Genomic DNA, 72,089 nt, shown 5'->3' on the forward strand with positions numbered 1-72,089 from the left:
AGCGAAGTAGGGCTGAAAGGGACCTCTAGATGTCATTTAGTCCAGTGGTTCTCAAACTTTTTTGTAACAGGACCCATTTGTAAACATTGATGGCCAGTCTGGATCCAGTAAATAGCTTAAGTAGAAAACATCCCCATGGCCCTGCTGGTGCCCCTCACTCTCAACCCACTGCCCCTTGCCCCCAACCGACCAGTGTGTGGAGCAAAGGATGTGTGTGTGTGTGTGTATGTGGGACATGGGGGGCCTCAAGTAGCCCCTTACAGGCTGGAACTCTGTCAGCCTGCAAGGGAAAACCTATGGTTTTCCATGTTTTTCTCCTTTGAAGGAGAATCCATTTTTAAAGTCTGTTCGTGACCCTTTCATATATTCTTATGCCCTACTTTTGGGTTGTGACCCACAGTTGAGAAACACTGGTCTAGTCTAACCGCCTGCCTGAGGCAGGATCGTCCCTAGCCAAATGATCCCACATAATCCATAATATTAACTCTACATAAAACTACTGTCAACCCTGACACAACACAGACCTAACACCCTAACTTGCCACAGTAAAGCAGGGGAACCACATCAGCCAAGGCTTGCATCTATGAAATGTTGTCAATATATTCCCAAGAGATCCTGAGTAGCAGACCATGCCCCCTGTTACAAAGGAAGACAAAAACCTCCACAGTCTGTACCAATCTGATCATGAGATAAAATGTCTTCCTGACCCCACATATGGTGATTAGTCTGACCCTGAGTAGAGGGGCAAGACCCTCTAGCTAGGAACCTCCAGCTTTGGGCCCAGCAAGAGCATTAAGCCAGTCAAAGTCCCCAGCCCTGGCTGTAGCCAACACTCAATGCCTCTGATGAAAGCTTAAAAACACCCTGACACATGTAGCAGAAAGGGGAAGCAGGGAAACCGGGTACTATTATAATTCATAACCCCTTCAATGTTTGTGCAGCTCATTCAGATGTAATTAAGTTCCTGCCCATCCTTCTGTCCCAGTCATCTAACTGGCACTCCCAGCTCTGGTAGCTGATTGGCACTCTGTGCCACAGGCACACCAAACATCCAGCTTGGTACTTGTAGGGGGAGCCTGAGATCATGCTCCCAGGCTCTTCTTGCACTAGCACTAGGGTGTGATTTTGTATCTGATTTCTGATCCTTCAATCATGCCTCCTGTACGCACATGTGGCATGACAAGAGGTGTAATTGTTGGGGTCATAGATCAGAGCTCATTGTGCCTTTAGTTTAATGTCTATCGGTGGCTTGCAGCAACCCTGGTTTAAGGAATATTGGCCAGATATACAGGGAAACTAAGCAGACTGTGAAATTATTATTTTTAGTATTTATTTCAAATTCAGCTTGGCATTTAGTTAGGAAATGTTCAGACTGGAATCATATTGTTAAACAAATGAAGATGCTTTTTTTTTTTTGATTTTCATTGGTGATGAATGTTAATATGTGATGTAGAGTTGAATATGTACTTTTAACTATTTCCTTTTAACTATGAAGACAGATTCCTGCCTATATTACAGCACTCTTGTTATAGTGAGTATTTTTAAAAATAGGGCTCTAAAAGTATGGCAATGTTGTCCAGTATTCATTTCATATATGTGCATAAACTAAATTGACCTTTGCTTGCTGTTTCCAGGTTAATATATTCAATGACATATAGTCAAAATGAAAGTCTATCTTCTTACGTGTCTGTACAGGATTTCCAGGATTTCTGTATGAAGGCAATTTCCACGCCTCAAGTCATGTTACCAGAAATAAACTCACAGGTCAATGACTGTAAATGTTTGTATTTAACTAAGACTCATTAACAAACTATTTGAAGCAAGCTTCTTTTACAGCAGAAATTTGTGATACAAAAGGCATTATCAACATTTCTCAGCTTTTTCAAGCATGCATGTCCTCATTTGAAGTAAAAAAATTGTGTGAACTCTGTAACATTTGTGTTTTAAACAGATTTATGCCAATGATAAACTTATATGCTTTCATTTGTGTATGTCCTTTGAGAAGTTACAGACACCGCTATTATATTTATTACTAGAGACCTATTGAATTCACAATCGCACAATATTCACAGAAAACATGAAATTAGGTGGGCATTGCAAAAAATGGTAGGTTCTGTGAAAGCCAGAAGGCTCCATGAATTTGATGGGCTACTGCAAATAAAAAAAAAAAAACCCAGTCCCCCCTCTCTCCTCCCCCCCCCCAAAAGCAAAAAAAAATTTACTTGCAAGCGGAGAAAAATGTGGGAAGCCCTGCAGTCTTGGAGCATAAGGGGGACAGGGGTGGGCAGAAAAGGGTAGGGTAGAGGGGTTGTGCAGCAGGGCTGTTTGCAGAAGGAGGCAGAGAGGCTGTAGGCAGCTGCACTGGGGTCCTGGGTCAGGTGTGGAGGGTGACTGGAAGGCTGCAAGTGCCTGCACTGGGGTCTGTGGAGCCCTGGCTCAGCTCATTGTATGTGTGGACCTGCCACTGGCAACAAGCCATGCTGGGGCTCTGCAAACCCCGGTGCAGCTGCATGCAGCCTTCTGGCTGCCTGCAACAGCCAGTTCAGGACTCTGGGCCAGCTGCTTGTGTAGCCTCTCTGCTTAGGGATGCCTCAAAACTGTGGCTTAATTACCCTGATTACTAGGGGTATGTGAAGCAGGCCATATTCAATTTGGATTCAGCTTGAATTGGGGACAGTGATTTGACTTGTTGATTCAGATCACTGTCCCAATTTTGATTCAGCCAAATCCAAATCTGAAGATTTGATGCTGATTCAGAGAATCGGTGATTCAGCCATAGACACAGCTTTAAATGTTTTTTCTCGAGGTACCAGGCATAGCTCGTGACGCTGCAATGGTGGGGCAGATGGAGTGTCCCACAGTTGTGCGGGGGGAGGGGCATGTGCTCAGTGGTGGACCCCCCTACATCCCCTTGGCTTGGTGATCAGCAATGGGAGGACCCTGGGTGCACCCCCAGACCCAGGAGGCACCAGCCGCCAAGCCAGGGGTGGGGGGGATCCCCCATGTGCTCCACAGTGGACCCGGCAGTGGACTTGAAGTGCATCTGGTCACTTCTGGGTCCACTGCCAAGCATGCTGGGGACCCCCACATGCTCCCGTGGGACATTCATCCACCCCAGCATGTCAGCATTCACGAGCTGCCTGGTACCTTGAGGTATGTAGAAAAAACATTTAAAGCTGTGTCTATGTCCAAATCATTGAATCTCTCCAAATCGATTCAGAGAGTTCAAATTCAATTTAGAAAGATTAAAGGGTGTCCTGATTCAATTCAAATTTGGAAGCTTGGCCACCAAATCTCTGCCAAATCAAATCAGCAACTGAAGCTTTGCACAGCCTTACTGATTACCCTGATTACCCCCCCCCCACACACACACAAATTACCCTGATTAAGCTTGTGGAAGCCATTAATCCACGCTTAATAACATGTGGATTAATGGCTTCCCTGTGCTTAAACAGGGTAATTAAACCATGGTTTGGGGCCATGTGGCAATCTGCAGGGAAGGGCAGAACAGGACTGTTGGGGCCCTTAGCCAAGCAGAGGCACAGGGGAGGCCCACTGCAACCAGCCCACAAAAATGGCAGCCAGCCCCAGGATCTGCTGCAAAATCAGCCAGCTGCTTCCTCAAGTTCAGTAGACCCCTTAAGTTATTACATGTAGCCACACAAGCTTTGAAGGCTTTGGATGCCCTTACATTATTCAGTGTGTTTCCAGTTTTTTTCAGAATTGTAATAAGTTTTCAGTGTGTGTGGATATCCTGATTATTGTTTGTGAAATGCCTTAGGACTGTGAGACATGGATAGAGAAGTACTAGTCTAGAATAACTTTCATCATTACTAAAAAGACTGTGCGCCAGAACCTTGGCTGCTCTTAACCGCCTTTATACTGCTTCAGTATAGCAAACAGGACTTAGAGTAGACCTCAGGAAGAATGGGAGGTAGATAGTACCATGTTAACTAAGGAATCTCTTACAAGAAGGGAATTTTCATATGTTGTAGGCCTGACTGGACCAGGAAGTCATCCTTGCATAGAACAGTCATTTCTGACCCAGACTGCTGTTGGGGGCCCATGATCAGCTAGTAAGTCTTTCATTGTCTGAAAGGAAAGATTGCAGCATGTAATTTATATTAGACATGTGGATCATGTTTGAAACTCTTCGGGTTCCCTCACACTTTTTTCTTTCTCACATTCACATGTTCTTTTCTGCCATCAGCTGCAACTCCCAGTTGTGGCCAGCCACTCAAAGTCTCATCCAAGCTTTTGCTTAGGTCTCATGAAGTTGTGATGAAGAAAAGCTGTAAAGCTATCTATCCACCAGTTCTGCAGAATAACTTGACAGCCTGCTGCCTCCCTTGGGGTTTCATATACATTATCAGAACCTGCTGACAGTTTTCTAAGGGTCGGTGTAGCCTGCCCTCATAAAGTAGGTCAGGCACTACAACCGGTGGCCTCTCATGTTATATTTGGGACAGAGGGGATCAAGGACCTTTAAGGATCTCAGCTGAAAGCCAAGTTACCAATATGCAGAATTCTTCCCCCCTAAGAAAAGAAATGTTAGAAAACAAAAGGAAGGATAGAGACAGGGAAATAAGTGGGATGACAGATAACATCAAATACTGGCTTTTCAAATAGCAAGGCACCTTTCTGGGAAGCTGTAACCTGTTCCTTCCTGAAGGAAGAAACTGATTTTAAGCATTTTTACTGAAATCAACACCTCCTATATGTATGAATGGACCCAGTACTTCCTTCCACATTTTCTTCTTCAAGTTCCAAGAAACAGGAATACAACCTACAGCCACTGATTTATATAATTTATTATTTGTAGTGTGATAGCACCTGGAAGCTCCAGTTATGGACCAGGACCCAAACATGTTACATGCTATATAAACACAGGATTGAAAGATGATCCTCATAATCACCAGGGATCCTGTTTTTTCTGATAAAAATAAATCTCCAATTTTTGGTTTAAAAAAAGTAACCTAAAATCCACATTTTTCAACACCTCTAATATGTGTATGTATATATGTGTGTGTATGTATATGTGTGTATATATATATATGTATATGTATATATTATACATACATTTTAATCATGGAAAAATGTGGATTTGTGGGGGTTTTAAACTGAAAATTGGAGATTTTTTTGTCAGAGAAAACCAGGATCCCTGATAATCACATTTTTAGCACAGTTATAGACTACAGCTCTTCTAGCACCTCAGAAACTTCAAAAAATGCAGTTAGCTGAAATTTCCATCATCTGACAAGAGTTAATTTCTCACTTCCATAAATAGATCTGCCTTTATGAAGGTCATCAATTCACTCTTAATCTGACTGATCCTAGTCATAGAACAGGTGAAAATTATCTTCTAAGTGTCAAAGAAGAATAAATAAATTCAGTACTAGTAGGTCAGTAACCACTAGGAATAATTCTGCTGGACATAGTTTGTGGGTGCCTTGAAAGAATACAAGATCTTTTCCTTTCCTCCTTCGCTGCTTTTCGTAGGATTTATGTGCTGGACCACAATTGATGAGGATCCCAATGTGACGCCTGCATTGAGTGCTCTGGCCTCTATTCCTAAATAAATAAATACATTGTTTCCATCATTAGTCATTTATAAACAAAAGCAGACAGGAAAAGAATGCTGAGGTGCCTTTGAATAGGGGATTTTATGAAAGACTAAATAAAAAATGCTAGACCTATTAGGTATTACAAAGCAGGATTCCTGGTAACTGATTCCCTGAGTTTCTGAAGTGCTATTTGTGGGCATTTTTAGATGTGCATGTGACAATGCCCTGTAAGACCAGCTTGGCAGATAATTTTCTAACTGCAAGCCTCTGTTTGAAGATTCATCCTCTTTTCCATGCCAAACGCAAAGATCAAAGAGTCCAAGCTTTTATGTGAATGCCTCTAATTTTGTGCCGTTTCATTTGAGCCCTCTCATTATCAAATCATGGGGTACCCAAGAGGCACAGCTGCTCGACTCAGTATCCAAATCATAATTTCTTTAGCACTGTATTCAAAATATTTCCTCAAACCCCTTCCTACTGCTTCTGGAGTTAAGTGATCATATCCTCATTCTAGCCCCCTTCATGCAGTCAATCTGTGCCCATCATATTAATATAATGTCTGTGTTGATGGTATCCCAGGAACTGCAGATTACAAGTAATGTGGTGGAACCCACAAGAAGTGTGCATTCCCAGCAGATCCCACAGAGGGAGACTAAAGGCCAAATCCTATTCTACCTATCAAGTATCTAAGCATGATCCTATTCCACCCTACTCTATTCCCCCAAAACCATTAATGCACCTATTTTTGTAATACACTAGTATCATGATCTTAAAACTAAATAAAAACCAGAAGGAGGGACCATCTATATTTGCATTAACTACATTTTAATGTAGAATAGGTGTGTACTTAGGCACATAAGTGGGGGAAATAGGATCTGGTCCTCAGTGACTTCCTCAGACTCAGGCAAGATGTCACTAGTGGGGCAGGGAAGTGAACCAAGCCTCATAGGTTCCAGAATTCACCCACACCACTGGGACAACTAGCCCAGTAACATTTAGCTTCAATAAATTGGGCTTATGATGATAATGGCAAACTCTCCTGGGAAGGGTAAAAATGTTCTAATTTGGATTCTATTTGAATTCTTTAAGCTGCTAAATAAAATACTTGGGTATTTGACTTAAGTTTATCTTGAAGTCATGAGATAACTGCAACAAATGATGACGCTGTTTAAAATCACGGCATTCAAAAAAAACTCGTAGTCAAATGTCTGCCAGGAAATGAAATATGGCTTAAGAGACTTGTTTATACACATCTGTGAAATACAAGTACGGAACTGATCTAAGCTATGTTATTTTGATGACACTCAAGGAAAGGAAACTGGCTTTATCAGACACTATTGGAATCATGCTCATTAACTGGAAACAGCTACTGATAGTCACATATCATTTTTCCATATATAAATTGTCTCTTAAAGCACAATGACACCTGGACTAAATGCAGAAAGAGAAATAAAACCATTAGATTCAGTCAACCAGTCTCATGACATAATTTAGTATTTCAAATGAAGAATTTGCAAAGAAGCTGAGAACTGAAATATGTTCATCTAAATTATTCAGGTAATATTTATGCATTTGCAGAAGTAAGCACTGACTCATACAAAATGATCAAACAGGATAAAAGGGATACATTTATTAGGTGATTTAATTAATGAAATGCTTAGATGTAGTTGGGTAAAAAGAATAGTAGTAACAGAGCAGTATGTCTATACTTAAATGTATGGATCCTTCACCAAATAAAACAATTTTTTCTGAAGCATGAAATTCTTTGAAGTCATGTAAGCTTGTAAGCTGCAACCATTTCAATTCATTTACATTTGAGAAGCTGCAGTGAGTTATCTCTCTGAGGCAGCCAGCAAATATGGTTCATGCTTTCCTCTGTGCTACAGTATTGCTAGAGAGGACACATTATCCTCACCCACAGGTATTTGGGGCAAGGAACAGAGGTTGTTCCTGAGAGTCAACGGAGACCTAAGTTGGAAGAGTCCATCCTGCAAACATTTTCAAGATTTCAAAAACATTCTCAAGATAAAACACAGCTATTTTGAACATTTCAGTGAAAAATCAGAGAGCAAGCAACCCATCATCTCATCTTCTGGGAAGTGGGAGACTCATGGCAAAGCACCAACCACAAATCAGGCAGAGCAGGAACTTAGAGGAGAAGCACCTGCTGAAATCAGTAGGTGATAGGTTCAAAACTAGCAAGAAATTACTTTTTTTACATAACACATAGTTAACTTGTGGGATTCATTACCACAGGAGGTGGTGGAGGCACAAATTCATGGATAATAGATCTATTGAACAGAATGGTTGGAGGTGTTTTCTCTGACATCTCTAGACTAATAACTGGTGGATGCTAGGAAGCGTATTGATGATATCCAGCTCAGTGCTGTCCTTGTATAACATCCACTTCTGTCACTGTTGGGGACAGGATACTAGGCTAGATGGACCTCTGATGTGATCTAGTTGGTACCTCTTATATTCCTATTTTCCATTACTCCTAAACTGCTAGGTCTTCAAAGTTCTTATTCTCACTGGTTTTGATTAGTCATTTATTTCTTAACTTAGGAAATATTTCCCATAAAAGATTTCTTGAAATCAGAATATGCAAATGTACCCAGGAAATACATCAGTAGCAACAAATTGGCATCTGCCTATGAAAAATCAATTTAGCAAAAAATTCCTACTTGCTATAATTTCTACTTCAAGGACACTAGAGAGGAAAGTAGTAGCCTATCTCCCCCTACACAAAAGCATAACTTCAGTGATGAACTATATAGAGAGAGAACTGTGAGGTCCAGATAAATATGCAGTGTGCCTCATGCCAACCTGGCTACAGACGTTACTAATGATTCTGGCTCAAAGACAGGGTGGGTCTGTGTTTCTTCCTGCAACCAGTTTCTAGTCATTCTGGCCATGCCTACAGAGACCAGTAAGTGGAAATACGACGCCTGTTCCAATGCGTTCTAATCAGAACAAGCATGCTACTGGAATGCGTTGGAGCAGACTCAATTAATCAATTAATTGAGTCTGATGGAGCATTTTAATGGGAGCTCCCGCAGCCTTGGTGTCACTTTGGTTAAAGCAATGAGCTTTAGTTAAATCACCCTCATTGCCATTTTGCCGAATGGCACCATTTTTCCATTAAGCAGGAATGCTGAATACACAAGACACTGCGGGTATTTTAATCAGAGCGGCTCCCAAGAGCTGCTCTAATTAAAATACACCCCCCCCCACTCACACACACGCACCAGAGCACATGTACTGAGACCAACTCTCACCTATATCACTACTCTCATATACGCCACTATTTCTACACCATGAAGAGAATGCGCCATGTCTGTCGTCCTTGAACTGGCCTTTTAGTTCTTTGCTCAAGACAGACTCTAGGATGGTGCTTTAGGGATGTGAAGGGGAAGAGATGATGTCGTATCTCTGAATCATGCCTGGAGGTGGAACCAGAGTAAACATGCTCTTAGCTACTTTTAAACACTCTTAACCTAATGCGCATCTCTATATGCAGTCCATTATAAATGTTTAGTTGACTGCCTGTGACTGTATACGTGTATCCTTCCCTTCCTTCATGCCACAAGTCAAAATGTCCAAGCACATTTGCCGTGATACTTCTGGATGAAATTTCAAATATTTGAAATGAAGAAGCGCACAATGTTCAGCTAGGATGGGATTTCAGTGATCTCCAGAAAAAATGCTCTCTTTGACATTTAACTAAACATGATGTTTTTACATCTCAAAAATGAGAATTAGATTGGAGAAATATGGCATACCAGCAGCAAGCAAGGATATTGAATGGAAAGACAGCTGAATGGTTAGGGCACATGCCTGGATCATATGGAAGCCCATGTTTAAATCAGGACTACTATAGATATGCTGTGTGTTCTTATAACCTCAGCCCTGGCTAAATCCATAAAAAGTCAGGCAGTGTTAAGCATGGTGGCACCTAACCACCTAACAGAACCCAAAGCCCAAAGTAAGTTGCCTAGGTACACTATTTAAGGTTTGACTGGGGCTTAGGAGGTCTGTCCAAGGGCATCGTACTAGATCAGGGGTTTATTGGAGTGTGAACCAAGGTCAAGATGGGTGTCAGTCCAAGATAGCAAGTCAAAGAATGAGAAGAAATTGTGGTCAGTGCAAGGAGCTGACTTGGGTTGGGAAGTCCAAGACAGAAAAGGAGCAATCACAACCAAGAGCAAGCAGAGGCAGACAGGAGGATTTAAGCCAATGGCTCAGGACACGGAGTCACAAGCCAGAAGTTAAAGAATTCCAAGCAGGGCAGAGGCATAAGACGGTCTGTTGCCCCGACAGATTGCTCCTGTCTGGTTTGATCTTATGTAAGACAGTGAGTGTTGATCCCTGACTCAGCCAGATTTCCTAATTATGCCCCAATGGGGCCTGGGACTGGATTTGCCTCAGCTGAGCCTCAACTCATTACACCTTATATAAGATATAAGATTAGTTATGCACCTAAGAATTGGATCCTCAAAAGAAATATTATTTGTATAATATGTGCAATAATACTGAAATATTCTTAATATCATGCTTGCTCTTGTGCATTTTCTCTGACATAAGCAATCTCAATTTTTTTCTGCCAAACCTGAACATCTTCAAAAGAAAATTTAGACTATGTCCTGCACCCTGTACAACAGTCATGCAGCAAGGGCATGTTGAAAGGTTTGAATACCCTCAGGTTGAGAGAGAATTTGAACCTGTCTCTCCCATTTTCTCAATATATGCATCAACCACTTAACTATTATATTAATGACCCTTAATAGCTCCCTAAACCTTGTTTCTAAAGAAAGGAAAAGCAGTCAGTACAGTTTGAGAGGAGCCTAATCTCCCTTCCCCTGTTTGATTTTAAGAGAAAGTAAAGGCTGCCACTGCATTTTATGTCGATCTTGACCCTGTAAGTGAGCAGTGAGTCTTTTTAGACCACAGTTATGGGAGAGAAATATTGCTTTTCTGGGTGTCCAAAAGGCTAAGGCAGGGCAATGAACTGCTGTGCCCTGTCAAGCCCAAGGTGTCCTTGGACAGGGACTGAAGCAGAACTTTAAGCCCCTGAAGATCTTCAAAGTAAAAAACAGAGATGCCTATGGAGCTGATGTGCCTCATATGTGCAGAAGCAAAGTGGGGCCTTCAGAATAGCAATTTTGGACTTAGGTGCCTACATTCCACTTAAGTCCCACATTACACACCTAACGTCTTTTTTGTATATGGTTCATTGAGCTTCAGCCAAGACTGCAAAATATGCTTATTCTGCCTACTCTTTAGTTGCTTACTTCAAACTTTCACTTTTTGAAGCAGAAAATTCCCATGGTTGGTTTATGCCCAGCCATGATTTTAGAAGTAGAGAGTGGGAGAGGACACTTGAGCTGCACATAATTTCACACATGAAAAAGGAAAAGAAACCACTGTTTCAGGGTTTGCAAATTCCAGCGACCTTTTAAAAACAACCAAATCACCACAGTAGCTGAGATCTGCAGTCTGAAACCTGCCCTGAGGATGAGGGCATGGCGTTGATCCAAAGGAAACTGGCCTTGATTTGACCTTATTAGACATGTTTGAAAATAACATCCTGGGCATGCTGAGGGGATTTCTTCACTAAACTTATTGTGGGTGAATCCTGCCCTTTCTGCTACAGGTAGGAACTCCCTTTGAACCCATGTGGATAAGCATATATTTAGATGGTGCTTTGCTGAATACCCTTTCACAGAGTGTCCAATAAGCAACAATGAGGGGTACAGAGTGAGTATGTCTACATGTGCACTTTAATGTGCAGTAGCCTATTTTACTGCGCATTAAAACATCACATCAAAAACCATGTTAGTATGTTGCAGGGGTTTGGGTTGTTAGTATGTTAGTATGTTAATGCACAGTAGAAATAGGCTACTGTGCATTAGGTAACGTTTAAAAAGTGTGTGCTTTTGCTACTGCACATTAGGACAGCCTAATGTGCATTTATTTAGCATCTCAGATTAGAGGTAGTAAATTAATGTGTAGCAAAAATGTATTAATGAATGTGTAGACACACCCACTGAGTCGGGGTGAGCATGGGAATAGCACCCTAAATCCATTATTACAAAGGCCACAAAATGAGTCAGGTCAGCCTAAGCTAGACTTTGGTTTAGAGAGGCCACCAGAGTTTGTTCTTGCAGTTATTCTTGGGCCTTGAAGGCAGACTCTTCTCAAACCCCACACAACTTTGTCCCAAACTGTCTATAAGTGCTGTTCATACACACAGAGCTACATTGGCTCAGTGTTCATTATGGATGCAGACAGAAGAGACAATTTTTGCCTGATCTGGCCACAGAAAGCACTCTATAACCGTCACCAAACACAAGTGTATAGCTGCAAACAGCTTTAAAAATGACAGATTAGGTGAAAATATGATCCCTCATTGTATGAGGTATCAGATAAAGATGTTACAAAATGTAGCATCTTTTGTAACTTGTGTTTGTGGAGCTCCCAGCCTGTCTCAGTTTTCAGAATGGGAGTGGGAAAAGGGAGCGGAGGGAGTTCAGTCTGGGGGGTTTTCAGCCTCCCCTCCCCCCCACCCAGTGCTCCAATTCACCACCCCCTCCTTCAGCACTACCTGGGAAGCCCCAAGAATGAGCTCCCTCCACTGCCTTTCCCCCCATTCTGAAAACAGCGAGCACTGGCAGAGTTGCAATGGGAACCTGGCTGTGGGCTCTCAGCCCCAGCTAGATTCCTCATGTCCCTCCCCCCCCCCCCAACCAACAGTGAACTTCTGTTTGGTGTGGGGTAAGGTTGTAACTCAGAACACTTTGCAAAAACTGTTCTGAGTTACAGCTGGGAGCTGCACTTCTGTCTGCACCCTGTTTCTGAAATCAGTCAGAAAAAGAAAGAGCAAGGGAAAGGATTCTTAGAAAATGTAATGGGTGGGTGATCTGCCCCTTATATGCCATAGACAGAGAAAGGGGGAAGGGTGTTAAAATAAGGCTCCTACAAAACTCATAGCATGGATAAGAGGAAATGGATGTACCTTAGTGGGACTTGCAGGCTTACAGCATGTCCAAAAGTCAGAACTGTTTCTTACTGGTGCCTAGATATGGATATGGATATGTGTAAATGGATATGGATATGGATATGTGTAAATTCAAATATGAATATTTGCATCAAATTCATAAGGGTATGAAAGTAGTCAGGTCACTGTTTAGAAATATTGCACAATCAGGGTTTTTCAGAACAAGTTATCTGTCGTGTGTCACCCTTGCTAAAATAAATGTTTTCTAATTTCTGTGGCAAATCAGAGGATGTCAGAATCTGTGAGTCATACTACTGAGGACTCAACAGAGTACACAAGTGAATATATATACACAGGACAGGGGAGAGACATGAATAGAGGAGGGAGAAATCAAGACTTTTAGTTAAACTACGCATAGAATAAAGAACTGAAGCTGAAAATGAAGAGCTTTCCATTCCTCATGTTACTATATGTAGCATTTGCTTATGCCTTTCCAATTGCTCCAGAAACAGAAAAGGAAAATGAAGATCTGCTGCTTGCTAAGGTAATGATTCTAGTGAATTACCTGTGATAGTACATGTGAATTAATTTCATGGGCAAAATGAGTATGTTAGTGTATTAAGGTCACAGGAAAAACTATATAGCTATTGATAACATTGTGTATATTCTAAAAGAAATATTAATGCCTTAAATATGGACTTTTCCCCATTAGAAATATCTGCAAAAATTCTTCAACCTTGGAAAAGAGGAAAGACCTGCCTTTAAAAGGAAGAGTCTCAATCCTGTGACTGATAAAATCCGAGAAATGCAGGCATTCTATGGACTGGAAGTAACTGGGGATTTGAATTTCAAGACTGTGGAAGTGATGAAGCAGCCCAGGTGTGGAATACCTGATGTTCGACAGTACAGCACCTTTCCCATGTCTCCGAAATGGAAAACACAAAATTTGAAATATAGGTAATATTTTAGTATGTTTGCTTGATTAACAGTGGGGATCACTGTGATCTGCATAAAAATGACTACTGAAATGTTTATTATTTACTCTTATCATACTTTGCCCTTATGATCTCTTACATAATATCCCCAGTCAAAACTGCAGTTCTATGGTACTAAACAAACAGAGGAAGGTGCAGACCATTTTCCAAACAGATAATTTTTAAAAGATAGGCTATACAAACACTAATACATGGGCAGCAAACTAGCAAAACGTTGGAGGCTGACACAGGTACATATCTTGCTTGTTGCATTTCAGCTCATTGCAGTTACCTTACTTACTTATTCTGTGTTTTCAAGGATTGAAAACTATACACCAGACCTGGCACCAGCTGATACAGAGGCAGCCATCGAGAAAGCTTTCAAAGTCTGGAGCAACGTGACCCCATTGACATTCACCAGGGTTAATGGCACTGATGCAGATATAAGGATATCCTTTGCATCTGGATGTAAGAGAACTGTTGCATATTCATGATAAGAATTGATCTTTTTTATTGACCTAATTGAAAAGGATACTATTTTACTTGTGCTTTTCCAGATCATGGAGACTTCTATTCCTTTGATGGTCCTGGTAGGACTCTGGCTCATGCCTACCCACCTGGCTATGGCATTGGTGGAGATGCACACTTTGACGAGGATGAAACCTGGACAAAAGATTCTAGCTGTAAGTGATACTTAGCATTTCATGAGCAGTTATGGGTACATAACATTTGATTTAAAGAACCAGTACATAATTTTTATCTACTTGTTAGAGCTGGGATGTTTGCTTGATTCCACTGTAAAAACATAAGTGCTCCAAAAATAGTGTAGTTTAGTAATAACTACCTATAACGGGTCTAAACCTGCAGTCTGAAACTAGATACTTTATTTCCACCAGTGATAAGCCATTGTGATTCCACAGAACTCAATTCAAAGACTGAGGCTGTTGTGCCAGTGAAATGTATAACGTTTCCTTGGAAGCAGAGAACCTGGGACTTACAAATTAAATAAATCTTGATTATTCATAAATATTCATCTTTCTGCATTATGAAAAGTTGCTTTAATATCTGGTATCACAAAATATTTATTTAGGGAAAATAAGTAACAATTTGACTGTAACTGGTCATGCTAGCAATGTTTTTGCATAGTACACTTATGTATGTTATGCACAGCCTTTTACCTTTTGGAAGTACTTAAATTGTAGTGCTTTACAGTGAATATAATACATGAATTCTGTGGAATGAGCTAACATGTATTTCCCATCATTATACTGGATTATTTACTTAATCTGCTGTCATTATACTGTTTTTCAGCATACAACCTGTTTCTTGTTGCTGCACATGAGTTTGGCCACTCATTGGGGCTCGATCATTCCAAGATACCTGGTTCCTTAATGTATCCAGTTTATGTATACAGGGATCCCAGAGACTACAGACTTTCTCAAGATGATATCAGTGGCATTCAGAACTTATATGGTAAGCTGAATCGTGACCTTTCACTAAATCTTCTTGCAAGAAGCCTACAAAGATTTCATTAGCATTAAAACCAGTTTTAAAATAAGACCTAGGTGGTGGCAGTGTATGCAAATAGTATAGGAGAAGGGCAGTTCCAGAGGGACTGAGACAGCACAACTGTACCCATCTTTTGCTGAGCTCTCTCTGCACAGAACCAGCCTGGAGCTCCTGCTTTCATGCAGACTTGGAGCCCAGAGTGTGGGTGCTGCTGCCACCATTTGGCTCTTCCTTTCCCCTGCTGCTAAATTCATTAGGGAGGCAGAGGACAGAGAAGGGCAAACAGCAGCAACATTCACTCCCTAGACTCTGGAGCCCTGTGAAAGCATATGTTCTGGCCAGACCCCACCACGGTCAGTTAGCTCACTACTTGGAGCTCACGCTGACCAGTCAGTGAACTAATTGCTCATTGTGTCTGCATGGCAAAGCCAAAGCAAGGGTCTGCATCCCCCTTGCCATGTTCCAGGATTTGCTACTATGGTCCCTCCTTCCTTTCCGCTGGTAAACTGAAGTTAGCCACAATGGCAGTTCTCATTCTCATTTACACATATTGGCAGTGCTCCTTTGTTGTGTCCATTGGATACCTAAGGAGTGAGAAATTGGTAACACTGTGACTCACTATACATACACCTGAACTAGTTAGCTGTACTAGTCAGTTGTGTAGACTTGTATATAATAAAGATCCATCTTCGTGACAAAAAAACAACTCTTGCAAAGCCAGTTGGACTCTAGGCATCACTAATACCACAAGTATTAACATATATATTTTTAAGACATGGCTTGAAAATATTATGCCATACCTCAATGGGCATAATTTTAATGGCTTCGGGTAGAAGGCAGTGAGGGCTGATAGTTCAGAATTTACGGTCTAGCTGAGGACTCGGAGGGCCCATGTTCACCTTCCTGCTTTGCCAGACAATTCGTTATCTTGCGCAAGTTCCCAGGTTACCTTTTTGTGGCTCAGTTTTATATCTGTAAAAAGGATGCAAAAATTTCTTCTTACCCTGGACGAGGGTTATCAGAATTACAGACTGTGGGGTACTCAGATAGTAGGGGAGGATCATAGAAATACTTAAAGTAGACTGATGAAGTTCTCCTACAGCAGACAGTTTTTCTCTGACTTTGCAATATCACATATTAATCCAGCTTCAAAATCTTCATGTTGTTTACCTCTTCCCAAAGGACCCCCAACACACTCCTCTACTGAGCCTTCAGTGTCCACAACCCCCATAGAACAGACAACAGAAACATCAACAACAGGCATGTGTGACCCTCACTTGACTTTTGATGCTGTCACCACTCTCCGTGGGGAAACACTCTTCTTTAAAGACAGGTAAGTAATTTCTCTGATGACATTTTTATGCTTAAATTGATCTTGTAATCGCAGGGTAGCAAAAAAGAGTTCAGAGAATTTAATTTCCCAAGCAATACAAAGGAGAATAGGTCCTTTCAAATGCTTTTTAAAAAAGAAATCTTACAAATGTCTCCTGCCCCACTGCAGCTTGGTGCATAATGGGGTTTCCTAACAGGTGAGCAGAACTGTATAAGCAAGCTCCTGTCAATCATCATACTGATTTGTTACAGTTGTGCAAGTCTGAATAATCAATGTCAGCCTCTGGTCAGGAGCTGCACCTCACAATGTTCTTTTCAGGCCAGGGCAGTACCTGGATGAGAAACATAAAGGGAAAGCAAACGTGCTACAGAAAGCAAGGGCGGTTCACCCAGTGACATTCTTAGTTAGGAATAGGCACTGAAGTAGCCCTAGGAGACACTCCATTGTCAGAGGTGCCCTCTTTTTGAATGTACTCAGATACCTTGCAGATTACAGTCATTAAGATGCAGTTTCTCTTCTGGCAAGGCAAAAGGGTTTTGGTTCAGTGCCATCTTTGGTAACAGCACTCTGCCTATATAAATTCCCCCATCTTTTCAGGTGAAAAGTGATATTTAAACTTTTCTCAAACATGCAACAAATGTTTTTGATCGAAGCAAAAATGAGCATGAGTCGCCAGTGTGATGAGCTAATAAGTAAAACTAACTGCACTCTTTCTTGCATTAGTAGGTGCATCATGAACAGGTCTAGGGAAATTAACTTCCTTCTATGCGGCATTAGTGAGGCCGCAGTTGGAGTACTGCATCCAGTTTTGGGCGCTGCACTTCAAGAGGGATGTGGATAACCTTGAGAGGGTTCAGAGGAGGGCTACTCGTATGGTTGAGGGCCTTCGGGTAAGATCCTATGAAGACAGACTGAGGGACCTGAATCTCTTCAGCCTCCACAAGAGAAGGCTGAGAGGTGATCTTGTGGCTGCCAACAAACTCATCGGGGGGGTCAGCAGGGATTAGGGGATACTCTGTTTATCAGGGCGCCCCTCGGGGTTACTAGAAGTAATGGCCACAAACTAAAGGAGAGTAGATTTAGACTGGATATCAGGAAGAAATTCTTTATGGTGACGGTTGCCAAAATATGGAATGGGCTTTGAAGGGAGGTGGTGCTTTCCCCTACCTTGGAGGTGTTCAAGAAAAGATTAGAAAGGCACCTAGCTGGGGTTATTTAACTCTAGCGCTCTTTCCTGAGGGTCGGACTTGATGATCTACAAGGTCCCTTCTGACCCTAGAAATCTATTAAATCTATCTATGCAGCTCAGGATTGTTGTTCCTTATCAAACAACTGGTGCTTTTCATCAGTGGGAAACAATGCAGTTCCATGGGAGAAAAGGCAATATTTCCTCACATAGTGTAATACAGAGATTCCAGTCCTTCTCTGTGCCAGACTGATATCCAGGAGTATAGGGACAAAAGGGCCTCAAGGACCTATGTTGAAAAAGCACCAAATGTCAGTTAAGGTATTAAGGGTAATTTTGAACTGTGGCTGGGGACATAGGCAGCATTTTCCGCCAGTGCACAAATGTACAACTCATGTAATAGGAATTATAAATTATTTTTTTCTGCCAATGGTCCCTTGGTGAAACAGGATTACATAAATATCCAAATGTTCTTTCCAATCAGATATGTCTGGCGCAAGAGTCCTCACTTCCCAGGCATTGAGCGTGATTTAGTCTCTTCATTGTGGCCAACTCTTCCATCTGGCTTTGATGCTGCTTATGAAATTGACAAGAAGGATCAAGTGTTTCTATTTAAAGGTACACACCTTAAATTTCTAGAAATTCTTCCTACTTGTAAAATTCAAATAGTTATTTCTATTGAAGTCATTATAATTGTTATTGTTATATAATTTGGCATTTTCAATGTGCTATCTTACTGTTATTAATCAAAATTAAACCAAGTAAACAACTTGCCTGAGCGATAAGATAAGTGTATTAGATCAATGAGATTGTATGATAGTTTTAAGATGATGGAGATCAGTTACATATTGTGCTAAAAGTGTGTGGGTAGTCAGTTGAATCCATATTTAAACACTTAAATAAGTAGGACTGTTTTTAAAAGTGCTGAACACTCACAGCTCACGTGGCAGGAAAAATAAAACCTCTTGAAACCTGGATAATCCTTCACTAAATAATGAGACTCACCTCAGAGAGGAAAGTATAATTGCAAAGTTCCAGGACTGTTAACTGAATGCTTTTTAATTTCAGCAAATATCACTATTGAAATTCAACTTCCTTTTCCTGACAGGCAACCAATACTGGGCTATTAAGGGATATGATATACAACCAGGTTTCCCTAAGAACATCCATACCTTGGGCTTTTCCAAGCATGTGAAGAAAATTGATGCAGCAGTGTATGATCATAATACCAAAAGAACATACTTCTTTGTAGATTATCAATACTGGAGGTAAGATTACATTTTCTCCTTAAGCCAAGATTCCAGGTAGCTCCTTTAAGACCACATTAGGCCTTTACAACTTACTTTGGCAATTTTTTTGCTATCTAAAGTGGAACATCATGTCTTGTATCCTATTCTCTTTTCCCTTAAAACACAGGTTTCCCCATTTCAGGTGTATAAATACTTCCCTTTACTGCCAGAAGTACATATCTATCAGAGAGCCAAACAAATCCAATCCTTCAGGAGAGCAGAGGCATACTCAGCAACCTGGCCATTTCAGTACCCTTTAGTAACCTATGCTTCCATGCATAGACCTAGCCTGATACCTTTATCAGCACAGATCTAACCCCAGTATCATCACGCAGAAATGTAAATTAGAGTACAGGGCTTGCCTATGATGATTAAGAGAACTCTAGCGCCTTCAGCATCAAATAGGCTTGATTTCTCTTCCAGTCTCCTAGATTAAAGCATTCCCTTACATTGGGACAGTGCCACACCCTAAGTTGTAGTGTTCTCCTCCAGTGCCAGGACTGGTGGTAACAGAAGGCACATCTATACAAGATATTTACTGTGGATTTGCCCAATTAGCTCCACAGTAAATGTCTCAGCATCTACACATGCAGCCCTATTAAGGTACAGGGAACTAATAAATTCCACAGCAGGATAATACTTATAAATACAAGTATTATCCTGCTGCAGAGATTTCTCATGTGTAGCATGCATGTATAGATGTTGACGAGGCTGGCTGGGGCACAAGGGTGCCTCAATGCAGGCTGCTCTGACCTGGCTCAGCAAACTGCAGCCCTGGGTGCATGTTCAAAGTCAGCGCCTGGGAGCAATAAACTGGTGTGATAGGTGCTAGAGTTTATTGCTGTGCACTAAGACCATATGTAGACATGCCCAGAGAGAATCAGCTCCCTAGCCAATAGTGGCTGTGGAAGGCCATCTCTTCCTTCTCTCTCAATACCTAGACACTGTGGGGTCATGGGCAGAACAAACTTCAGTGTGCTGCAGCTTTCCTCTGGCATGAGTTTCAGAAGTGCTAAACACTCCCAGGTTTTTTGGGGAAATAAATAAACACTGTTTTCCAACTACTAATTTTGTATCTATTTTAATATTTTAATGAAGAGACATGAGGGAGGCTCCTCTTAATTATTTTTTAGTTAAATCATTAAAATATCATTAAATATAGGTGTTTATTGTGAAACCAATGGCTACCTCAGTGAAACACCTCAGTTAAGTAAATACTCACCAATACTCCTTCCTATAAACACAGGTGCTTAGCTTTAAATGTGTGAGTAGTTCTAAGGAATACTCCAGTGCAGAAAGGAAAACATTGGTATACATATCTTTGGGACCGGGACTGGCATGCCACTCCTTACATAGGTATCAGATAAAAAAAATAAAAGTTAATTAGTCAGGAGAGCCGAAGTCAGTTGTGCATAGATTGGTAAAGAGGTAAGCATTTGTCCAGCAAGGATGAACACAGTTCAGTAGTTTTGTGGACAGTGAGTTTAGTAAGCTGGGAACAGGCTTACTAATTGAATATTTCAATAGATTCAATATTGGACTCCCCATGGTTATTTATTTTCTTTATTCAGCTATAATGAGATCACGCAGTCTATGGAAAAGGGATATCCACGAAAGATATCAGTTGACTTTCGAAGAGTTGGTCACAAAGTGGATGCTGCCTTTCAGGAAAATGGTAAATACAAAAAAATACCTATTTAAGGCCAGTGGATATACAGGAAAAAATTCATTCCTATAGTTTAAAAAAAATCATGAAAATGACCAAGTATGTTTCTCTATGAGAAGATGTTACATTTTGCTTGTAATAATATTTTCGGAAAGAGGCTGAACATTCCTTGGTGCTATATAACTTGTTCATCTCCTTTATATTTCTAGGATATTTCTATTTTTTCCATGGAGCAAATCAGTATGAGATTGACACCAAGACCAGGAAAGTTATTCGTATAATGAAGAGCAATGTTTGGTTTAATTGTTAATAGAAAGGTTTCATGATACAAAATGAATAGAATTCTAGTTCATATGCATCAGAGATGCCTTTTCATTAGTAAATTTTAATAAGATTATGCAGCATCTCCTGCGTGTCTGAGTCACAAAAAGATGTGGTCCTTGAAAAATGCTATTTAAAGTAATCAAAAAGTAATAATGTACAGTTTTAATTTATGTTATTATATTTTGACTATTTATTGACTATCTAATTGTTACTATACAATAAAAAAAATATTTGTATATAACAGTGTTTGTTTCTTTGGGTTATGTGTACTGGTCTTGGTCAGTATAGAAGGAGCCAGATTATTGAATTGAATTGCATTGAAGTCTGTAATTGGAGCTGTTTTGCAACTCCCAGTTCAGCCTTTCAGGTACTATAAAAACACTAAGGGGATGTCTATACTGTAGTCTCAGTCTGCTCAACCTGATCTCTTCCCAAGAAAATCCCATCCACTCTTACTGACATACACAAAACCTATAAATACACTGCTGAAGCCTTTCTGGTATTACCCTTGGGTATCATTCTCAAGCATAGCAGAGACTGAGGTCTGGAGAGTAGACACAGAAGAGTGTCTCAGTAGTATATTTTCATGTTTGGAACAAGTGGGCATGGCTAGGGTGGGTGGAGCATTCTCTAGATGTCCTGGCCAGAACATGTGATTGCCATTGTAACCAGGAGGCAGGAGTAGGTGGACAGGTCCAGGAAAGAGGAAGGGGAAATGAGCTGGCAGGGGATGGATGTATAGTTGAAGAAGAAGGTAGAAACTCAGACGTGAGGCCTTTATTCTGAGGTTTAGAGGTGTTGATAGGTCCTACCATAATTCAGAGGACTGTAGGAAAGTAGAGCTGGAAGGAACCTCATGAGGTCATCTAGTGAGCCCAGCTTTCTGCTCAAGGCAGGATCAACCCTAATTACATCATCCCAGTTGAGTGTCTGTCTAACCCAGGTGTGGGGAATTATTTCACCTGGAGGGCCGGTTAGTGAGTTTTGGTGAGCTGTCGAGAGCTGCATGGGTAGCCCTGCCCTGTTGCACCACCCTCTGGCTGCCATCTTGGGACCAGAAGTCCTGGCCCTAACCCATGGTCTTTGCTGTTGGAAGTCCCACCCTTTTACCCTGGAAATACTTATTTTTGGAGCGGGGGTGTTGTCATCTAGGAACCAGAAAAAACCTAAACCATACACTAAAAGTCAAACACTTATTATAACATATTTTAATTTTATTACAAAAAGTATTTTTGTCAAGATTTGTGTTTGCATAGTGTATATAGAGATGATTGCATAACAGCTTAAAAATGAAGTCTTACTCCTGCATATTGTGTGGACAATGTGGGGTGTGGTTGGGGGTGGGGGTATGTGTATGATAGGGTTTGCAGGTGAGTGGGTATGTGTAGGGGGAAATAGGGTATATTGGGGGGCTTTATGGGGGGGGTTGGGGAGTAGGGTGTGGGTGCGTGACTGTTGTTGGGTGTGAGGGATCGTGGCAGGGTGTGGGGATCCCCCACATCCTCCTCCCATGCCACATAGCGCCCACCAGTGGCAGGAGGACCACAACAGGTGAAGGGCACTTGTGCCCAGCTCAGGAGATGCTGCCCAGCAGCGTGCAGCTCCAGCCAGTGCTGTACATGGGGTCGAGGAGTGCAACCCACCTGGCCTTCTTCATGTGAAGATCGACGTATTAGCTATTTCTGGATTTTGGACAGAACTGACCAGTCATCTAAATCTGTAATGTATGCATATTTTTAGCATTAATATGTAAGGTTACACATTTTCACAGTCTGGGTACAGCTGGGACACTGTCCACCTCAGTGAAATCATTAGGAGGTTTACTCATGCATTTCAATTTAGTGACCAGGATCGGATTCTGCCTACATAGGCAACCTTCCTTCATATGAAGGAGTGCAACCCACCTCTATTGCGAGGGCTCCATGCAGCACACATGCATCTGCTGGCATTCATGTGGCACTGGAGGGAAGCCTCATGGGCTGGGGCCGGCAAACTTCCACATCCTGTGCCACGCAGGTCCCAGGACTGCATGGAAAAGCAGGGTTTAGGGGTCCCCTCCACTTCCAGTGGAGCCCCAGAATCTGCACATCAGGGGGCAGGGAAGGCAACCAGCTACAGTGCAGGGCTTCCCCTGATACCATGCAAGTGCCAGTAGTTGCACAAGTGCTTTGTTGAGCTCCTGTGATAGAGACAGCCAGTCAGGCTCCACTCCTCACCTCTGCATGCAACCCTGACTGGAATCACATGCTGCTGGGCAGCAGTACCTGCTCCAGGCACATGCGCCCACCAACTGTGGATGCTCCTGCTGCCACCGGTGGGGGCTGTATGCCATGGGGGAGAGGGTATAGGCGGTCCTCACACCCCACCATGATCCCTCATACCCACACCCTGCCTACCTGAGCTCCACACTTCCACCGCCCCGCTGGGCATGGGTTCCATGCTGCCACCATCCCCACACCCCCTGCCCCTGCCCAGCTGCAGATCCCCCTCCCCTGCTGCTTCCCTACCTGCTGCCTGGAGTGAGCGGGAGGCCAGGAAGGCCAAGCAGGTCCCCAGTAGCTGCAGCCCCACCCAGGAGCTGCATGTTGGTGGAGCCAGGCCCTTCTACCCACAATGGTGGGAGTGAGGTGCAATAGGGTATACTGCGGGGGTGTGTATATATATGGGCCCCGCACTCCCACCCTTATGGGTGGAAGGGCTGGACAGTGTACAGTTAATTGCAGGGTGTCCATGAGCTGAATAAAAGTTTCTGGCAGGCTGGATCTGGCCTGCAGGCTGAATTTTGTCTGCCCCGACATAGAATATTTTATTTCACTCTCTGTATTCAGCTGCCTATTTGACAAGCAGGGCAAAGCACAGAGCTAGGAGATTCTTCCACTGTCTGTTTTAAAATTGTCCTTGAGAGCATCTACATGAGAAGTTTACCTTGGGTTACCGTTTTTCCAGTTTCAAAAAAAAGGACACCTGTGAAGGGAAGGAGAAGAAGAGGAAGAGAGGGGGAAGAGGTATCTGATGGGGGGCGGGAGGGGGGTCATTGATATACCTATGCCCTTCCTTTTCCCCTCACTCCTAAGCCATTGCATAGGGCTTAGTGGGAACTCCAGGCTTATAGCAACTCCAGAGGTCAAAACAGTTTCCTATCAGTGCTCACATGATTCATATATGAATATTAGGGTCTAGTTTAGAAGAGAAATAGAAAGGTGCCATGCCCGCTCTATAGAAAATAATCAGCGTTTCAGACCAAGTTTCCTGTCATGTGTCATTCCTTCTAAAAATAATGTTTTCTAAATTCTATGGAAATCAGGTGATGTTATAATCTGTGGGTCATACTTCTGAGGACTTGACAGGGTACACAAGTGAATATATATACATAGAACGACCAAGTAATTAAATCCTTGGATGATGGTGTCGCTGTGGACATAGTCTTTCTAGAATTTAAGAAGGCCTTTGACACTCTCTCTCACCCCATCCTCATCAATAAATTAAGTGACTATGGCATTGAAGCCTACACAGTTGGATGGGTAAAAAATTGGCTGATGGGAAGCACACAGAGAGTAGTGGTGGATGGGTTGTACTCAACCTGGTGAGATGTGAGCAGTGGGGTACCCCAGGGCTCGGTCCTCGGGCCCACACTGTTTAACATAAAAAAAAAAAGTCCAGAGAGGTGATACTCCCCCTCTATGCAACTTTGGTCAGGCCGCAGTTGGAGTACTGTGTCCAGTTCTGGGCGCCGCACTTCAAAAAGGATGTGGCCAGCCTGGAGAGGGTTCAGAGGAGGGCCACCCGCTTGGTGAGAGGGCAGCAGGACAGGCCCTACAAGGAGAGACTGAGGGACCTGAACCTGTTCAGCCTCAGCAAGAGGAGGCTGAAGGGGGATCTGGTGGCTGCCTACAAGCTCATCAGGGGGGATCAACAGCAAATAGGCAGAGCCCTTTTCTCCCCAGCACCACCTGGGGTGACAAGGAGCAATGGTAATAAGCTGATGGAGAATACATTTAAGTTAGAGATTAGAAGGCAATATTTTACAGTTAGGGTGGCCAAAATCTGGAACCAGCTTCCCAGGGAGGTGGTCCTCACCCCTACCTTGGGCAAATTCAAGAGGAGGTTGGATGATCACCTGTCTGGGGTCTTGTGAGCCCAGCATTCATTCTTGTCAGCCTGCCACCGGAGGTTGTTCAAGCGCCTTCATTGAACACCTTCAAGATGAAACTGGATGCTTATCTTGCTGGGATCCTATGACCCCAGCTGACTTCCTGCCCTTTGGGCGGGGGGCTGGACTCAATGATCTTCCGAGGTCCCTTCCAGCCCTAATGTCTAATGTCTATGAAATTCCTGCCTGTGGCAGGGGGTCAGGCTAGATGATCTGTGCAGGTCCCTCCTGACCCTAGCTACTATGAAACTATGAACAGGGGAGAGACATGAACAGAAGAGGGATAGATCAAGAGGTTTAGTTAAACTACACATAGAATAAAGAACTGAAGTTGAAAATAAAGAGCCTTCCATTCCTCATGTTAGTATATGTAGCATTTGCTTATGCCTTCCCAATTGCACCAGAAACAGAAAAGAAAAGTGAAGATCTGCTGCTTGCTAAGGTAATGCTAAGGTAGTACATGTGAACTACTTTGATGGGGAAAATGAGTATGTTAGCTCATTAAGATCACAGGAAAAACTATATAGCTATTGATCACATTGTGTACATTCTGAAAGAAATATTAATGCCTTAAATATGGACTTTTCCCCATTAGAAATATCTATAACAATTCCTCAATCTTGAAAAAGAGGGAAGACCTGCCTTATCAATATGTAAGCATCTTTCTGGAAGATCAAAAGATTTATTGATGTTAGCTGTCCCAAAATTTGTTTCTCCATGGGGAATCAATTATTGTAGTTTGCCATGCTAGCCATTTTTGCACAATACACCCAAGCAGACCTTTCAGAGCCTCCGGACTAGACTGTTGTTGTTCCTCTGTTTACTTGTGGCAGGTTAGGGTGCTTTTTGTGCCTTTGGACAATAATGCCTTGTAGTTGTGCAACAAGGTTGAATGTGTAGTTTTAGGAATAGATTGGACAAGGACTTGTATATAGGATAGTTTGGATAGGGATGATTTTACGTTGAGCAGGGAGCTGGTCTAGATGACCTCCAGAGGTCCTTTCCAGCCCTACTTTTCTATCATTTTATGATTATGTTTTGGAACTACTTAAATTCAGTGTTGTATTGTAAATATGATAATTGGTTAATTTTGTAGAGTAGACTAGCTTTTATTTCCCATCCTTATACAGGATAAATTATTAATTTACTCACAGTGTTGTAGGTTCTTCTTCAGAATGCAACCTCTTTGTTGTTGCTGCTCATGAGTTTGCCCACATGTTGGGTATTGATCATTTCGAAGACCCTGGTGCCTTGATGCATCACACCTTTGTGGATAGGGATACCAGAGACTACAGGCTTTCTGAAGATGATATTAGTGGCATTCAGCACCTGTATGGTAAGCAGAATAGTGCCCTTTTTACTAACCTTTCTTGCAAGCAGCCTGCAAAATTGTGATTAGCATTTTAAACCAATTTTAAATAAGACCCATAGAGTATACGGAGCTTCCTCCTCTCCCATTGATGTACAGAAGCTGGCACTGAAGACAATCCTTGTTCTCATGAATACTGGCAGTTCTCTTCTCTTGTGTCCATTGGGTGCCAAAAGGGGTGAGAAAGTGGTAACACCAGGATTCACTATGCATGTAGCTGCACTAGTAAACTCTACTAGTCAGCTGTGTAGAGGAAGATATAATACAACCCCATCTTCAAGTATAATAGGCAGCATTTGCAGGGTCCATTGTGCAGTAGGCAGCACAAATACCACAAGTATTAGATACGTTTCTGTAGGACACAGAATAACAATGTTATGCCAGAACCTCAATGGACATGACCTGGATAAACTGGAGAAATGGCCTGAAATTAATCAGATAAAATTCAACAAGGACAAGTGCCAAGTTCTGCACTTAGGGTAGACAATTGCTTGCACAAATATAGACTGGGGAATGACTGGCTAGGCTGCAGTACTGCAGAGTAGGACCCAGGAATTACAGTGGACCAGAAGCTGAACATGAGCCAATACTATGTTCTTCTTGTAAAAAACACGAGTGTACTGGGAAACATTAATAGGAGTGTAAATTGCAAATCAAGGGAAGTAATTCTGCCACTCTGTTCAGCACTGATGAGGCCTCCCCTGGAGTATGGTGTCCAGTTTTGGTCTCCACACTTCCAGAAAGATGTGGACAAACTAGGGTCCTGTGGGGAGTGACAAAATGATTAGGGGCCTGGGAGACATGATTTAGGAGAGCCTAAAAGAACTAGGATTATTTAGTCTGGAGAAGAGAAGACTGAAGCAGGATTCAAATACTTGAAGGGAAATTATGAAAAGGATGGGTAGACTATTCCCGATGGCTGTAGGCAACAGGACTAGGAGCAATGACTTCAAATTGTAGGAAGGAAGATTAGGATTTTCACTATGAGGGTGATTAAGTATTGTAACAGACTTCCCTCTCCGGAAACTCTCAAGAGCAAGGTAGACAGACACTGGACTGGGATGATTTAATCAGGTATATTCCTGCCTTGCATAGCAAATTCTGAGAGATGACCTCCTGAGGTTTCTTCTGGGACTAATTTTCTATAATCTGATAATATAGCTCCAGTTAAGAGGCAGTAAGTGTGTCCTTTTCTTTTTCATGCCTTTGTGACAAGTTAATTAGCAGAATTCAGATTTGTTGGAAACTGACAGGGCCACACTGGGAGCATTTCTGGTCTGGCCCTGACCTTACAACTCTGGACTATTGCCCACGTGCCTTAGGACCTGCACATGACAGCCGCAAGTGGTGATAGTCCAGAATTTAGGGCCTATGTGAGTACTCAGGGAACCTGCACTCAGTTCCTGGCTCCACAACAGAATTCATGTATTATTTTAGGGAGTTTAATGTGTTACCTCTTTGTGGCTCTGTTACACATCTGTGGATCTCCCTGCCTTGAAAGGATGTTATCAGAATAAGTATGTTACAGATTGCAAGGAGCATAGCTAGTGGGAGGAGCATCCTAGAAGTACCTAAGACAGAATGGGGCTGTTCTCCTCTTCCAGCTGAGAATTTGTCCAGGATTGTATTTTTCCTAGCTCTGAAACATTAAATACTAGCCCCGCTTCCAAATCTGCTTTTTTCCTCTTCCTTAAGGACCCCCAATGCATTCCTTTGCTGAGCCTTCAGTGTCTACAGCTCCCACCGAACAAACAACAAAAACATCAACAACAGGCATGTGTGACCCTCACTTGACTTTTGATGCTGTCACCCCTCTCTGTGGGGAAACACTCTTCTTTAAAGACAGACATGTTACTTTTCTGATGCTATTTTTCTGCTAAAGTTACTCTTGTAGTAATAGGGTAGCAAAAAAGAGTTCAGAGAACTTAATTTCCCAAGCAATACAAAGGAGGATAATTTCTTCCAACTGCCTTTTTAAAAACATACTTATCCATTTCTACTGGCCCACTTGAGCAGGGTGAGTAACAGGGTCTCCTGAGAGGTAGGAAAAATGTTATAAGCCACAAATTAATGCATATCTTTTTCAAACCAGTGCTGTTCATGGCTGAGATGTAAAGGGAAAGCAAAGATGCCACAGAAACAGGTGTAGTTCCCTCTGTCTATATAAATCCACTCTGAAATTTCACTTGAATAAGTTACAGGGAATTCAGTGCTTAACTGGGCCATATTGCTGACAAGGAGAATGGGGGTAAAAGGGCATAGAGAATCCATGTTAAGACCAGCACCAAAGGTCAGGACCTCTCTTTAAGCAGGGCACTAGGAAGTTAGCTTTGCCTACCCAAGGACATTTGAAATGTGGTTGGTTGGGGGCATGGCCTGTGAACTCATATACAGCTCATGTAGTGGGAATTTTAAATTTAATTTCTGGGTCCATGGTCCTTTCGTGAAAGTGCCTTTCCAGTCAGGTATATCTGGTGTAAAAGTCCTCCCTTGCCAGGCATTGAGCATGATTTAGCCTCTTCATTCTGGCCAACTCTGCTGTCTGGCTTTGATGCTGCTTATGAAGTTGACAAGAGGGATGAAGTATTTCTATTTAAAGGTAAACAACTTCACCTTTTAGAAATTTGTCTTACTTGTGAAATTGAAGGCAATACTGCTAACAAAAGAATGTTTATTAGCTATTGCATAATTTTTCTTTCCTTCTATACCCTTTTACTCTCATTAATTAATTATACCTCTAAACTGTATTGTGAAATATGATATTATGCTTACTAAATCAACATAGTTAAGTTATGAGTTTAAGATAATCGAGCAGATTTGATTGAATATTTGGGAAAAGGCTGAGTGCATAGATTTAATCCACTGAATTCATATTTAAACATTTAAATAAAAAGAACTGTTTTCAGAGGTGCCAAACACTCACAGCTCACATCAAGGAGGGAAACATAATATGCCCTCTGTTTATAGCTTTTTAGTTAAACACAATTAGTTTTACATTTTCAAAAGTGACAGATCTGGCAGTCCTGAACCTTGACTATTTCAGGTCCTCTAAAGAACCTAGAATTTATTCAAACTAAGTGATGGGTTTCACATCAAAGACAAAAGTGGATTTGCAAAGTTCCAGGACTATTATTGAATGCTGCTTAATTTCAGCAAAAATCACTATTAAAATGTCAACATTTTTTTCCTGACAGGCAACCAATACTGGGCTTTTAGAGGAGCTGATCTGCAGCCAGGTTTTCCTAAGAACATCCATACCTTGAGCTTTTCAGGACATGTGAAGAAAACTGATGCAGCAGTTTATGATCTCAATACCAAAAAAAAAGTACTTCTTTGTAGATAACAAATACTGGAGGTATATTAAATTTCTCTTGTCCATAGTAGAAATTCCAGTTAGCTCCTATGAAACCTCATTAGCCTTTTAAAATTCAAATTTGTTTTGAGAATTATTTTGCTACCCCAAGTCAAGTTTCATGGCTGGTATTTGTGCACGCTACTTTTAAGTGGGATTTCACAGGGAGGACTACACAAGGAGGACATCAATGTATGTCAATGACTTCAATGACATTTTCCTTGTCTATAAAACACACACTTCCCCACTGCTGGGATAAGCATTCTTCCCGTCACTTCCAGCACTACACGTCTGTGACACACAGCTGAACAAAACCAGGTCTATCCAGTAGAAGGCCAGAAGCACATTCCAGCCACTTCAGTACCCATTAATAATATCTACTTCAATGCACAGACCTAGCCCAGTATCTTTATTAACACAGACCAAACCCCCATGTCTTCTCACAGAAAAGTGAATGAGAGTACAGTTTATGTCTAAGATGCTTTTCAGGCTTCGGCTTTCTCAATAACAACAGCTCTTCAATCCATGAGTGTCAGAGCTCACAGATTCCCTAGGGAAATAAAACAAACATATATTTTTTTCTAACTGATAACTTTGTATCTGTTTTAGTGAAGTGCATGAGAGAAGCTCTTCTTAATCATTTTTTTAAATAAATAGTGAAAATATTTCAGTGTTCATTACAAATCCAGCTGCTTCTTTGGGTGAAACTACACAGGTAAGTAAATGCTCACCAAGACTCCAGCCTACAAAGGCTATAAGGTTAACTTGTTTGAGTAGTTATATTGACTAATCTAGATCCTAAAGCAAAGCATGTAACCAATGTCTGCAGGATCTGGACCCACGTGCCATTCTGATCACAGCTATGAAATACAAATACAAAAAGGAGCTGTGGATAGATTAATAAAGATGGAAGATTTCCACAATCTCAGACAGGCTTCAGACAGCTAGTGAGTTTTTGGCTGGGAGTAAGATTACTAATTGTAAATACTACTGGATTCAATACTCAACTCCTCAAGGTCATTTGTAATTTTCATTCCTTTCTTTATTCAGGTATGATGAAATCACTCGATCTAAGGAAGAGAGACATCCAAGAAAAATATCAGCTGACTTTATAGGAGTTGGCCAGAAGGTGGAGTCTGCCTTTCAAGAAAATGGTAAATAGAAAAAAGTATCTCTTAAGCCTTAAGGAAAATCTGAAAACATTTTTGTTTTTTAGCTTTAATAACATCATGAAAATTAATAAATATATTTCTCTACATAAGGAAGTTAACTGCTACTTCATACTGATCTTTGTGAAAGCTGGTGGACATTCATTGCTTATTTCCTTTATATTTTTAGGATATTTCTATTTTTCCTTGGATCAAATCAATCTGAAATAGACACCAAGACCAAGAAAGCTATTCGTACAATGAAGAGCAACACCTGGTTTAAACATATATAAAAAACACTTTCATGATACAAAGTGAAGAGAATTCTATTTTACATTAATCAGAAATGCCTTTTCATTGGTTAATTATAGTTGATATGATTCAACATTTACTGAGTGAGAGACACGAAGATGTAGTCCTTGATAAACACTATTTAAGATAACAGAAAAATAATAATGTATAGTTTTAATTTATAATATTGATACATTTTGACTATCATAGAATCATAGAAGTAGGGTCGGAAGGGACCTTGTAGATCTTCAGGTCCGACCCCCCTGCCTGGGCAGGAGGGAAACTGGGCTCAAATGACCCCAGCCAGGTAGACATCGAGCCACTTCTTAAAGACCCCTAGGGTAGGAGCCAGCACCACTTCCCTTGGAAGTTGGTTCCAGATCCTAGCCGCCCTAACTGTGAAGTAGTTCTTACGGATGTCTAATCTAAACCTACTCTCCAACAACTTGTGGCCGTTATTCCTTGTTATTCCGGGGGCGCTAGGGGAAACAAGGTCTCCCCCAAACCCTTCTGGTCCCCCCTAGTGAGTTTATAGATGGTCACCAGGTCCCCCCTCAGCCTTCTCTTGTGAAGGCTGAACAGGTTCAGGTCCTGTAGCCTCTCATTGTAGGGTCTGCCCTGCTGTCCCCGGACTATGTATTTAACTATTTGTCATTGCACAATACATTAAAAAAAAATATTTTATCACTGTTGAAGTATATGTTGTAGCAGTGCTGGTACAGGAAATATGTGAGAGGCAAAGATTTTTGTGGGTAATATCTTTAATGGGACCAGCTGCATGGTTGGGAGAGCTTTATACAAGCTCACAGTTACAAGGCACACTTCAGATCAGAGAAAAAAGTTGGCTCTGCTTGAACTAAGTACCACATATACTCAATCCAAGATGAGGCCCTCCTCTCCCCCCGCCCGAAACAGCATTGGAAAAAGGGTATTGTTTTGGATTCAAGTATCTGCCAAGGAAAGGTGCTGGTTTAGCTCTGATTTTGGCCTCAGGCTTGGGGCTGAAGCTGGAGCTGAGTTGCCAACTGCCCCGAGTTAATGGCTTGCTTGGAGAGGGAAGCGACACATGGCCTGGGGGAAAATTGGGAAGCCCGTGGTGGAAGAGACAAAGCTGCAGCCTGCTCCCACTGATGTCTGCCCCCCTTCACCTATCTTGCTCCTTTCCCCCTTACCTTCTGTTTCTGATCCAGCCCCTCCAGCCCTGACCTGGCCCAGCCTGGAGCTTCCCCTGTTTCCATGTCTAGAATAGAATTATTGGAGGCAGGGGGCATCTTAAATTTATAGTCATCTTGGCGCTGGGTAAATATGGTAACTAATGGAGCTATAATTTGGGTAAAACTCCGTGGGCAAATAAAAACAATTTGCTTGGTGAAATGGAGTTTGGCTGTGAACTGGGAGAAAAGCAAGATTACCAGATAAGAAAAAAGAAAAAAGGATGGCCTGATTAGTGGAAGAGCATGCCATTGTTCTTCACTCTCAAGCCACATTCCCCCCAGCCCTGCCAGTGCCCTTGTGTGTCATGCACTCTGCTGAACCCTGGCCAAGGGAGCCTGGCAGCAGGCAAGGAAGGCCAGAGAAAGAAGGGGAGGGGGAGGAAGGGAAGAAGAAGGAGGAGGGGAAGAGGGAAGGGGAGTGGGGTGGGGTGGGGTGGGGGGGATACAGCAGGGGCTATCCATGGGGCGGCGGGGTATGCCCCCGGTGCCTTTTAGCCCCCGTGGAGTAGGGACCACTGCCACCCACTTGCTGCCCCCACACAAGTCCCCAGGCCATTTTAGTCCCTGCTCCTGGGTGCTCACTAAACAAATGGTTCCTTATGGTCGAAGCAGGTGCAGCTTAGTGTGCCCCAGCAGATTGGGGCTGCCCCTGAGGACTGCAGGCTCATTTTGGCTCTAGCCAGCCCTTGCACTCTGCCCAGGACCACCACCACCTGTCCCTACTGTAGATCCCAGAGCAACTCTACCGGGACATGCCACACTATCCCAGCTCAGCCTGGGCACTACCAGCCCTGAGCACTTTGATGTACCCACCGCCACCATCTGGAACCATCTGGCCAGTGAGATCCGAGGAGCAGTGGGACACGGGTAGTGGGGTGGGGACTGCAGCAGGATGGGGACTCACACAGGAGCAGTGGGTGGGTGACAGTGGTCTCTGCTTGGTGGGGGCTAAGAGGTGGCTAGGGCATATACTGCCTGATCCTGTGGGTGGCCCCTGCTGCATCCTCTCCCCATTTCCCCCCCTCCTCTTTCTCTCACTCCTCTCCTCCATCCCGCTTCTCTGCCTGTCACCAAGCTTCCCTTCCCCCCGTCCTTCCCTTCAGGGCCAATCAACAGCAGGTCCCAAAACCCACAAAATCAGGCCCAGGGGCCACACAGGAATGAGGAAATTTCTGGCCCCTTCATTCCTGACCAAACCCCCTGCCCCCCCCCCCAGCCCTGTTGGAGGGGTCCCCAGCTGCCGCCTGCATCCAGTGTTAGCAGTGGGCCCTGGCCTTGTCCATGCATGCATAGGATGGCTAGAGTTTAGAAGTCTCTGGAACCCTTAAACTTCTGACCTTGACGACGCTATGACCTACTTACCAGATGTGCAGTTACTGCTAATTATGTAACCAGGTTTTGGCACAAAACATTATCACTGTAGAAGAGCTCACCTGATGTGACTGGATACCTGAATGGCCAGTGGAATGATTGACAATTGATGGACATGCAGTTCTGTAAAGTGATTGGTCAGCTGGATGACTGACAGGTGGAGTGAGGTGGTATGGGTAAAACCAGCATGAGTAAATGCCTTGGTGTGTGTTTGGTGCATGTGTGTATATTTGAGTGGTAAGTGGCATGCGTAAGTGTGGTCATGTCTATTGGAGCTATGGTGTATAAGTAAGTGGTGAATAGTAGTGTGAAGTGTGAGTGTGGGCAGACATAGAGGGAGAGAGGCTACCACTTAGGCCTGTGTGAAGCAGCAATTATTTGTTATGGATAGGGTTTGGCCAATTTGGAGGGCCAGTGATTAGATTCAGTGATTTGAATCACTGTTCCAATTCAATTCGGCCAATTCAGATTCAGAGATTCAACACTGATTTGGAGATTCGGTCATAGACTATATAGGCAGTCCTTGACAATGCTGGACGCAGCGGCTTCCAGCTGGTAAGTCTATTGTGGTGGGCAGAGGGGGAAGGTAAGGAGTAGGGGGGCAGATCAGTGTCCCCACAGCAAGGGAGGGAAAGTTGAAACCCCCGTCAGAACCTGGAAACAGGGTTGCAATTTACAAAGGTCATAAGTGTCGTCTGTCGTAACTCAAACCGTCGTAAGTCGAGGACTGCTTGTAGGGAAGATCACCCGATCTCCCTTCCTCTTCTCAGTTTCTGTTTGCTGCAAGCCTTCCAAATCTCCAAATTTCTCCGAATCTCTCCAAATTGATTTGGAGGCTTCCGATTCAACTAGGACCTTTTTAATGGGACTCCCGATTTGATTCGGATTTGGAGATTCGGCCACCAAATCAGGCCAAATCTCCTCCAAATTGAATCGGCTATTGAAGATTCACACAGCCCTAATACTTATTGCTGTTTACCTTTTAAAATGTATCCCCTGACCTTAGAAACACTAGAGGAGGCCTAACACCTTCCATTCTTAATTAATTAGGAGACCCTTCCGCAGGTGAACATCAGGCCCCAGCTCCCCTGTCCCCTCAGTCCTCCAGGCCCTATTTATCCCAAAGGCTGCAGGAGACAAAGTGAGTCTGAGCCAGCCTTGGGTGGCCTCAGGTTCCCAGGCCCTGCCCTCACCTCCACCCTCACCCCCTCTCCCTGCTCCTCTGGAAAGGGCTTAGGGTTTCTCATCCTTTTTGCAAACAACTCATTGTTGGCTAGATCTCTGACAGCCTGAGGAGAGCTGTTTGCAAAAGGGGAAACCCACTGTTTCCCACTTCAAAGGGGAAAATCCATATTGTTCTACTTTAAAGGGGAAAATTCAAGCTTTTCCACAGGAAACAGAAAACACGGGTCCCTGGTTATTACCCACTAGTTCGTTGGTTAGGCCAGGGCACTCACCTGGAGTGCAGAGGATCAGGATTCAAAGCTAACCTCTGTAACGGGATTTGATTTCCATCTCTTATTTCCAGGTAGAGTGCCCTAAGCAGCAGATATGGGCTGGATTCTCTAAGACCCTCCAGCAGAAATTTTTCGTTGTCTAGGATGTTTAAATGTTCATCAGAGCAGAGAGAGGCAGTGACTATAACATAGTGACTAGAGCACTCTTATGGAATGCACGATTCAAATCCAATCAGGCTGAGGCGAGATTTGAAGTTGACTGTTTCAAATCCTAGATTTGTGCTATAATTGCTCAGAAATTTGATACAAAGTGTGGCCCACCAGTACCTAGTCTTCTCTGTGTCCTATGTGCTGTTAGCTGAGCTCTGAACATAGCTATTGGATCAGGCCCGGAAACTGAGGTAGGTGAATCCCAATGGGACTCAGACATGAGAAAGGTGTTGACTGGCTCAGCACAGCCAATAAGGCAGTTGTGAACATGTCCTGAAGCAGAAACTTACGCAATTATGGGACTTTTTCCAGGGGAAACTTGAGTGATAAGGAGTTTAGGCACCTACAGAATTAGGCAAGAGTCTTGTGAGTGCTAATGGCACATGTTGGATTTAGATACATGCAAGAATTCAAGCAGCTCAGTCTCTTGTGAATTTAGCTTTGAGTAAGATTTTTCAGAGAACCGAAATGCCAAGTTCTTTTAGATTTCAATGGAAATTAAGTGCCTGTGTAGTTTTTAAGAATCACACCTGCCTCCTCTCTACATCTTCAGGCTCCTAAGGACTTTTAAGATGCTGGTATTTTGGATTCCAGGATGTGGTTGATGATTTTAATTGAAGAAGAGGGATCGTAGAGAAGAGCATTTCTTCACAATGCTGAGACTGGTTGCCAAGGAAATTGCTGACTAGTTGCCCTTATAATCATTGTCAATCATGAATTGCTGGGTTTGACATCATATGTTCCCTACAAATGACCCTTTTCTGATTATTTTTTCAAAGAAACAGCTTGCCATTGTAAGAATTCAAACCAATGCAATGAATATGTTTGGTTAGCTTAGTGAAACAGGGCTGGAAAACTGTGAGAAAAGTGTCCAACAGCAAAGTGCTGCCTCATTGCTTAAGTCACAACTCACAGTTCCAGTGAAATGGAAGCTGCAGCAGCAAATTCTGCATGATTGGTAAGATATAATGATTGATAATATATAATAACATGAATTTTCCAGCTCTACTTAGTTCTGGTTTTATTAATAACTTAAAGTTTAGCTGTTAAAAACTGTTTCCTACACTTTGGGAAAAATAAGGACATTCCTGGCAAAGAGTAGCCACAGATGCAACAGAGACTGGCATTGAGACGGGCCAGAAACACAAGCAAACACTGCTCAAATTCTGTGCCCAGAAGAAATGGGAGAATTATGTCAGGATGAGTGTTTGACAGCTCACTGCTGGTTCTTGGAATAGGACAGTTCTGTGTCACCCACAGGAGGAAACTGTTCTTGATAGACTGGTGAGGACACACTCTGTGAGCCTCAGGCCCTTTTACGGTGTCTGAGCAGGACACTCAGGGATGAGGCACCCAAAATCAAAAGGCACTTCTGAAAATCCTGCCTATGTAGGCTGAGTCCAATCCTGATCACTGAATTGAAACTCACGTGCAAACCTCCTAATGACTTCACTGAGGTGGACAGAGTCCTGGCTGTACCCAGGCTGTGAAAATGTGTAACCTTACATATTAATATGAAAAATGTGCATACGTTACAGATTTAGATGGCTGGTCACTTTTGTCCAATATCCAGAAATAGCTAACATGTCGATCTTCAGATGAAGAAGAAACAAATTTCATAAGGTTCCTAGGGAAGAAAAGTCAGTGCTGGTATCAGAAACCGCTGTGCTAGAGGAAAGAATGATTTCCTCTGGTCTAATTGTGAGAAGAATTTTCAGAGGACTCCTACAATGAGGAAAAGTATTTGGAAATACATGTCTTTCCAGATGGATGCAAATGCCCCAGGAAACCTGAAATAAAACAAACCTGTCTCAGAAGAGTGTTAGTGGAAACAGGGTCTTTACTGAAATAGTGGATGTTCTTGTAGCACAAGCTGCGAGGAGGAACATCCATTCTGGACTAAAAGGAAAGGCAAATAGGAACACCCCACAGGGCACAAATGGACCTTGCCACTAAACAGACTATCCTGTCTACCCTAGATCTCTATCAAGCTGAAGTAAGAACTAGGGCACTGCCACTCCCTTCACTGCCGTCATCCTCAACAACATGATGCATATGGTTCTGTGTTTACCCAGATTGGCCTCAGGGTTTGCAATACAGCCAGGAAGGAGATGCCAAAATATCTTTGTTAGGCACAGATCAACATTGTAGTTTGATACTCAGCAGTTCTCTCCCTGTGAATCTGCACTAAAGTACATCAGCCTGTAGCTACAAACTAGCTGCCAGAGTACACTGTGGCCGGAACAGGGCTGGGTGCATGAAGAGACACCTTGGGGCTGTGGTGTCATGAGATTCATGCTACATTCTTGGCAGTTTCAGAACAAAGCATCTTAAGGCAACCCTGTGCAACTCCCCCACCCTTACCTTCCTCCTTTCTATACCAAAGTTTAAAAGTGTACAATGTTAAAAGGTATTTAAATATGCTACCTGGAATGTGCATGAATAGATTTGAAAAGGCCAGAATTTCAGATTTTTCCTGAACATTATGCCCAATTTACAATGCTATCCTCCACTCTGGCAGGGAAATGTTTCTGGGATTACTAGGTGCAGACTTCAAAATGGTTCTAGCAAGGGGCAAGGATGAGGTACCTGACAAATTTAGATATTCCTGAAAGATTTGGCCAGTATATCAGTCAGTAAGTCAACTTCTCTTATCTGGAAACAAAAGCTCTCCATATGGACATCACAGCAAAGCAGAGTCACCTCAGAGATAAAGCTTTATGGAACCTCTCTCTGGCTTATGAAAGCTTCTATAGTGGATTAAGCACAAAGATAGTAAACTAATGGTTGTAGAGCAGCAAAAGGATAGTGTCAAGAACAGGGGTGGGCAAAATGCGGCCCGGGGCCTGAATGTGGTCCACCAGGCCATTCTATCCGGCCCGCAGGGCCCCTAAAATTTTTTGAAAATTAATATTTATCTGCCCTTGGCTGCCTGTCATGTGGCCCTTGACAGCTTGCCAAAACTTAGTAAGCGGCCCTCTGCCCAAAACAATTGCCTGCCCCTGGCCAAGAACTTCAAAAAAGAAAAAAAAAATAATAAAGGTTGAAGCCATGTTCCCAAGTCCTGCCAAGCAAGGAAATAAACATCTCAGTAAAACTTTCTCTGTGAATGGTCACTTCGAGGAAGCTTAGGTCATGTCTTATAATCCAGAGAGTGAGTCTTAATACTTCCTCTAGCATCATCAGGGCTGTGTGATGCAGATAAAGATTAGTCAAAATAGGGAAGGCATGGGAAAAGGTGCTGAAATTCTACATAGTATGAGAAGCTACTTACATAGAGTAGAATACATGGACATGCCAAAAGAGACAACTACACATGAAAACACTCCACTAAGTGACTGGATTTTCCTTTTCAGGTTCTTCATCACTCACCTCTCAGCTTCACCCCTTCAGAGTGCTACCAACTTGACATTTGGCCATTCAAAGTGCACCAATCGCAAGAGTTCCCTTCATTTCTCAGACCTAATGGCACCCTTCTGTTCTGTGAAAATGCTTGTCTTCTGAATTATTTTCCTATAGGTGCACCTGCTAGCCATACAACCATCCACAGAGCAAAGGCTGATGCCCAGAACTTTGCCCTGCTGTCTAACTGCTGAGACTCCTTTCTGTCAGCTTCCATAGATATGCTCTAGAGGGAAACAAATCAGAAAGTGTAATCTAATAAATGTATACCTCTCCTTTCAGAAATGTATTTGCCATTTCTCAGTATCTTTTTGATGAAGCCCCTTCTGGCTTGTCCCCACGACAGCCTGTGCCACTTGCAATGGAGAATGAAGTGAAAGAGGAATCTTCACCTTAAAATGACAATGGGTTTTGTGCCTGAAAGCTTCTCCAACATCCCTCCAAACTATAGAGTTTGTCCAATAAAAATATCACCAAAAAACCCTTTGCTTCTTCACTGTATTCCAAGAGCAGGTATGCAGGTCATAGAGATGATCTTGAGAGACTCCTTGAATGGAAGCAGCAGTAAAGAGCTGGAGATCATCATTTCATTAAGACCTTGTAGTCAGTGTCCAGGTTAATGATCCTGATTGGTCCATACTCAAAATGAAGCATCCTAATAAGAGAAAGGGAAATATTACCCAAAACAAAAGTGGTAGGCCCTGATTCTGGGCTCCATTGTGGCTCTTTTATTCTGGTTCTGCCAGGACAAATTGTGCCAAAAGTAGGTAGAACTGACAATGTAGGAATCATCTGCTGTGCTTCTGGTGAGGAGGGACTTGCACTAGCAGCAGAAATCTCTAGTATAAACAAGTGTTAAGGGTGGGGCCACAGCTTATAGGGGTCATTCTCTCCCATGTGGCAAGATAGTGGGTGTGTCTACACATGCATATTAATGTGAATAAATAAACTCCAGAACTTGTTGTTCCAGAGTTTATTGATTCTGGGTGCCATGCCTTCACATGCGCCCAGGGTCACAGCACATTGAGCCAGGTCAGAAGAGCCCTGGCTAGCGGAGCACTGGGGGAGTCAGCCTGCCAGCCTGGGACTGCCCTCCACAGCTTAACATGCTGCAGGGGGCTGGCTGAGGCACAAGAGGGCTCCAGTGTGGGGCTAGCCAGCAGGCACCCCATGCACTGAAGTACCCTCATGCCCCAGCCAGCTGGGGCAGTATCTACATGTGTGCTATTGTAAATTAAAAAACTCTGCAGCTGGGTAGTACTTGTATTTACAAATACTATCCTCCTGTGGAGTAAATTAGTTTACTCCAGTCTAATATGGGTGCATGTGTGGATGCCAAGGCATTTACTGCACTGTTAATTAGTCTACTTGTTGCCCTGTGGGGTCAAGCCAAATCTCAGGATCTCAATATTGCACTGTTAGACTGGAGGGTGGGACACAATTGCACATATCCAAACACACAAATCAATTAGGTGCATACACACACATACATATACACACTACCAGCTCAGGCACATACACATCAAAACTAGCTTAGGCACATGCACACCTATCACCAATTCAAGCACATACACTGTACAACCCAAAAGTTAGACAAAAATCAATTGTCCATACCCGCACACTCAGTACACATACACAGATCACTAATTCATATATCATGCACACAATGACATATATATACACACACACACTCACCAGTTCACACACATACAACCCACCTACACATAGGTAAGTTCCTAACTTGAATGGCATGGTATGTATGTGTGCGCTTGGGGTACCTGGGATACTTGAGGGAAGGTTAATGTGAGAGAGAGCGAGAGTTAAAGTGTAGGGAGTGAGAGTTACCAGAACTGAGATTAGAACCAGTGGACAAGAGAGAAGCTGGCTGAGGAACTGAGGCTTGGGTTTACTTAAGGTAGACTGGGGCTGGAAACTAAGGCAGACAGCTGAGATATTGTGGGGGGGAGGGCAGATAAGTGGTGGCAAGGAGGAGACAGCCAGGAAAGATGGAGAGAGGCAGAAACCTGGGAGCTTGGGGCTGGAAACAGACTGACAGCTTAGAGACGGGGGGGCAGATAAGTGGTGGCAAGTAGGAAATAGTCAGGAAACAGACAAAAACCCAACTCAGGGTTTCAAAATAACAGGTTTATTAAACAGACAACACACTACACAGCCCCATGAAGTTATTGGTTCACACACACACACGCACATGCACACACACACATACATGCACACACTCACAATGGCAGCAGGAGAAAGAGACTCAGTGGAAGGGTTGGAGTCCAGGCAGTGAGTCCAAGTCCTTGGTTGAAGAGAGGGTGGGGGGTGATAGCTACTTATCCAGGCTGGAAAGGGGTCCTTGTCCAGTAGGTGTTGTCCAGAGCGGGGTCACCAGCAGGGCCTCTGGGTGGATAGGTGGTGTGGCATGGTGCTGGTCCAGATGGAGAGGGCCTCCCAAGGAGTCAGTCTTCATTACCCCTTTTTATGGGGCAGACTACCTCTGATCTCCTATAGGGAGCGCATGACCAGGCAATGTCAGTCCTGTCCTAGAGGGCTCCAGGTGTTCTTACTGAGCATGTGCAGCCTTGGCACAATGGTGGGTTGCCTCATCTTTTATTTCTGTGTGGTTCCAAGGCCTGGATCCTTGGTCCAGGTATTGGTGTTGATGGCTTGATCATTCAGAGGGAGCTATTTTTAGACCTACTGCCATTGTCTCTCAAGCACTCTCATTCATCCCCATTCATTCAGGAACCAAGTTACACAGGGCGGGTAGGTGTGAGTCATGGGTTACACAACCGGGCCTGGGGACAGGATGGAGACTTGACAAAATGGAAACTTGACTTGACTTATGCTAACTTACATATGTAGGCCAAAATCATATTGTACCAGTAAAACATTAATACAGAACAGTAAAAATCAATATAAACATAATAATTATACAATATAAAGGAGGAGAAAAAACAAAACAAATACAACTTGCTACCAAAATAAAATACTGAAGCTTATCCTATGTCTTAGCTCACTTAAACTTATCTATAGGGAATAGAGAGGGAAAGAAAAGTCAGAAATGGTTGGGAAGGGGAGGGAATGCATTTTAAAAGAAAAAAAAGAAAAACTGGGGGTTTTGCTACATACTGGGCAGTAAACAGCTCATGTAGACACACCCAGTGAGAGGTAGAACAGGCTTTAGGGGCTGTTCTGCTCCTTTTAGGGTCCGTTTTGTTCCCCAGATATCCCAGAATCCAGTTGACTCAAAAGCAGCACATACACTTTTAGAACACTCCCAATTGATGCACTGAGTTTAGCTTGACCAGAACTAAGAACTGCATTTTAATTTCCTTTTGGAACAGGCAGGAGAAGAGGGCACAAATAGGCATTTGCACTTGTAACAATTATGAGGGTCTTATTATAGCTATGGAAATAATGCAAATGGTCACACTACTTCAAAGTAGACCTGAAGTACTTAGCTTTCTCGGTGTCTTGCAGTACCAGTCCACAATAAAGTCAACAGGTTATTACAGCATATTAAAAATAAGATTCCTCCCCAAATTTATGGTATAGTATAAAGTGCTTGCCTCACTCAGTTGCCCATAGTAATGTTGGAACCTGACAAAGTTTCATTTGTTTTTCTTATAGGCCACAATTCTGCAAATAATGCCTGAGTAGTTCAATTCAATTCATTGGGACTATTCTGATGAATAAATATTTCAAAGATAAGACTGTGGTTTTTAAAATAGTTAAAATACTACTTTTCTTAACAAAAAGGGAAGTGAGTTTATGAGAAAGAAATATTGACATATTTCCTGGGCATTAATCACATTTGAAGCTTGCGAAACTGCTGAGAGAAGAAGAATGGTACTGCCAAACTTTTTTTCAACAAAACTATTGTTTTGCATATATACTGTTGCTACCTGGAGGCTGCTTTAACCTGTGAGTCATGTTACAAGTAACACTATGAAGCACCCAAAAACTATATAAGCTAAGAGAGGTGAGCCATAGAGGTATACGGTAGGTGAAGACTGCGAGCTACTTCAACGCAAGCCAGAAAAGGGAAAGTTAGAATGAAGAGCCTTCCAGTTCTGCTGTTAGCATATGCTGTATTTTCTTATGCTTTTCCTGTAGATATAGAAAAGAAGAAAGAAGAAGAAAATATGAAGCTGTTTAAGGTAATGACTGTAGACACTGAAGACCAGAGTCTCAGTTGGTATAAATCATCTAAGGCTCAGGAAGTTAATGGGCTTACACTGGTTTACAACAGCTGAGGATATGACCCTCTAGCTTTCGGCAAGGAGGATAGTCTAGTGCAGCTTTTTCCAAATTACAGGTGTGTAAAACCTGGATGGGTGTAAAACTAGGAATCACCCCTTCCTATGTTCCTTATATCACCTTGCAGTATCATGCGCTGGAAGGGAGCATATTATTGGTATCATTTTCCTGAATAGTTCCTCAGGTTTCAAATGTTTGAAAAAATTGCTATTTTGCTATGGATAGCTCCAGATAGTTCTGAAAGATAATTAACTGCATAAACTTAGAAATCTTTAAGGAAGGTTCTTACTTTTATTTTGGTTTCAATATTTTTCAAAAGCAATTAGAAATTATGCTATTCTAATTTTGAACCTGATGCTGCAGATGTTTAAACATGAGAATAAGTTTATCCATGAGTAATGCTGTTGGTTTGCATAAGATTATTTGTCAAGAAAGTTAGTATGGCAGCAGCAAGCGTGGAGCTCCCGAGGAAGTGTTTAAAGTGCACTTAAAATGTGGGCTCGGCATTTGCGAATATTTGAAACCGCAAATGCTGAACCCACAAATACCGAGGGTTTCCTGTATCTTGTATCACTGTCAAATCATGATTTTATTTTGTCTGAATTATTATGTATTACACAGTAAATGGTTAGCACATACAATGCATGGTAAAATGTCATAATACTACTGAAGTTTGTAATAAGCTAGGTTCTTCAGACAACTTCATTTATTGCCTGTCTTTAAATGCCACGTGGAAAGCAAAAACAGCTTACCATCATGTTATATTATTTTGAATGTATCTTTATTTTGAATGCATTCTAAGTTGGTTGTGAAACTGAGATAATCATTGTAGGTATAACATTATAAGTATAATCATATTAAGTTATCATGAGCGTGCCTTCACATTCATTAATGTGCCTTAGTTACTGCACATTGTGTTTTGTACTTGCTTAATGAAGTAGTGCCAACACACAATTTTTGTGACACTTACTGAGTATTAGTCTAATAACACTGTGCAGTAGGCTATTAGCATGGCTATTAGCTATTAGCATGGGTTTTATTGCACAGTGTTATTAGGCTAATACAAAGTAAGCATCTTGTGTAGACACACCCTCTTGTGTAGACACACCCCATCAGTAGAAAATATGACTGCAAAATATTACCACATTCCATTATATAAAGCTCTAAACAATATAAATTGTAACAGCACAGAGACAACAAGCAGCAAGTTAGAAATAATATTGTAATATGGTACATATTTTATATTACATTGTTTTATAATATGTAATAATGTATTTGATTTTTTAACACTAAACACATCTAATATAATTTTGCAAGATCTAAAATGGCCTAGTCTCCTTAAATATATCTTTTTTCATTAGGAGTATGTGAAAAATTACTACAGCAGTGAGAAGGATGGGGAGCCTGCTTCCAAATGGAAAAACAATAGGCTTGTGGTCGACAAAATCAAAAAAGTGCAGCAATTCATGGGTCTGGAGGTGACTGGAAAACTGGATTCTCATACCATGAACTTAATACGGAAACCTCGATGTGGGTTCCCAGATATAGCTGAGTTCTCCACTTTTGCAGGAGAACCAAAATGGGGGAAAAACATTCTCACATACAGGTAACCAGAAAGATCTTAAACTAGAGACAATAAGTTTCTCCAAATAGGTGATAGCCTTTGGAAAGAACCCATCTTTTTCTCGATATTATATTTTAAAGGATATTGAATTACACACCAGACCTGGCCCCACAAGATGTAGATGCAGCAGTCAAAAAGGCATTTAAAGTGTGGAGCAGTGTAACTCCATTGAAATTCATCAGGACATATGAAGGTGCTGCAGATATAATGATCTCCTTTGCAATCAGAGGTAAAACTCCAAATGATCCTCTTCAATATCTCTAGTGGCAAATGGATAAAATATTCATCATTATTTATTATAATTTGCAATGAGGTCCATTGCACAAGCACAAAAGAAAACATAGTTCTGTCCTAAAATCTAAGGCCTGGATTCTGCAAATATTTATGTCTTTATTTTACAGGTTGTGTGTAGCATGAGGAGACTGAGTCTAATATGACATGTTTATTATGTCATATATCTTGGCAAATCAGGGACTATAGGATTTACAAGTTTGCAAAACTTTACCTGCATGTGGGACCAGTAATGTGCTTAAAGTTAATGACAGGGTTGAAATGCTTTGCTGCTAGGTGCAAATTCCATCTTGTAATGGTACCATATATGGACCAGTCTTCAAGAATTCTCCCTCCAAAGCTCTGCCTCATGCATTTTACAGTGAAGAGGATAATCTGGTACCCTGAACAATATTCATACAAGTAAAATTAATCATGTCCATAAAAGTCTGTAGGATCCTAATTAGATATGATACAGTCGGTAACAGCAATAGAAAATAGTGGAGAATACAGATATGGGAGATTAAAGGAACAATGAAGCATCATATGATTATTTAGATTTCTTATTTTTGGATCCACAGTATCAATACAAGTTGTAATGTCACTCTTTATTATTTTTAATTTTTCTTTCTTCTCACACCAAGACAGGAGTTGAATTTCTGTCCACCTCCAATTTTAGCACTCCTCCTACTTGTGTTACATGCTGACAAATGACTTTATAAGAAGTCCTTAATATTTTATTAGTTATTATTCTAATGGTCCCCAATGTATGCTGGACAAATGACTCATGAAAAGATCAGGGTAACATGTTCAAAAGTGGCCAAGGCAGCTGGATGCCTGAGCCTTCTGCATTGATGATTTATGCTCTGAAGTTGCTGGATTGCTTTTGAAAATTTTACCCAAGGGCTCTATTTTGAATGATTCACATTTAGGAGCTTTGCTCCTGCCATGGTTTTGCAGTGTTGTGCAGGCACAGTAATCTGCCTTCGCTAAGCCAGTCGTAGGCTTGGAGCCTTTGTATATTATCTTTTTCCACAAAAAAAGACATTGCATAAGTAAACCTTGCCACTCCCCCCTCCCTCCTGCCCATGGTAGCAATATATAAAAGTCTGGTCATTTCACAGCTATACCAAGCATGAGTTGGTACATATTTCTCATTTTCCACCTGAAAAACTGAGATTTTGTCAAAATTGTGTGGAAGAGGGGGCTGCAAAATCATGGCATACAAACTATTAAATATTATATATTTTGCTGCCTGTGCCCACTGTGCTAGTTATTGTATCTTTCTCTTTCCTTAGAGCACAAAGATTTTATTCCCTTTGATGGCCCTGGTGGGACTCTTGCTCATGCTTTTGCCCCTGGCTCAACTATTGGTGGAGATGCGCATTTTGACGATGAGGAAGACTGGACCTTAAAATCAGAAGGTAGGAGAGTAAGCCCACCTGGGCCAATGTTTTCACAACTAACTGCCTGAAGTTTGACTTCTAAGTGGGCGCATCTACACATGCCCATACAGCAACATTACTAGGCACTGTGCTTTAGGACTTCGAAAAGGAAGTACGGTAAAACCTGTGTTAGCCGGCGTTCTACTATCCAGAATACTCAATTAACCAGAATTTTCAACCAGCCATCCAGACATAGGGGGAGGGTGGGGGTGGTGGGGTAGAGGGCAGTAAAGCTTGCATGTAACATCTGCCATCACCACCCACCACCCTGTGCTATCCACTACTACCCCCCTCCCTGCCCCCGCTCTGTGTGCAGCTGCCACCACCTTCCCCATCCCTCCCCCCCCCCCCCCCCGGGCTCCTTTTAGGTTTCTAAAAGTTTAAAAACCTCTGCCTTAGATAACCAGAATATTTAGATACCCAGGACCCCAGTTACCCCACTCATGCCGGTTAGCACAACTTTTTCTGTACTAAAGCATGGTGCAGTAGCAGCCCATACTGCATTGTACTCTGGGTGCACTTTATTTTTAGCTGCTATTTCTCCGTACTGGTGTGCTATAAGGAAGGAGCACACCACTATGGCAAAGTAGCTGCTGGTCACATGTAGACGCGCATGGTTGCTACATTGCCATAGCAAATCACTATGCCAATGTAGCATCACATGTAGATGTGTCCGGACTAGACAAAATACCTAAGCAAGTGGAATGATTGTCTGCTGTTCCAAGCAATCAATGGCTACCATTAACACTGGGGCCTCTGTACGTCAGAAACCAACTTACTTAGGACTTTTTGCAGTTTTCCTTGCAATTGGTGCATTGAGCCTTACAACTGCTGGGATATTTGGGGGGGGGGGTGTTGTGGGGGTTTTTTTTGCATTTTGTAATACGATTAACTGTCATTGTATTGTAAACTGACCCCCACCCTGCATCTGGTTTTGTTGTCAGCTTCTTTGATTGTGGACATATTCTGCAGTCACTAAAGGCCTCTATTACTTGCATTGTATGTACAATACTTTTATTATTGTAAGTAGGAATTGAGAAAGATGTAACTTGTTTTATACATTTTGTTAGGCATCAACTTGTTTCATGTTGCTGTTCATGAGTTTGGCCATTCACTGGGACTGTTCCATTCTACACATCCTGATGCATTGATGTACCCCATTTACAGAAAGGCTGACCTGGCAGTATTCCCTCTCCATCAGGATGATATTAATGGCATTCAGTACCTCTATGGTAATAAAACATATTAACTATTTAATGTTTATGACTTCCACTAATCTGAAAAGCTCTCATTGGAATATGTGTTTAATAGATGTATTAGATATTGCTTGAATAAGAATGGTACATCCACTGAAGTCTTTTGAAATCCATCTTATCAGTTACTAGTTTTATACTGTTCTCTAAATTGTTTCCTGTAGGAAAGTCATCTAATCCCATTGAAAATGATACAGAATTTAATTGGCCTGGAGAACCCACTGGTCCCAAAGAACCTGCAGTGCCAAACGCATGTAACCCTGAGTTGACTTTGGATGCTGTCACCACTTTCCGTGGAGAAATAATTTTCTTTAAAGACAAGTAAGCAAGTTCTCTCAAATCAACTCTACTTTTCTTTTCTTTACTAAATTATTCTATCAATAGCAGTATGGAAAAATAAGAAATATCCCGAGTTTTGCCCTAAATATTAATCAAAATAGTACCTTGTGTTATGTTAAAAGAAGTTCCAGGTGTGTGTTCACAACCTTGCTTCCAAACTACATAACTTGTTCAATGAGCTTCAGTTAAAGTGCTAGGGCTACGTGAAGCTTTGGTTGCTGATTCAATTTGACGGTAATTTGGCCTGATTCGGTGGCCGAATCTCCGAATCCAAATTGAATCAGGAGACCCTTTAACCTCTCTGGATCGAATCAGGACCCTCCAAATTGATTCGGAGAGATTCAATGATTTTGGACATAGACACAGCTTTAAATATTTTTCCTACATAGCTCAACGTACCAGGCAGCTCATGAATGCTGAGATGGTGGGGTGGATGGAGAGTCCCACAGAAGTGTGGGGGGGCATCCCCAGAGTGCTCAGCAGCAGACCTGGAAGTGGACCAGAAACACTTCTGGTCCTTCTGGTCCACTTCCAGGTCCACCGGGGATTGCACGGGGGATCCCCCTATGCCTCCCCTGTGTCAGTGACTGGTACCTCCTGTGCCTGGGGGGATCACCTGGGGTCTCCCCACAGCTGATCCACTTCCAGGTTTGCCACTGAGCATGCAGGGGAGCCCTCCACACTCCTGTGGGATGCTCTATCTGCCCCACCATCACAGCATTCATGAGCCATGCCTGGTACTTCGAGGTATGTAGAAAAAACATTTAAAGCTGTGTCTAAGGCCATATCAAACCAGGACAGTGATCTGAATCAATGAATCCAAATAGAATATGGCCCATTTCTCACACCCCTATAAAGTGCCACTACTGCCATTTTTCAGTGCGAGGATGCTGATACATGTGATACTTTGGGCACTTTAATTAGAGCAGCTCTCAGAGCCACTCTTATTAAAGCCCCTCCCCCCCTCACACCCTGCCCCCATTCCCAGAGCATGTGTATAAATGCCCTTAAATATGTTTGTGGACCTGAGCCTAAGACCTTTGGAACAGAGACAGCCTTTATGTACTGTAATGGGTAAAAAATGGCTATAACTTGGACCCTAGGTACAGTGATGGTCCCTGAATTAGGCATTAATACTCAAGAAAAGATCTTGGAGTCAATATAGAGAGTTCTTTGAGAACATTGGTGTAGCGTGCAACGAAGGTAAAAAATGTAAAAAGAATGCTACAATTTTTTTTAAATACATTTTTCATGTTACAAGCCAAATCAACCAAATCAAGTCTAAATCCATGAGTCAGTCCGGAACCATAAGTGGCCCTATAACCGACAAACATTCTCCACCCACACCAGGGGCTTCAGATATTTCCAAAGTTTTTTGGCAGGCATCCTACATGCAGGCCCAAGCCCAGATGCCCCCAAGTTTTGCCTGCCCTCAGCCATATGGCCACAGGAACAAGCTAGGGAGAAGCCTCCCATTTCCATAAAATGGGCATTATGCCCCAACACCTTGATGGGTACTAGCCCAAGCCCGAAGAATAGTTATTCCCTGGAGGCTTAAGGCATACTGCCTTCTTGGACACAGATACATGGTGTTTCCCCTGCCAGGTCCTTAGGGAAAGATTTGAAAACAAAATAGAAACTATCAGTGTGTTGTTATATAAATCAACAGTGCAATCGCTTACTGAACATTCAGTTCAGTTTGGGTTACCTCATCTCAAGTAATGAGATGAAAATACCATTGCCGGGTAACCATTTCTGGTCTCTGTAGCTAAGGAAGACTTTACCCCTTGGTACTCAAACATCAGTAAGCAAAGGAAAATGCATAGAAGACATATTTCTTGGCATGGAATTCTTGTGTGTGAGGGTATACAATACTCTCTGAGTACAGTGTGATGCATGAAGACATGACTTGATATGTAAATACTCTTGTCTGTATCAGGTACTTCTGGCGCAAACATCCTGCAATCAAACAAGTTGAATTTAATGTAATATCTTCATTCTGGTCACAGCTGAGCTCTGGTATTGATGCTGCGTATGAAATCACTGATAAAGATGAGACGTTCCTTTTTAAAGGTCAGAATCGGAATTTTTCTAACTTCTCCTTACATGTGTCCTCAGCCCATTTTACCTGATTTAGAAATAATTAAGGAAACTGAAGATCATTCTTTTTTTTAATGAGAGTTCATGAGCACTGATCCAACCCAGTTTATTGGTAGCTTTTGCAATTATATTTTTAACAAATATTATGCTCAGAGACAAAAAGTAGGCTCAGAATGACTTATTCGCTGAATATCAATCTGGCTAAATTCCCCAAAGACATATAGAAATATGATACTGTGCTTTCTTCCTGAAAGCTGTTGGGTCTAAATTCAAAATGACAGCCCACATTTATTCTTAACATAAAGAAGAATTATTTTGCAGGGGGGAGGTGAATTTTGTACAGTGTGTTTAAATTACAATTAAAGGTATTTTTCAATTTACAGTAGCCACAGGAGTTAATGTGTTTTACAGGGTACATTCATGGATCTCTGAATTTATTCATTAATATACCCTGCACAAATAGTGTATAGTTCTCAACAGAAGCACATGATAAAATGTTTTCATCAACTTCTCTTGATAGGAAATGAATTCTGGAGTGTCAAAGGAGATGCCGTGCTGCCTGGATACCCCAAGAAAATCCATGCTCTGGGCCTCTCAAATGATATTAAAAAAATTGATGCAGCCCTTTATTTTGCAAATAAAAGAAAAATATACTACTTTGTAGATAACAAGATTTGGAGGTGAGATGATTCTTGAGTAGGAGAAAACAAAACCACATTACCAGTAACTTGTACCATAAATTGATTGTGGATGCATTAGTAAGAGGCTGGTTAACTGATTGTCACCATTGCCAGTGCAGAAATAGTTCTTTAAATATTCTTTAAAGACAGATGGAGCAGTTCTTTTCACTGTTATTTTAACCATTAAGTAGTTGACGGGTTTTTTTAAAGAAAGACTCCTTAAAATTATTTTACTTACTTGGGAAAAGATACATAATAATTTACTCCGCCTTTTAGAACAAATAATTCGCAATTATGCAGTACCCTTTCTTGTGGTGAAAAAAAGTCAAATTATTACCCTCAAATCCTCTGTCCAGTTACTATTATTATCATTAGAATTATTGCATTATTACAGTACATTGAGAAACTGTTCCATGTATTACAATGAAATAGAGTAAATGGTTGGTTATCATTTTCTCTACTGAATGCAAGCAAAACTGCTCAGCTTTGTGTCAGAGAAGATATACTTTCAGCAGCTGGAAATTCTTCTTAATATAAGCGAGGACCAGTATTCTGTGCCAATAATAGATGAGCTCTGACTCTTTGCTTAGTTTCATAGTTTGTAAAATATCTGACTGAAGCCATTGTTTGAACATAAGTAGTCATGATTTAATTTTTTTGGTGTTAAATGTTTTTGTAGTGAACATTGCTAAATCCTTTTTATTCCTATTCAGAATCTGATTATTCACTTCTTCATGTCCTAAGTATTAAGCAGAAAAATAACCTTAATTTGAAAAGAAGCATGAGTCAAATATACGTATTCAATATTCTTTGGTTATATTCTGAGGTGGTGTAAATTGGTAAAGCTCTGCTGAAGTCAATTGAGTTGTGCCAATGTATATCATCTGAGAAACTAGCATAAGGATATCTAAGTGATAAATGACCTTCGCTCAAAGGTAGCAGCTTCTTTGTGCTTTGGTGTTAGTTTAGCTGCCCTTTAGTTTGTTCTACATTTTTTTCATGTTGTTTCTATTTTTTTCTCAGTTATGATGAAAGAAGACAATCCATGGACAAGAAACCAAAACTGATAAAAAATGAATTTCCAGGAATCAATGGAAAAGTGGATGCTGCTTTCCAGAATAAAAGTAAGTAGAAACTGTCAAGCAAGGATGCATTAATTCAGAAATGTTCAGATGTGGTTAGGTGAGCTTCACAGAACTGAGAGTCAAAAACTGCTTAATGATAATTCTATATTTAAGGAGACTTTGATAAAGCCACTTAAACATTCTATGTTTCAGTTTATGCATTTGTAAAATAGGCACAAAATTACTTCTCAAGGTATGATTAAATCAGTTTGAAAATGCTGCATATGTTTCTAAAGATAGAAACGTTGATGTCCCTACTTCTGTGGAATTTTGCCTTCTACTGTACTGAGTTAAAGGGGCCACTTGTGAACTAAGGTACTATCTAATGTGAGGAAGGATATCACAGCTTGGTCCCAATCTATTCAATGTTACTGTGTTGAGAAAGTAAGAAAATATATCCATGTCAGAAATGGTGTTATTTAGATAAGGTAGTTCTGCAAGCTGCTTGAGTAAGTGACTCAATAATTTTCAGACTTGTTGGAAAAAAGTGAATATTTACCTGTTCAATTTGCTTTATTCCTAGACTACTACTATTTCTTCCACGGGAAAAAGCAATTTGAGTTTGACCCAAATGCCAAGAAAGTTACTCGTGTCTTGAAGACCAACTTCTGGTTTTCCTGTTAAGGATAGGAAATTTACAGTGATGTATAGAAGAAAGGAAACAACAGTGTAAATGAATCATGGAGATGACTCTTCATTTATTAATATCTACAATGTACAAACATGTTTTTTTCTGATTTTAGCCTATGCTTAATAGTCAAGCCACACCTTCTGTATGATGTATAGTTCTGTAAATAATGAAAATGTAGTACTTAGCATGTGGATGAGTATATGCATATAAATAAATAGGGCAGTGGCATTTTGCATTTATTTGCTCAATTGTATATTTATTTGCCAAAAAATTAAATATTTTTGATACATAATTGCCTTTGTTTAATATTTTCAAGAATTAATAGTTTATTTAGTGTCTGATCCTGCAAAAGTCAGAGATGCAAGATTAAATTAAAAAATCCTTAAAACTGATCAAGGTAATAACATAACTCCATTGTTGTTACAGTGAGGAAAAACTTTTTTTTCTAATCAAATAGAGAATAGAATAGAAACCTTTCCTTTCCACTGGATGTGTTTGCATCCATTTATTTTTAACATACTTACCCGGTCAAGACATTTTTGTTATTTTAATCATTCAAAACCCTAGTGTTTAAGCATTGTTGTTTCTACCCTTTGTATTACCTTTAAGTCCTCAATTTATCTTTAGGATTAGAATGCTCCTACTGTACACAATATTGTAGTCTTATCCCTATGGGTATGGGTTAGGGTTCTCTAATTTGTGCACCGTGAATTGTCTCTGTTTTAGCACTGGACACTTGTATTTGCCACTGGTTGTTTGACTCATACCATCATAGTGAAATAGAGCTGGAAGAGACGAAGAGGCCATCTAGTCCAACCCCCTGGCTGAGGCAGGATCATCCCTACCTTGGGGGATCATTCTGTACAAATCCATTGTCTAACCTCTTAGTAAAACTACACGGGCAACCCTGACACAAGCACAAGGCATAACGCTCAATCTGACACAGGTAAAGAAGTGGAACCATGGCAGCCAATGTCCAGGTGCTGCATGGGTATTTAAAATATGCTCAAGAGATCCCAGGAAAAGGGCCACAACTCCTGCTAGAGAGGAAGACAATGAGGTTAAATTCCTCCCTGGCTCCAAATATGTCAATCAGTCTGACCCTGAGTGGAGGGGCAAGACCCTCTAGCCAGGAATCATCAAGTTTAAGTCCCAGCAGGAATATTGGCACCCCCCAGTCAAAATCCCTAGTCTAGCCTGTAGCCAACACCCAATGCCTCTGAGGAACAATTTAAAACCCACTGATATATGTAGAGCACCAGGGAAAAAATTTCCCTCCCAGCCCCATGTAACAACCAATAAAGCCCAGAAGCAATGGAAATACCTGTGAGAGAACATAGGCATAACTACACCTAGATAATCCCTGACCAGTGGCTGTCCAAACTCTTCTTGAACACCTTCAGTGATGGATAGTCCACAACTTCCCTTGGCAGTCTATTCCACTGTCTCACTGAATCTAAATCAACTGGTGCAACTTCAAGCCATTGGTAGATGTCCTAGTCTCTGTAGCAAGAAAGGAAAGGTATTTTCCCTCTTCCTGCAAGTATGTGAAGACTGCTATAATGTCTGCTCTTAAGCACCTATTCTGCAAGTTGAACATGCCTAGCTCCTTCAATCTCTCCTCATATAACTTATCTTCTGAGACCTTTATTATTTTTGTTGTCCACCTCTAGACCCTTTCTAACTTCTCCACATCCTTTTTAAGATGTGAAGCCCCAAATTACACACAAAAATCTAAATGAGGCCTACCCAGTGCCAAATAGAGAAGCACTATCATCTCTCGTGTCTTGCACCTAATATTTGTATTGATGCCTCCCAAAACCACATTTGCATTTTGTGCAGCCGCCTCATACTGCAGACATATGTTGATGAGACTCCCAGATCCTTCTCCAGACTGCTGCCCTCCAGCCATGTGTAACACATTTTGTATTTGTGTAACATCCATACAGACACACTTGGATTGTGTATTGTGTTATTTTGTGTATGTTACTTAAGTGGGCAAGATGGCCCCTGTGTTTTGACCATGTGCTCAGCACACGGCAAGCTGGGGCCTGTATCTGGGGACAATGCATAAAACCCTCTGGCCTCACTGACCAAGGGAAACAGAGGATTCTTCAGGCCAATGGGAGAGGAACTGGAGTGTGGAGTGTGGTTTTCCCTGGACAAGGCTAGAGGGATGTCATGCAAAGGGATATAAGGTGAGTTAGGCTGGTTTGAGGGGAGAGAAGCTGCTAGGGGATGCTAAAGACTGAAGTCTCCTCCAAGGGAGAAGGAGTTGCAGATAGCACAAAGGGAAGCTCAGGTAGAAGGGAGAGAGAGAGGGAGAATTGTCCCAGTGTCTGGGACTCCTCTCTCCTCCTTTTCTTCCCCTTTGTTCATTTGAGTTTTTAAGGGATTAACACTAGGAGAAAGAGTATTGGTTCCTTGAGTTTGCTGGCCAGGAATTAGGCCTGGCAGTTTAAACAGGGCTGAAACCTGGGAGTTTCTAATCCTGCCAGATTTGGGCTGTGGTTGAGGTTTGCAACTTTCTGTTCCCAGTGGAGCTATGACCCAAACTACCTGTAGCCCAGGCCTACTTAGGTCTGGCCTTTTTCACTGTTTCTTTTGATGGCCCTTTGCTCTGGTCAAGCTGCGTGGTTGGGCTGGCTGTAGCCATTAATCAACCTGGCTCCTTTTGAAGTCTTTTTTTGTAGTTTCATTTGGCAGGCCATATAATCCAGCCCAGAAGTTTTCAGGTCCATGCATACTGTCTATAGCTGCAGTCACTCCCCATACATACACACAGCCTCTTTGTGGGAGCAAAGGTTGGCACACTACCATTCCTCCAAAAGCAACGAGGGGCCCCTTGCACTGCAGAAGGACCCATGCCCTCTAGCAGCCACCCCTGGCACAAGACCCTGGACCTGTGCGACTCCACTCAAAACTGTCACAACCCAAGGGTGTGGTTTTTGTTTGTGTGTGCTTCGGCACTGCTAAATTATTTCCCACCACTCGGAGCTTTCTTTGCCGGGTGCATTTCTCAGTTGCAAAGAGAAAACCCTGGTGCAAAGGAGTTCCCGCCATTCGCATGCAAATTTGTGTCCCACTATTGGCTGTTTCTAAATTATTCCCACGTGGCGGCTAGCGATTGGCTTGCTAGCTGTATAAGAGGCTTGAGTGGTTTCAGCCCAAGTTGGAGGACTCCACAACCATCTGGAGGAGGAGGACTTCACGTCTCGTGAATAACTCTAAGCGCTGTGGAGCCTAACGGACCCAGCGTGTACCTTAAGAAGGCTATAGGGGACTGATCAACCTCTGGCCTCTCCCTGTTGCCGAGCGCGATCCCTCGACGAACCCCTTCCCTGCGCGCAAGTTCCACGGAGCCTAGCAAACTTCGTGTGAGTGTATCCAGAGCTCTTCTCTCCACGTTGTTTTCTTCGGTTGACACGACGGGCTCGCGTTTTTAGAGACTTCAGCCGGATTGGGCTAGAGTTCGCGAGGAAGGAACTCTTGTCCGCTTTTCTTCTTTCCTATCAGTAACTGCAACTCAAGCAAGCTTTCCTGCCTACACCGCGACCATCTACGGTGTAAGTAAAATAATCTTTAATCAACCGCTACACGTCCGTGCCTAATTCTAGTCCGCCGTCCTGCATTCCCCGACCCACATGCCAGGGCTGCTGGCCACAGCCCACGCCGCGTGCCCCCGAAAGCCTCGGACCGCTCCCGGCCCGCACAAAAACCACCTGCCATTCTAACATGGATCTATTTTATAATTAACTTTTGCTTGTAACTATTGAACTAGTTGTCTATCCACCTTACAGTAGCCCACATTCCTCCAGTTTTTTTACAACATCGTATGGGACCTTGTCAAAAGCCTTGTGAAGTCCAGATACACCATATACACAACATTCCCTTTATCTACTCAAGTAGTTACTTCATTGAAAAAAGGGATCAAGTTTGTTTGACATGATTTGTTCATAGTAAATCCTTGGTGGTTGCTTATGATCAACGTTTCCATCTCCAGATGCTTGCAAATGGACTTTCTTAGGATATACTCCAGTAACTTCCCAGGTAGTGAAGTAAGGCTAACTGATCTGTAGTTTTTTGGGTCCTCCTTTTTGCCTTGTTTAGAGGGACACAATGTTCACCCTTTTCCAATCCTCTGGTATCTCACCTGTTTCCCATGACTTCATGAATGTTATAAGCAAGGGCTCCTAGAACTCCTCTGCTAGCTCCGTCAGTACCCTGGGGTGAAGTTCATCAGGCCCTGCTGACTTGAATTTATTCAGATCTATCAAAAGCTCTCTGACTGTCTCTCTTATTACCTCATCCTTCAGGTTGTCTTCTTTATCCAAATTAGCTTTATTAGGTGTCTAGTTTCAGCTTAGACCCTATTCTTAAAAAGATCTTCCCAGAGCCACCCATCCTAGCCTTCAGACAAGCACCGAACCTCACCAACCTCATCACCAGAAGCAAACTTCCTCAAGCCCAGAACACACCAAAAGGATCCAGACCGTGCCAGGACAAGAAATGCAAAACCTGCCAACACATCTCCACCACCCCCACTATTACTACACCCCACAACAGAGCCATCAGCATCCCAGGATCTTACAGCTGCACCTCCAGAAATGTAATATACCTCATCCAATGCACCAAATGCCCTGATGGAAGATATGTAGGAGAGACCAAATAACAACTGCGCACCAGAATGAATGCACACCGGAAATCCATCAAAGACAGAAACACTCAATTACCGGTGGGGGCACATTTCTCACAGGAGGGCCACTCTCTCCAATCTCTCAGTCCTGATCCTCAAGGGAAACTTACACAACACTTCCCAGAGATGAGCCTATGAGCTCCATTTCATCAACCTGCTGGATACTAGAGATCAGGGACTAAACATAGACATTGGATTTTTGATACATTATAATCTGCCTGGCAACTGACTACCCAGCCCAGCCCCTGGCTTCTTTACTTTTCATTCCATCCAGGAAGAGCACACACCAACTGCCGAAGCTTCCTGAGCCTGACGAAGGGTTTTTGAACCCGAAAGCTTGCTTAATAACTATTCTCCAACCATTTGGGTTGGTCTAATAAAAGATATCAAATTCACCCAAGGAACCTTGTCTGCCTAGTTTCAGCTTATGTTTTTCTGAAGACTGAGGCAAAGTAGCTGTTTATTAGCTCTATCTTCTTTGCATCTTCTGTTTAGAACTCCTCCCCACTACTTAACGGTAGACCCAAAACTTCCTCAGTGTTTCTTTTCTGGTCAACATAACTTATAGAACCTATAGACAAATGCAGGATATGCAGTTTAGATTTTGTTGCACGTTGTGCATAGATCCATAGATTTTTTAACACAAAAAGGATCACTTGGGTTGCCTAGTCTGATAAAATGATCTGTAACATTTTACCCAATGTTTTTTCAGTGATGAAAATTGGGAGACCTACTATATAAGGAAGCACTAACAAGGTTAATAAATCACTGTGGCTGAAAGAGAAGATAGCTTTAAGAAAAGGATCCAGCTGAGAATGAAAGCACCCAAGAGATGATACATGTATCACTCCTCTTGATGAGCAGTACCAGTGATTAATTATCCTCAAGGGCATGAGGCAGTTTTTTTTTTCATTTACACAATAAAACACTAACTTGCAATGATAATTTACTGCAAACAACCAAAAACCCAATGTACAACAATACTTTCATTTGTCTGTGACAGTTGTGTGGATGATCAAAGGCATCTGTAAGTGGTTTTGATAAATGAAGGCAATATTCAGGGTAGAAACAAGAAAATAAGAAATAGTAGAAAACAATTTAAGTATCTGTTGGAATAAATGAGTAAAATCCTAGAGGGATGGAGACAATGGATGTTTCTTTATTAACTTCACTGGGGCCATGAACTTCATCCCATATCTTTTTTCCTATAAGAAGGAGGAGCCAGACTAAGTATTGGCCAGTATGTCACACCAGCAAGGCTTGGCAGTCCCTTTAGTGTCTATGTGGCACTAACATTTCTATCCCTGGTAACTGTGAGGAAAACCTTGCAAGTGTAACCCAGTATCTGAACCAAACATACAAAGAAGAAATTGCTGCAAGCCATAGCAAATTCTTGCTGTTTGACTTCATGGATATTATCTTGGGGATGATGGACCCCAGGGTATGCATTTCATCTGCAGAGCAAAGAAACCCCATGGAGTTCCCTCTGTTGGGGCCAAGCACCCAGCTTGCTGTCTCACAGGATTGGGTCCCTGAAGTCTTGGGAATGGCAGTGGTCCAAACAGTTCCAAGCAATGTATGTACTGGCCAATAAATCAGATCAGCATAGCTGATCCCACAACAAAAGCAACATCTGTTTGTAGTTTATGAGACAATGTTGGTTACTTGAAAGAGAAATAGGAACAGTCAAATGGCCCCAATCATAATCCTTTAGGGATTATTTAGAGTCAGGGAGATAAACTAAGGACTATCACCAGCACTGGGCACATCTACATGTTCATTAATGCACCTCAATTACAAAGCATTATGTTTAGTACCTATAGTGACAGGTACTAACTTAATGTGCCATAATTGGTGCTACTGCGCATTAATGCAGATGAACGATCTTTAGTGATGTTAATGTGCATTAGAGTAAATCAAGTTGCATTAGTGCATTAGCACAGCTTTTGCCAGCTGTGCTAATTAATGCTCAGTAGAATTATTCTACTGCACATTAGACGTCTTGTGTAGACGCTCCCACTGAAAGCAAGCCACAGGTGCCAGCTCTCACAAGTCTAATCAGATTCCTGGGTGCTGTGTGCTGGGTGATAGTATATTTCCGGATGACCCAGAAAACAAAGAATTTGACCTGTATTACTTTTGTAATCAAGAAACTTGTTGTTGGCTTGTAACAGCGGCACTCCTTTATTTAACCTGAAAATAGAAACCCACTGATTTTGACTGATGATGTTATGTCTGGGATGGTGTAAGTCACTGAGCTGTGACTCAGGAACTAGCTCAGCCTCTGAGCCATTAGAATTTTATTGTTTCAATACAACAAATTAATTATACTGATTTACTGTGTGACAAGCTGTACTTTGATTTGTTCCCCATGGCAATATCCTTTAGCCTTAAATCTGCTATCAATACAAACATTAGGCTTTTAAAATTACCAAAGTGGGAAGCAATTTCTCTCATGATTGAAGATTATCCTAAACCAGCTTCAATCTGGTTTTTCTAAAGAAAATATTCAGCATTCACTGTGTCCTGGTTTACGATAAGAGTGACACAAGCTGTACATTGCTAAGTTGTATGAGATCTTAAACAGGAAAGGTTTTAGGGGAGCTCCCATTTTTCTCAAGTGATCATCCATCCAAAACTGCAGGACTCCAGAGTTTTCTAGACACCTAAAATGGTTGTCAGTAACTGATTGAATGCTATCAATATATAATACCACATTAGGCATTTTTGGTCCTCCAGTGTCAACAGGAAAAAGTCATAGCATAAGTTTTCTTGCATTAATATGACGATTTCAGAAGAGCTTATGAGCAGATGAAATGTGAACAGATTAGGGTCCAAAAGACAGGGCAAAATGTTTGTAAGTAAATGTGCATTCTTAGACTGCAGAATTGACTAGTCCACCTACTGGTGGGAGAGTGAAATTCTTTTCAAAACTAATGGTGTAACAGCTAAAACCAGTTCCCAGGAAAGATTGCTCTTTCATTTCAGTCATATAAGCAGTATAAGAGAAAGATGAATATTCAGTAAGTTGCCCCCGCCAACAGGATATCCTGTCACAGGAGGAACCTAATCTGACACCCCAAGAAGAGTTTCTCCTCAACTATTTTGTCTGTGAGTGGATCAAGACTTGCTTCAGAGAAGAAGCCAAGTCCCAGCATTTGGAGGGCACTAAAAGTCTTTACGATATTGCCATTTACAAATGATGGACATTGGGAAGCAGGGGGAAAGCTTAAACACAACTTTGGCAAATTCCATTTTGCTTTATGAGCCTAAACTGTACGTGCAGAGCCAGGTAAATGCAGATCAGGCACTTCTGCATAGTTTGCAATTGAGGTCTGGGCACACAAGCATTCATACACCAAGTAAGCAAGCTCCAGAGGGCTGTGCTATGGCCAGTTGACTGTGCAGTGATTGGGATCACCCAAGGGTACATGTGAAGCATAAGACCCCAAACTACAGCTAGGCAAAATCACTGCTACCAGTATTTAGATGCTCAAGGAAGGGCAACCAATATTTGCAACAAATAGCTTAGTTGTCAGAAAATTTGCTCAGGTTCTAGGAGCTGACCTACTGGACAGATAGGAGACGGAGAGACGTGGGACCAAAGGAAAGTACTCAAGCTGTTGTGTGTATTGCTCAGCAACACGGAGCCTAGAAAAGGGCTTTTGCTGTAGGTAGGGAGAAACTTCTCTTGTGTTTTTTATCCATTTTAGCTGTTGAAACTTAACTGCAAAATTAACGGCAGTGGGCCAACTTGTAGGTTCTTCCTTCATTTTGCTTCCAGAAGATACATGTTTAGGGCCATTCTAATTCACCACAGAGTGAAATAAATGTTAAACAATGCCTTTGTAACTGCCAAAACCTGCTATTGTGCATTCTGCATATTAATCATTTAGGCCCATATAGTGAAATAAGATTTAGCCCTTTGGGTGCCAATTTAGGAATGGGAAGCTAATGCAGTTAGAGTGAGGACAAGTTAAAGAGTGGGTCCTGAGCAGTCCAGAGACTGGCAAAACTTGGGAAAGCTTTTGGGGGATTTTTCAATTATATCTTTTTTCATCAGAACATGTTGATTCAGTGAGACAGTTCTGTGACATCCTGACAGAATCCTGTTCATTTTAATCAGAAAAAAATTATTCATCTCAAAATAAGCAACATTTTCCTGATTAGATCATTCAGTTAAAGTTGAGCAAGCTTTAAACTTGAGGTTTGACCAGACTAGGTGAATATCTGACCCATCACCATGCTAGCAATTCTGCAATGTTATCTGTCCAAAAATATTGATGCAAGAATTCTTATGGCTGGTATCTTTTACTGGACCAACTGCATGGGATACACATAGGCAGGCTTTCTGGTATCACAGTACCCTTCCTAAGCAGTCTGGAAGAGAAGTAGACACAGCAGAGCTAAGTAGCCTCCGAACTGCCTCTGTCTATCCCAAGCATGCAGTTGTCCAGTAAAAGATATCACCCACAAGTATTCTTGCCTCTTGCATATTTCCTGGACTATCACAGCAACAAATAAGTATGGATACATTTTGGTTTTGGCCTTCCCTAGAAGAAAAACAAATTTTAAAATCTTGCCATTCTTCATTACTTTTTTTCTTGTCCAGTCTGATTTTCCGCTCAGTTGGGATGGGACTTAGATAAGAGAGAGGTTTTCATGTATCACAGCACTGTCTTCTGCTACATAATACACTCTTCTTTAACTTCTCTCCAGCCTCAGATATGTTTAAGAAGCATCTTTTAGCACTATGTCATACTAGACATGTCTACACGTGCTTTTACCTGTGCCTAAACTTAACCCATATTTGTCTAATGTGCATTAAGGTGATTTAGGCATGCGTCTACATGTGCATGTGCTAAGGTACATTAATGTGGTGCGCAGACTGACCTGGGACTAAAGTTAGTCCCAAGTCAGTCAACATACACAGCATTAATGTGCCTTAGGGAGTCTACATGTGCATTAAGGTGCTTTAGCTATTCACACCTAAACTTGATACCTGCTTTTGCACATTAATGTGCTTTAAAAATGGCTAATGCACCTTAAATCAGCACATGTAGATGTGCCCATCCTGTATTTAACAGGGGAACAGAATTCAGTCCAAGCTAGTATACAGCTTTGTACATGCCGAAGTCACGAACTTCTTACTGGCAAAGTACCACAACGAGTAGGTGTCAAACACTGGCCGATGATGAAAAGAAGAACCTGCCCTTGAGTGGGTTTCAACCTACATTTTTTTATACTTCCTAACACAGTGCTGTATTTACTGGGCCACAAGTCAGGCATTACCCAGATCCTTCCATTTGAAGCTGTCCCCATCAGCAGCCAATGGAGCAAGATACATAGGGCCAGGAGGAAGCAAACAAGGTAGAGGGTGTCTGGCTCAGTAAGATGGATGCTGCTTTAGGAGAGAGCATATCTTGGGTTCTAGCCTGAACCTTTTCTCATGATAGGGCAGAACCTTCTCCACTGCTTTTAAGCTGGTGAGGATTAAATGCAAGGTGCTTTGGTTCAACTTCAGAAGGAGTACTGGACAGGAGACTGGGGTGTCACTTGGTGGGACTTGTCACTTGATGATCTGATGCCTGTGCTGGGAAGTCCATGAGATGCAAGTTTACATTCCCTGTTAGTAAGGGTGAGGGAAGAAGGCAAGAATCTGAACTATCTGCTTTACGGACAAGTGCTCTAACCCCTCACATGTTGTGGCTAACTCATAGGATTGCCCTCCTCCTCTTCATCTTTCACCAAAACAGAATGTCAGGACCTAGGTTTATATACAGAGCTGAATACTGGGCATGCTTTGGAGAACATCCACCCTGTATGGTAACAGAGGTACAAACTGAGCATAAATGCCCAACGTTTCAGCTGTGTGTCTGGAAAACTGGTGTGAAAATAAAATGACAGAGGATTCTGCCTTTAATATATGTATTAGCTATATACAAATATTACAAAATATATGTACAAAACCATGTACATAAAGAGGGCAAAGGCAGACAAGGTTCCTTGGCTGAATTTGATATCTTTTATTAGACCAACCTAAATGGTTGGAGAATAGTTATTAAGCAAGCTTTTGGGTTCAAAAACCCTTCGTCAGGCTAAGGAAGCTGCAGCAGTTGGTGTGTGCTCTTCCTGGAAAGAAGGCAAAGACTCACAGGACTCATTTTATTTGGAAGTGTCTTACTTCTTCAGTAAATATATTAAAGATTAGAAATGGGAAATTCTCTTAGCTAACTGGTATTACATCACTATGTGATGATGAATCTATTTATATCACTATTGTTTGGCTACTGAGAGGATATTATACATTGTGAATTAGTCACCAGCTAATGTACACGTTCTCTATATAAACAGGGCTATCTGGGACAGGTGTGCAGTACTTCTGATTAAGCAGTAAGCAGAGGCACAGAAACGACACTAAGAATGAAGAGCCTTCCACTTCTTCTGCTAGCATGTACAGCATTCTCCTCTGCTGTCCCTGTGGATCCAGAAGATGACACTGCAAGGCTTGTTGAGGTAAGTACTTGCTAAGGCTTCCAGCAATACCTCAGAATGAATATTATTGTTTGCTTCATAGAAGAGATTCTATAAATGGCAGGTTGCATTTCTTTCCCTTTTTCTAGAATAAGTCATGATGGTCAAGAGGTATCAAGTTATAGGGATTTGAAAGAAACCCTCTTCCTTTATTTCTTTATTCTAACATCATGAATGTTGGCCAAAAGACATTAAAAGTTTTCTTCAGGTTTATTTGAATTACAATTCCTGCTGTCACGTGACAAAACAAAGTGATAATATCATATGGACACACATTATTGCTCTTTCTCAATCAAATTTCTCTGCTTCCATGTATTCAGCAAAGCACTCAAATTAGTGCTGAACTTTAAAAAGTGGCCCAAGTAGTCTCAATTATTTCCATAAGACTTCTCACTTGCTTAAAAGAAAGCATATGTCCAAGCATTTGGTGATTTTTATCGTTAGTGCAACATCCAAAGAAACCCCAAAAAGAACAATGGAAAAAGTGGGAACATCTATAAATCTTGCAAAACCTTATTAAGAGGATATAGAACCTTCTATATACTAGAGTCAAGATTTTTTATTGTGAGTTTGGCTCCTATATCCATATTTATTCAGCAAAAAGTCAATAGCCTGATTTCCCAAAACACTCACCATCCAGCAATATCCATTTGTGGCATTTGGTTTCAGAGATGCATAATGACTGAAGACTAATTCCTAACACTACTGCAGCTAATAACATTGCTCACAAAATACGGGCTGGAATTTTAGGAGGAATTATATTGTAAATTTTAGATTTGTTAGAGCTGTTTTGCATAAGTTCTCATTGGTAAAGCAGGAAACATATAGGTATCAATAAAACATCCCTTCTAAGTGCTCTTTACTTTGATAGAGTTATCTAAATCATTTCTATGGCCTGAAGACAGAAGCACACTCTCGTTTTCGGGGAAAGAAGATTGAGGCTGTATCTGAAACACTCAAGGAAATGCAGTTATTTTTGGGACTGGAAGTGACTGGGAAGTATGATGATGAGACTACAAAGATGATGAAGCAGCCGAGATGTGGTATGCCTGACATTGGCAACTATGTTCTAACAGAAGGGCATCCAAAGTGGTCAACAAATGACTTGACATACAGGTAACAGTTCTCTAAGCAATTTGTGGACCAAAATATTAAGGCCCAAACTTGCAAATATGTGGGCCTAAAGACCCAAAGCTAGGCTCTCCTTTCCAGAATTCAGCACCAAGAAAAGCATCTTGGTACTCTAAGGAAGGAGACTGCCTTCCTGAAGTTAGGAGGAGTTGTAAGTACTCAGGATTTGAATACCAAACTACTTATTCCACTGTCAAAACATGGATACAAGGAATTTTGCATCAAATATAAAATATTTTTACTACAGCAATGTATTGTTAATAATAACCTGCAAGTGTCATAGACTCATCTTTGAACCCATAGACTAATCTTTGCTTTATTTTAAAGGATTATAAACCGCACACCTGACATGAGACCAGCTGATGTGGATGAGGCTATAAAACAAGCATTTGAAGTCTGGAGTAATGTAACACCACTGACATTCAGAAGAATCGAGGATGGAGAAGCAGATATAATGATCTCTTTTCAATATAGGGGTGAGACATAAAAACACAATAATCCAACAGATTACAATGCATATTTAGGCACTGATCAAGTAGTCATTAGCCATCCTCAATTATAGAGGCAACTGAGTATATTAATTAAATAATTATTTGGTTTTTTAGATCATGGGGACAATTCTCCCTTTGATGGACCTAATGGGATACTAGCTCATGCTTTTCAGCCTGGCCTCCGGATTGGTGGAGATGTTCACTTTGATGAGGAGGAAACTTGGACAAAAGACAGTAGGGGTAAGATTTACCTTGCTGGCCTTGTTTGCTCAGGTGACTTAGCAATTTACACCTTGAGTTGTTCCATTGACTTCTGATGTTATATTGGGAGTAAGAGTAACAGATTCTGGCCCCGAGATGATTTTTCTCCCTCCTTTTTTCAGCAGAATCCTTTCATAGAAGCAATTCTGCAAGAGGATACAATTAGTTGGGTTTCAGTTTGGATTCTTTTTTCTGGTGTGTTTTATGAATACTTAGAACTGGCACTGAGAAAAGTTACTTTCTTTGGCAACAAGCCCCACCTTGAAGGAAGGGCTTATGTTTTTAATATGTCTTTGAACTGCAGGGCCTAACACTGACTGACTGGTGTCTTTGGACATTATTGCAGTTCATTATTGCAGTTTTCCCCTCTAACGTTTTGGCGTTAATAAATCAAATGAAATGAAGGAACCAAAATTCCTTTTGTAGGAATTGCTACAAAATCCATAGAAGGTCTAGGGTGTGCTATAGGAGATGGCTGTAGGGGAAGTAATAAGGAGAACAGGGAGATCATAACCAGTGCCTGATGGGTCAGTGTATTCATATATCTATTCTTTTTCTACTCTACCTCTTTGAACCATAGTGTTTGAAAGATGAGTGAAAGCTCCTTTTATATCTGTAGTGTGTTCTGGCCTGGCACAATATTGTTTCTCTGCCACCTGCACCAGAGATTCAAAAGGATTTCACTCATTTGAGTGACATTATCTTTATCCCTCAGGCTACAGCTTGTTCAATGTTGCTGCCCATGAGTTGGGTCATTCCTTGGGTTTGTCTCATTCTACTGATCCTGGTGCCTTGATGTTCCCAACCTATACCTATGTGGACCCTAAAGAATTCCACCTCCATCAGGATGATATTAATGGCATTCAAGCCATCTATGGTATGAAAATCAACATCAAATTATTCACTTGGTTAATTTTGATTAATAAATTAGAAATGCTTATTTTAAGAAACCATCTGGTGTCATCACGCAGAGAAACCACAGAAAGTATAGACAATAGAGAGGGAAGAGACCTGCTAAGGTCATGTAGTTCATTCCTCTGCTTACAGGCATGATCACTTACTCCTAAAGCTGATAGATGTTTGTTCATTTACTTTTAATAAACCTCTGATAAAGGCAATTATACTGGTTCCAAATATAACCTGTCCCAAGAGTAGGTTTCCCTCCCATCTTTTGGTTAATAGAAGGTGGGTTATGTTCCTAGGGTTGGCTTTCACTGAAGATCAGCTCTCCTGCAACCCATCCCTGCAACATATAACAGTCCATAAGTGCTGAACCTCATCTGTGCTGGTTTAGCAAGTAAAAAGCCCTGACATTTCCTGGAAGAAGCCTGCTTCCAGAGCCTGCCCACTATTAACCCAGTGTTTGGAAGGTTCCCGAAGACCTGCCTCATGCTGGTTTTCAACTGTATTTTCCTATTATATGTACCGTAATAATAAGTTTTTTCTCAATCCACCTGTAGGACCATCTCTGAAACCTGTTCAACCAACTGGACACTCAACTCCAGAAGCTTGCAACCCTAATTTGTCTTTTGACGCTGTTGCTACTCTGCGTGGAGAAATGTTGTTCTTTAAGGACAGGTAAAATCAACAAGTCTATGTAGTGTTTCATGCTACTGCAGTACTGAAAAGGAAAAAAAGCTACAAAAAAAATGAATTCCAGTCATAAAAAGAAACAGCCCACTTGAAAATGTAGTGCTAACATCATAAAATCACTGGAAAGTTGCTATCTATTTCTCTAGTTGGTGGCTTGCATACCTTGATAGCGGGCACATTGGCTTTACCTAAACTTTCACTAAACTTTACCTAAAATTTACCTAAAATTTACACTAAAATTTACCTAAACTTTACCTAAAATTTTCACTAAATTATGGTAAAATGATTTTTCTGATTCCAAAGGGGTTTTGTTGATTGGTGAAGTATCTTCTGACCTGTGTGTTTATAAAGCAATCACTATTGTTTCCGTTGGGAACTGAAACCCAGATCTGGCAGTGAGCGTGGGTGAATCTCTTCACTGTGGACAAATCCATGTGGCAGCAAGGTGTGCAAGTGATATACCAGCAGAGGCAGTAAGAGAAATTTGGGGGCATGATACGTCCTGGTACAGGAGCCTCACTATCTCCCATTTTATGCAGAGGAAATAGGAAAATTCTATATGAATTCTAAGCTAAATGCATACGTTTTGGGAAAAATATCTACAAATCATATTTCTACTTCATACACGCACACACTACTTGTAATTATTATTTTACTCATTATATTCTAGATCTATGAAGAAAGAAAAGTCTTATAATTTGAAGGGAATGGGGGCGCTTTGTAATGCTCCTACCACACTGTGGTTCTTCAGCAGTAATAGACTCTTTGATCTTTTGCAAAAAAAGAGCTCAAGAATTAAGGCTAAGATATAGTAGCTGTAGCAGGCTTGCATCTTTCCTGGAGACTGGAAACTAAGAGGACACAGTTTACTCACTGTACTTTTCTGAGTAGAGTAGAACTGCATTAATGTGAAAATTGTATCTCAGGTTTTTCTGGCGCAAGCATCCCCAGCGAATGGACAATGGGTTCAATATTATTTCTGATTTCTGGCCAACCCTATCATCTGGAATTCAAGCTGCTTATGAAAATGTTGAAAAAGATCAAGTTGTTGTTTTCAAAGGTAAAAGAATTCAACCTAAAATTCTCTTGGTCTTCAAATCTATATGAATCTGTTGCAATATAGTTGCTTCAACTGTGCAATTAAGGCAATCCATCCTGGTTCTCTTTGGATTAAGACCCATTTAAATTTCAAGCAGAAATATCTTGGCTACATTTAAAATGTTTATTTGCATAGCTGAATTGCATGCTTGAATGCATACACAAATTGTCAGCTGTAGGCTAAATTACTATCAGAGGTTCAAGAAAGCACCTAGTAGGACTGGAGGTTAACAAAGGATCGATCATTGACATGGTCATTATCTTTGACCACAACACCACTCAGAGATGCAAAAGATACTTTACTGAACACACAAAGAGAGAAATCTGTTGCAAAGAGCTTATATTCTACCTGAAGATAGAACCGGTATTAAAGGGGAATTGCCAGAAGTCAGTCAAACACCATAGGGAAATTTTGAAATTTTGAAACTTTAAACTTGAACTTTTCAGTATTCTGTTAGAACTTTTGAGAGGCAGTATTTTGTGAGCAACTGGAACATGATTTTTTTATTCAGGTCCTTAAAATTTGGAATAACAGTTTCTGCAAAATCTGAAAAGTGTTAATAATGTTGAAAAATTTTGTGAAACATATTGTTTTAGAAACAAAGCCATTTTGATGGAAACAACCTTAAATTTTAAAGATTTCAGTCAGCTCTCATAGATTTCAATGAGCTCATGGTTTGTATTAATGAAACTGATTTGTATTTTTCACTACAGAGAGCAAATATTGGGTTCTCAATGGATTTGATATAGCCTATGGGTACCCTAAAAGAATCCATCAGCTGGGCTTTCCAAGGACTGTTAAAAGAATTAATGCAGTTTTCAGTGATGAGAATACCAGGAAAACATATTTCTTTGTAAATGACAAGTATTGGAGGTAAGATTTACCTTAACAGTCTCAAAGTATATTTCCTGCTGGAGGCTCAAAAGATAATTATGAAATACAATATAAAAAAGCATGTAATTCATCTGGGTTAAAAATATTAAATAGCAGTTATGGATTTTTCTTTTCTAAACCTAAATACCCTGATAAAAATGCAAAATTTTTATATGGAATTTTATAACCATCATAATATTCTGGATCTGGGATACATGTAATAAAATCCACAAACCTTAGAAAAGCTATTTCTAGTCAATTTTAGCCCTCCTGGGTGCAGTTTTTTTCTCTTATGAAATTCAAGAGAATTCATTAGAATCCACTATTCAAGGTAAAACAGGGGCTAACATGGTAGATTTTTCCCTTCAGCAGGAAATCAACACACTGATTTCATCTGAAGTCAAATGCTTGGATGAGATGGTTTGGACAGGAAAGATTAGGTGACTTGAAGATGTTCCCATACCTATTGTTCTATGCTTCTGTGATTTATGTTGTCTAATTGTACATTATTTTGTGGTTACATTTTGTTTATATTTAATGACAGCTCTCTAAAGTTTTTCTACAGTAATTTGCACTGAACTGTTTGTGTCATATTAGTATATACTTCAGATGCACCCTTTCACAAGAAACACTCAGTAGTACTAAAATGAATACTTTCAAGAATGTTCTGGCCTAAGTTGCATATAGGGTAGGAAATATATACTATACTTACTTGAATGGAAGATGACCCTGATTATAAGACAATTCCCCCAAGAATTACATTCTACATATGGAAAATGTATAATTTTGTTATAAATTTCCAGGTATAGAATCTAATTATTTGAGGTTTACCTTGAATTTGTCCCATTCCCACTGCTATAGCAGGGAAAATAAATTTGGGGGGTCAGATAGCCCCTTTGTTCTCTGCTCCCTCAAAACTTTTTCCCCTGGCAGCCCCTTCCCCCTCTCCTTACTGTCCAATCCTGCTCTCCCTGAGCACACCAGAGTCAACAGGATTTCAAGCCACAATGACTCCACAGCTCAGCACTGCTCAGTACTTGTGTGTACTCCAGATACTCCCAGAAAGAAGCCATGTGATAATTAGCTAAAAAACTCATGACAGGCAAAAATCGTGTCATGGGTGCTTGCAGGACTGTGTCTGTCTTGGGGCACCGGGGGGGGGGGGGGGGGCGTGAAAACTGCAGGCCTGCTAAGCCCTGCTGTGGCCACAAAGCTTGCCAGGTGTCAAGGAGATAGGTGCAGGGGGAATCTGGGTTCTTGGGCCCTGCACCTTTAGCTGCTGATGGGCAAAACTTGTGACATGGGTGGGTGACACTGTGCTTGTGTTAAGGTTGCACCCTCACTTTGCTGACACCGAGGCAGAAAGCAGGGCAGTTCAAACAATGCTGCCTTGTAGTCCATCCCTCCCCCAGAGGACTAGGATTGCCAGAGACCTCAGGAAAGGATGATAGTCACTGTCCAGCTACACAGTCAATGACAGCAGTCCTTCCCCCTCCTCCCCCTCCCTCTCCTTACTTTAGTTCCTGTTTCCCTGCAGGCAAGCCCAGCCTGAGCTTCGAAACTCGAAACATTTAAAAGATTTCAAAATGTTTCAACTTGCCTCATTTTGTTTTGAGGCTGTTTCAAAGCTCTCTGTTTCATTTTGATTTTGCTGTTTCGAGCTTGATAAGAGTTGAAACAACATCGAAACAAAACTGCTGGCGAAATTTCACACAGCCTATTGCTTACCTGTAAGAGGCATCCAAATCTCAAGACCTCTGGGCTTGGGCCTGCATGTAGGATGCCTGCCAAAGGATTTGGGAGTATCTGAAGTCCCAGGATGATAGGTCTGGGATGGAGGATGCTTGCTGGTTGTAGCACCATTCATGGTGTTTAGAACAATTGAGTTCTGCCTGCTCAATCAACAGGGTTTTTGAAACGACTGAGTTCTGCTCAGTCAATATGATTTGGAATTGATTTGGCTAATTTGAAGTATGAATTATATTATAAAAAAAATGTTTGCCTTATATGGACTGCATGTTTAACAGTTATGATCAGTGCTGGTTACATTTAATCAGCTTCATTCCTGGTTTCCATTGCAGAGCGCATGCTACTTTTGCCAATAGTTTAATGATAGACAAAGTGTTTAGTGAGATTTCCTTATATGCTGTTATAGGACAAGGCATACAAGGCATTTTCCCCATGCCAACTGGAGCAAAAAACCTTATCTTGTATTCAAGTAAATGTGTTATTCACTTGAGGTAGCCTTTCAAGTAAAATAACCCCAGTTTAGACAAATATCATCTCTGGCTCACTTTCACCATAGACTCATTACTTACTTTTACCTGTCCTTTCATAGATTTCATAGATTTCATAGACATTAGGGCTGGAAGGGACCTCGGAAGATCATCGAGTCCAGCCCCCTGCCCAAAGGGCAGGAAGTCAGCTGGGGTCATAGGATCCCAGCAAGATGAACATCCAGTTTGCTCTTGAAGGTGTTCAATGTAGGCGCTTGAACGACCTCCTGTGGCAGGCTGTTCCAGACCTTGGGGGCTCGGACAGTAAAGAAATTCTTCCTTATGTCCAGCCTGAAACGATCTTGTAGTAGTTTGTGACCATTCGACCTCATCATCCCTTGGGGCGCTCTGGTGAACAAACGTTCCCCCAGATACTGGTGGTCACCCCTGATAAACTTGTAGGTGACCATCAGATCACCCCTGAGCCTGCGCTTTTCCAGGCTGAAGAGCCCCAGGGCTCTCAGCCTGTCATCGTAGGGTCTGCTTCCCTGACCTCTGATCATGCGCGTGGCTCTTCTCTGGACTCTCTCAAGCTTCTCCACATCCTTTTTGAATTGTGCAGCCCAAAACTGGACACAGTACTCCAGCTGCGGCCTC

The 72,089-nt window shown here is 41.6% G+C and overlaps 3 protein-coding genes and 1 pseudogene across 3 annotated transcripts in view; all 4 read left to right on the plus strand.

Annotated features, from left to right (window-relative positions):
* Nucleotides 1-12,850: 12,850 nt before the first annotated feature.
* Nucleotides 12,851-20,994, plus strand: LOC102567499 (stromelysin-1). The gene is made up of 11 exons (XM_006278481.4): nt 12,851-12,862; nt 12,980-13,105; nt 13,274-13,518; nt 13,855-14,003; nt 14,093-14,218; nt 14,847-15,008; nt 16,227-16,377; nt 18,048-18,181; nt 18,672-18,831; nt 20,424-20,527; nt 20,728-20,994. Exons 1-11 carry the CDS (start codon nt 12,851-12,853, stop codon nt 20,826-20,828), a joined length of 1,470 nt encoding a protein of 489 aa, XP_006278543.2. The 3' UTR covers nt 20,829-20,994.
* A 1,202-nt stretch (nt 20,995-22,196) lies between these two features.
* LOC102567969 (stromelysin-1-like) lies at nt 22,197-31,154 on the plus strand (annotated as a pseudogene).
* Nucleotides 31,155-42,828: 11,674 nt separating this feature from the next.
* Nucleotides 42,829-52,800, plus strand: LOC102567265 (stromelysin-1). The gene is made up of 10 exons (XM_006278480.3): nt 42,829-42,972; nt 44,434-44,678; nt 44,777-44,925; nt 46,265-46,390; nt 47,482-47,643; nt 47,829-47,985; nt 49,943-50,076; nt 50,624-50,783; nt 51,807-51,907; nt 52,431-52,800. Exons 1-10 carry the CDS (start codon nt 42,868-42,870, stop codon nt 52,529-52,531), a joined length of 1,440 nt encoding a protein of 479 aa, XP_006278542.1. The 5' UTR covers nt 42,829-42,867; the 3' UTR covers nt 52,532-52,800.
* An 11,871-nt stretch (nt 52,801-64,671) lies between these two features.
* Nucleotides 64,672-72,089, plus strand: part of LOC109281824 (interstitial collagenase) — an 8,414-nt gene continuing 996 nt past the window's right edge. The window contains exons 1-7 of the mRNA XM_019481952.2: nt 64,672-64,884; nt 65,227-65,375; nt 65,505-65,630; nt 66,367-66,528; nt 67,112-67,229; nt 68,171-68,304; nt 69,057-69,216. Of these exons, the coding sequence (XP_019337497.1) occupies nt 64,733-64,884; nt 65,227-65,375; nt 65,505-65,630; nt 66,367-66,528; nt 67,112-67,229; nt 68,171-68,304; nt 69,057-69,216 (1,001 nt within the window). The 5' untranslated portion in view covers nt 64,672-64,732. The remainder of the gene's footprint in view (nt 64,885-65,226; nt 65,376-65,504; nt 65,631-66,366; nt 66,529-67,111; nt 67,230-68,170; nt 68,305-69,056; nt 69,217-72,089) is intronic.

This window comes from Alligator mississippiensis, chromosome 1 (assembly GCF_030867095.1).
Source record: "Alligator mississippiensis isolate rAllMis1 chromosome 1, rAllMis1, whole genome shotgun sequence".
NCBI lineage: Eukaryota > Metazoa > Chordata > Crocodylia > Alligatoridae > Alligator > Alligator mississippiensis.

Bases quoted from the DNA above. Each gene is read 5' to 3' on its own strand.
- LOC102567265 (XM_006278480.3), top strand. From the start codon at position 42,868: ATGAAGAGCCTTCCAGTTCTGCTGTTAGCATATGCTGTATTTTCTTAT. The intron at 46,391-47,481 runs GTAGGAGAGTAA...ACATTTTGTTAG, and splicing joins CTGGACCTTAAAATCAGAAG to GCATCAACTTGTTTCATGTT. The intron at 47,986-49,942 runs GTAAGCAAGTTC...TGTCTGTATCAG, and splicing joins ATAATTTTCTTTAAAGACAA to GTACTTCTGGCGCAAACATC.
- LOC102567499 (XM_006278481.4), top strand. The intron at 14,219-14,846 runs GTAAGTGATACT...ACTGTTTTTCAG, and splicing joins CTGGACAAAAGATTCTAGCT to CATACAACCTGTTTCTTGTT. The intron at 18,182-18,671 runs GTACACACCTTA...TTTTCCTGACAG, and splicing joins TCAAGTGTTTCTATTTAAAG to GCAACCAATACTGGGCTATT.